The following is a 71,326-nucleotide window of genomic DNA, read 5'->3' on the forward strand; positions in this document are numbered from 1 at the left end:
GTGGGGACAGAGGAACCCTTCTGCATGGCTGGTGGGAAGGTAAATTGGTCCAGCCTCTGTGGAGAGCAGTCTGGAGAACCCTCACAAGGCTAGACATGGACCTTCCATATGACCCAGTAATTCCTCTCCTGGGGATCTACCCCAAGGATTCCATAATGCCTAATCAAAAAGATATTTGTACACCTATGTTCATAGCATCACAATTCATAATAGCTAAAACCTGGAAGCAATCCAGGTGCCCAACAACAAATGAGTGGCTGAGAAAGCTGTGGTATATACACACAATGGAATACTATGCAGCTATGAAGAACAATGAACCCACCTTATCTGACCCATCTTGGACAGAGCCAGAAGGAATTATGTTAAGTGAGCTAAGTCAGAAAGACAAAGATGAGTATGGGATGATCCCACTCATCAACAGAAGTTGAGAAAGAAGAACAGAAAGGGAAACTAAAAGCAGGATTTGACTAAATCTGGAGTAGGGCACCAAAGTAAAAACCCTGTGGTGAGGGGGAGGGTGGACACTCGGCTTCCCAGGGTGGTGGGAGGAGGTGGGGAGGTGAGGGGGTGGGATGGAACACAGTCTTTTGGTGGTGGGAATGGTGTTTATGTACACTCCTATTAATTTGTAGTCATATAAATCTCTATTTAATTAATATGAGAGGGGAAAAATGGACTGTATGTCTCAAAACTTTTTAAAGCACAGACTGAGTCTTTTTAATACATAGGCTGAGTCTTTGATATGTTGACTCTCTCAAAAGCCTAGACCAGGGAGAACAGAAGCAACTGGTTGCATTACTATATACAAATAATGTCAAAGGACATAAATTATGGTGGTGTTGGGTACTATACAGCAAATCCTAACAAAGGGATTTTTCAAAGTTAACCCAATTACCAAACAATATGATTATAGCAATAACTATCTATTGTCTTCTTGAACCCTAAGACAGCAGGAACCTCACATTTCCACTATAGAGCCTATATTTCCCCAGTCCTGGAACCTTAGGGTGGGGCGCACTTTCCTGCATGCTTCTCTTAATTCATACCAAATAATATTGCATCTGCCGATCGCAACCTAATCAACGCAATGAGTGCCACCTCAGCATGCTTCACTTCAGACTGTGTCCAGAGACTTCAGGTGTGGAATGACAACCCTTCGGCTTCATTACTCGGTGAGACCTTTCCTTTCATAGCATTCTCTAATTCCATTCCAGGTGGTCCACTCCCCAGTAAAGTCCCCAAACCTAGATATAGACCAGGTCCCCTGAGATAGAGCATATGTTCACACATGCCCATAAACCAGGGAAAAATATATACCTGTAAGCAAAAGTACACAATAATCTGCAGTGAGTACCCCCCAACACTTCATCTGCACTATTCCAGCCTTTAGGTCCATGATTGTTTGACTTTGTATGTTAACTCTCTTTTCAGCCACCAGGTTCTGGATGCCATCAAGATGCCAGCCAGGCTTCCCTGGACAGATGACCCCACCTGGAGCTCCGATTCCCCAGACCCCCAACCTACTAGGGAAAGAGAGAGACAGACTGGGAGTATGGATCCACCTGCCAATGTCCATGTTCAGTGGGGAAGCAGTTACAGAAGCCAGACCTTCCCACCCTCTGCATCCCACAGTGACCCTGGTTCCATCCTCCCAGAGGGATAAAGAATAGGAAAGTTATCAGGGGAGGGGAGGGGATACGGAGATCTGGTGGTGGGAATTGTGTGGAGTTGCCCTAACTTATGGATACATGTGAGCATATGCTCTATCTCATGGGACCTGATCTATATCTGTGTTTGAGGGCTTTGTTAGGAAGTGAACCACCCAAAATGGAATTTGAGATTCCTGTGAGGAAGGAAAGGTCTCACCCAAGTAATGAGGCTGAAGGGTTGATACTCTTGCCTGACATCTATGGACATAGTCTGAAGTGAAGCATGCTGAGGTGGTACACATTGCATTGATTAGATTGGTGTCGGGAAGCCCCCCTGCTCCATCCTCCACTGCTGACACTATGGCCTATTTACATGGCCTCTTCTTCGGATTTAGTGTTTGCATAAAGAAAGCCACTGATATTTGTACATTGATTTTGTAGCCTGACACCTTGTTATATTGCCTAATAACTTCCAGTAGCTTTCTGCTGGACTCTTTAGGTTTTTCTATATCATAGGCAAATAGTGAGAGCTTGACTTCTCTTCCAATCTGTATTCCTTTGGTTCCTTTCTCTTGTCTAATTGCTATGGCAAGAACTTCCAATGCTATGCTGAAGAGTAATGGAGATAGTGGACAGCCCTGTCTAGTCCCCGATCTGAGGGGGAATGCTTTCAGCTTCTGTCTATTGAGTATGACGTTGGATGTAGGTTTGCTGTAATAATATATTTTTATTTTTTATATTTTTAGTAATATATTTTTAAAGACAATCATTTTAAAGTGGAATATATTTTTCTAGCAAATATTATTAAAGATGGGATTGGTAGGTAAATATAACTCATATTGAGAATCTTTCCTGAAATATGCCATCACTCCAAGGTGGGAAGCTAGAAGAAATACAGACATCATCCCATTTCTTGCATGAAAACCAAATCCCAAATATAGGATTTATTTATTTTTTAAAATTTTTTATTTAAGAAAGGATTAATGATTTATTTTTATTATTAACCATGTGGGCTGGTGAACTTCAGAAAGTAATTTCTCTTCAAAGCTTACTACCTTTTCTGATCCTTATGAAATTATGTGCTAGGAGGCAGAGCAGTGGTTGCCTAGATACAGTGTAGAATAGGGTTGGGGAAAACCAGGAAGGCAAATGGGAGGGTGAGAGATGTCTCTCTCTCTCTCTCTATCCCCCCTCCCTTCTCAATTTCTGTCTCTAACCAATAAATAAATAAGGTTTTAAAGAAAGGAGAGGGGAAGTCCTGGTTTGAGCCCTTGGCTCACCACCTGCAAGGAGTCTCTTCACAGGTGGTGAAGCAGGTCTGCAGGTGTCTGTCTTTCTCTCCTCCCCTCCTCTCTTGATTTCTCTCTGTCCTATCCAAAAACAACATCAATAACAACAATAACAATTAAAAAAAAAACAAGGGCAACAAAAAGGGGATAAACAAATATTTTTTAAATAAAGTAAGAAGAATGTCATATATAATATCAAAAAGTGATCTCTTATACTGAAAAGCCAGATGCCATCTGTGTGTGGGACTAGGACAAGAACAAAGGCTGTGAGAACTTTGTGAGAACTATGGTGCTAACGGTTGGGAAGGTGAGGGCATGAAACTTTGGTGGTCAGTGAGGTGTAGAACTGTACCCTATGAATTTGTAAACCACTATTCACCACACAATTTTAAATAGTGACTTGGAAGGGGAAAAAAAGGAACAGAGACTTTGAGAGATGTCTTTCAGCTTTGAAGAGTGCTTCTGCCAAGAGATAGCCCAGGGTATCTGTGCTTCAGAGAGACAGGCCAAGATATCTGGCAACAGCAGTTTGCAACATGACTAAGGCATCCAGGTGCTGTCATTCAAACATGGTTTCTCTCCAACCAACTGCCCGGCTATTTACTTTGCTAACTGGAAGCATCTGCTGCCACTGACACAGCAGCTTCCCAGACTACAGATAATCTCCCTGGAGAGTAAGACAGTAGGATTTTTCTTCAGTTCACAGACTAGATTCTTGGGGCTCCTGTTTGGGGAGTGAGAATACTCTAATGGCAGCTCACTCCTTAGCATGCCCATAGTCAACCAGAAAGGAATGTAAAACTAGTTCTTCTCCAGTGCATGGTCTCCTATAATTTTGTTGAAAAGAAAAAGGATAGTCACTCCAGGATATTCTTCTCCAATTTATTTTATCAAGTTTTGCTCTCAAGTTGCTTTGACTGTTTTCATGGGAATTTGAAGTTAGCAACCTTCCCCCATATCTTCTATCTGCCTAGAATTACAGGCTGTAAAATTCAGTGTCTCCAATCAGTTTGTCACGTTATGATTACCTGATTTTTAAAATTTTATTTCCCCCCTTTTTTATTAGTGATTTAACAGTTTTTACTAATGTCTTAAGATTTCAGGGCTATATTTTCACACCTATATATGGTAAGTGTATGTCATCCCCACCACCACCCCTACCAAGCCTTTGTGCCCCTCCCTCACAACTGCCATAGTTTTCCCAAAGCCCAAGAGATGGTTTGGTTATGTTTTTCCCCACAATCATTTGTTTTTGTCATCCACATTTCACACGTAAGTGAAACCAATTGGTAGTGGGTTGTTTGAAGGATAGAGAAATGAGGAGTCTCAGTTGTGTCCCTCAGACAATATCCTAAAGCTGGTCCAAAAGAGAACCCAAATCCATGCCTCCTGTGCTTATTTTCCTTGATTCCAGCTCATCTAACTCAGTGTTGAATATTCTACAGTATCTCTAGCATCAGACATTCAAGTTGCCTGCAGACACACAGATTCCCAGCACCCCGCCGCAGTGACAGCCCTGGGGGAAGGGTCCGCCAGCCTGTCCTCACCCTCCCCAGCAGTCACAGCCTGTGTGAGCAGCCTTCCAGCAGCAGGGCTCTGACAGCTCAGTTTCCATTTCCCGCTGCAGGGATCCTCAGAGCTCAGTTTCAGTTTCGGTTTCCTTTTCTCTTTCATAAAAGCTCATAGGAAGCGCTGGGCTGGAACCTCCCCACTGTTTGCTTGTGACTCAGAAGCAGAGTCAAGGAGCCTGGAAGGAGCACAGTGTTGGGAGCAGCCAGCATGAGGTGAGTGCCCCCGCTTCTTTGGTAGGAGGTGGAGAGCATCTCACAGATTTTGTTTGTGTAGAACTAGGCTCTGTGTGTGCATGTAGATTTATACACATGGATGCAATTCAATCATATGTCTGTCTTAGTTCATGCATGTCCAAATGTTTCTGATTCAGAGTCAGGCACCATTAGGACACCAAGGGAAAGATTCCCCAAAAACAGGCAGTTGGGAGCTGCAGCGGGAAATGTAACAGGACTTGGGGGTGGGGGCATTCTCAGGACCTTGCAGGCAAAATGGGGCCAGTGAGGGCTGGGGTTTGGTGGACAGTTCCTAGGGTTCTCCTGCTCTCAGCAAGTGCACCAGGGTGGGGCCAGCCTGTGGCTACATGGCTTCTCTTTTAGCCTGCTCCTTCAAATGGGGCAGGATTCTGGCCTGACCCTTTCCGCTCAGCTGCTGACCACCCTTGTGAACTGAGCAGAGAGAAAAGGCTGCAGCATGGCCCAACCCAACCCGAGTGTACTAGCAAATGCGATTTGCTTGTGTCCTGCCTTCCAAAGTCCTGATGAAGTCTAGAAATGAGGTGGAAAAACATTTAAGGAAGACGAAAGAGCTTCACCAAAATGCCATGTGCCTCCCATATGGCTGTGCACTAATAGAGTGGAGGAAGCCAGGACAATCAGGGACGGTCAGCCGAAACAAGGCCTGCAAGCAAAAGGGGTACTTTAGGCATGAGGTTAGTTAGGCCACTGATATTATTGTTATAGTTGTTTCTTTATTACTATGTAACAGTATGTAAGAGTATAAATTTTATATGAATATATATTGTAAACAACTACCAGGACAGGGTAAGTAGCATGATGACTATGCAAAAAGACTGTCGTACCTGAGGCTCCAAGGTCCCAGGTTCAACCCTCTGTACCACCGTCAGCCAGAGCTGAGCAGTGCTCTGGTCTCTGTCTCTCTCTTGCACGCTCTCTCCCTCTCTCTCTCCCTCCTCTCCTTCTACCCTCCCTCTCCCTCTTCCTCCTCCTTCATCTCCCTTTCTATCCCTTTCAATAAAATTGATTCAATATTTTTTAAAAAAATTAATAAAGTTTAGAGGAAAAAGACCCTGGGGGCAGGTGGTGGTGGAACTGGTTGAATACACACAGTATAGTGTATAAGGACCCATGTTCAAGCCCCTAGTCCCCACCTACAGGGGGAAGCTTTATAAGTGGTGAAGCAGGGCTGCAGGTATCTCTATGTCTGTCTATCTCCCCTTTCAATTCTTCTCTCTATCCAATAAATAAATAATAAAAAAGATCCCTAGTTAATCAAAAAATGATCACATATTTATTCAGTGAAAATATTTAAATTCTACTGTCCTAGACTTTTTTTCTTTGCCTCCAGTGTTATTGCTGGGGCTCAGTGCCTGCACTACGAATTGTGAATAATGCTATACTGAATATGTGAATGCAGATAACTCATCAATATCCTATTTCTTATGGCTACAGAGCCAGAGGTGGAATTACTGGATCATAAGGTAGTTCTGTTTGTTTTTAAGGGACTCTGATCAGCTTTCCATAGTGGTGGCATAGTTTTTGACACTATGTCATTTACTTGTGCGGAGGCTCACATTTCTATGCATCCTTACCGACTGACACTCATCACCTCTGGCCATTCTTATAGGTATGAGGGGATATCTCACTGTGATTTTTTTTCATTATCTAGATGAGTCACAATGGCTGTGTGTTTAGACAGAAGCAGAAGAGAATATAAGAGACCACATCACTGAAAATTCTTTCAACGCAGTGGGGGCTGGGCTCAAACCTGCATTGCATGCACCGCAAAGCAACGCACTATCCAAGTTGATAGTGCGTTGATAGTTTGATTAGTGACCTCAAACACTTTTGTATGTGTCTGTGGGCCTTTTATATATCCTATTCATAAAAAATGTATATGCAGCTCCTCTGCACATTTTTTAAGTTGGATGGTTTGTTTTTGAGCTATGGAGTTTTATGAATTATGTACATTGTGGAATGCAAATCTACTATCAGATCATTTATAAACACTTTTTTCTCCATCCAGTTGGTTAACATTGTTGATAGGTTTCTTGGCTGTACAGAAGCATTTTTGTGTAGACCCTTTTGAGATTGATGTGGTTTTTTTATTTGTTCTTGTCTTTGTGCCTTTGTTTTTCAAGTCAAGTTTTAAGAAGTCATTTCGGTGATCGAATATCAAGTAACTTATTCCTTAATTTTCCTTTTTGGAGTTTTATGGTTTCAACTTTTACATTCAAATCTTTAATCCATTTTGAGTTGACTTTTGCATGCAGTGTAAGATAAAGGTCAGGTTTAATTTATTTTCATATGACTATCTAGTTTTTTTCCATGGTCACCTACTAAAAATATTATCCACTTTCCATTGTGTGCTCTTGATTCCTTTGCCATAAACTAATGAGTCATATATGCATGATTTCTTTCTGGACTCTTTATTTTACTTCTTAGAACTAAATGTATATTTTTTTATGCCAAGACCATACTGTTTTGATTACTGTTATTTGAAGTATAACTTGAAATCAAGACCTCTGGTGCATCCAACTTTGTTTTCTTATTAAAAAAATATTTATTCATTTATTTGTGAGATATGTAAAATTAGAGTAGAGAGAGAACCGGAGCACCACTCTGGCACATGCAAACTTGAGACTCATGTCTGAGGGTCCACTGCTTTGTCCACTGTGCTGCCTCCCAGACTCCAACTTCATTCTTTCTCTGAATGGTTTTGACAGCCAGTGTTTTTTTGTTTTTTTCTCCCTAAAATTTCTGGAAGCTGAAATCTTCTTTATTGACACAATTAGCAAAGTATGTGATGGAGCTGACTACAAGAAACCCTTCTAGGAAAAATAATTATAATAATTAGAAACTGAAATTAGATCTTGAAAATGTGACTCCTTTTGATCCTTCAGCTTTACACTATGATTATCTGTACAGAGGGTTCTAAATCAAAACAGTTTTACTCACATTATCCTTACTCAGTTTTTGAGACTAATAGTTCAAATTTTTACAATGATAAGTTAAAAGATAAAAAATAATCAACTAAAACAACTAACAGACTTAAGCAAGGATGGCTTAATGTTATTCATTCTCTTCATTGAACATTTTACTTAAGTGCTTTATTAAAGCTACTAGCTCAGGGTTACCCCCACGTGCATCTATTAGTTTATACACTTGAGATTCAAGCTCTTTTAGAGTTCCCCAAGTGTATTCAAAAGAACCTACATTCTCAAGATAATGTAAACAATATATTTTGGTACCTATGTTTTCAGTTCTCTGGTACAAGATATTCTGTACTTGAGTGCTTTCTGGCCTTGATCAAATAGCATGAATAGTAGGAAATGAAAATTTTCCCTCTGTTTGACCTTCACAAAGCTGATGAGTAAAAAGTGTTACTGCATCTAGATGATCAAGAGTTAAGGCCAAGAAAATATACATAATCTGCAGAATTGATGGCAGATGGAATTCCATAGATGCTATGTGACACTGGAAATCCATGTCAGAGTTTTGAATTGTCTTCAGTATCATCAATGAGTAATCTGGCATGATGCAACATTTCTGTCATTTCGATGATAATCTGTAGTTTGTCTTCCAGAACTTTTAGTCAATGATTAAATGCCTGAGAAAGTCTGGTTCTCACTTGCCTGCCTGGCAACTGGAGTAAGTATTTATAGGGTTCCAAAAGAATTCTTTCCACTGTTTCTTGTGTCTTCTCCCTTGTTTACAAATTTCAAAGCTAAAAATAAAAATAAAAAAACCCAAAAGCAAAAAAAAAAAAAAATTCAACAATGATATCACAACTTTCATGCCACTGGCATAGAAGTAACAGTACCCATTATGCTATCTAGCCCTGACTATATATGATCATATATAGAGTTGGTATAAATATCACTTTCTGACTAAGACTAGCTAAGTTTCATTGCATTGGAATCAAAGATTTTAAGGGGGAGAGGTGAGAGTTGAGAGGGATTCGGCTATCCAGTGCATTATGGGGGAGGAATACATCCATTGGGAATAGGTGTGGTGTGCAGGTGCCTATCATGGGGAGGAAGCAAACTATACACACATGGTAACAACTGTCCTGTAATATTTCCCTCACTAGGACAATTTATTAAAAGAAAGAAATGAAAGCTTCTGGCTTTATGCAGTATAAAATCTGAATTTTAAAACTTCATCCAGGACCTGAACATTGCAGCCCTCCACTGTCTCATGCTCAGCAATGTTTAAAGATCTTTTCTGGCTCTGACTGAGACCCTGATGTCTTGATCCATATAGTCCCTCATCAATAACTTTCTCTTATCTTTGATCCTGCTTTGTGTCTATCACAGAATCTGTCTCTACTTTCTAACTTCCATGCTTCCAAACCCATCACTAAGAAACCACTTATCTGTCCTTCCAAAGCAACCTCACCATCTTGTGAATCCTCACAGTGCTTAAAAGCAGTTATGGTTATTTTTGTTCCCTGGCTTCCCAAACTGGGATGATTCCTTCTTTCAAGCATTCCCATAGCACCTTGCTAAAATCCTCCCCAACCCCGCCAAGTTGTTTTACATTTATAATTAACTGTTCAGTGACTGTCTCCCTCAACCAGAAGGTAAACTTCCTGCTGACAGGACCTACGTGTCATGTTTACAAGTGCTTCTGTGTACCTACCTTAGTGCTGAGCATGTCATGGATATATAATAAATATTTATGAAATTTAAAAAAGAGGTAACAGCACCCAGGATCAACTTCCCACTTTATAGTTCAGACCCAGGCTCTTTTTAATGCTCACATGAATCTCTCCCCCTACTTCACCGTAGAACTCTCCACCCTCCTTAGCCACCAGCCACTAGTCACTGTCTTTATGATTCCATAAAACTTGATCATTTTTATGTTTGTCATATCTGAAGCCCCAGAGGTACCAGTTTCAATATCTGGCACCACCAGCAGCCATCTCTAGTCTTTCTGTATGTCTTGTTCATTGAGATATTTTTAAAAATAATTTTCCTATTTCTCTAAAAAATAATTGGGACTTTGACAGGGATTGCATTGAACCTGTAGATGGCATTAGGTATCAATACTTTTATAGTAATTCTTCCAATCCAAGAGCATGTATTGTGTTCCTATTTACTTGTGTTATCTTCAATTTCTTTTGTCAACATTTCATAGTTTCCAGTGTACATACCTTACACACACATACACACACACACCACCACCACCACCACCACCACCACCTCTAAAATTTATTTAAATTTACATATAACCCAGAAAAGTTGATGGTGTGGTTCCTATTTGAAAAGCAAGAGTGCTGATGGTTTAAGTTTCAGTTTGAGGGAAGGTAGAGACCCAGTGTCCCTGCTCAAGTTGCCAATCAGAAAGAACAAATTCATCCTTCCTCTGTGTTTTGTTCTACTCAGGCTCTCAGCCACTTTGGGGAGGGTGGTCAGCTCTATTCATTCTACTGACTCAAGTGTCATTCCCTTTCAAGAACATCTTCATAGTGAGCTCCAGAGTGCAAAGAATTAACTTTCTTTTGCATCACCAGTTGCAGTGCTGAAGGTGCCCATCACAATGACCATATTTTTCTCCACAGTGAGGTCAACAAGAAGTCTCTGGAGGAAATCCTTTCACAACTGAAATGCCACTTCACGTGGAACTTATTTAAAGGAAAAGGTGTCCCAGATGACCTGGAAGGCAGAGTGTGTGAGCAGATTGAATATTTAGACACCAAGTTCAAAGCTACAATGTACAACTTGCTGGCCTATATAAAACACTTAGGTGGTCAAGACGAAGCAGCTTTGAAATGCCTGCAGCAAGCAGAAGAGCTCATCCAGAGAGAGTACACTAGCCAAGCAGAAATCAGAACTCTGGCCACTTGGGGAAACTATGCCTGGGTCTATTATCATCTGGACAGATACTTAGAAGCTCAGAAGTATGTTGATAAGGTGAAACAAGTGTGTGAGAAGTTCTCAAATCCTTACAGTACTGAATGCCCTGAGCTTGACTGTGAGGAAGGCTGGACAAGGCTGCAGTGTGGAGGAAAGCAAACTGAAAAGGCAAAGGTATGTTTTGAGAAGGCTTTGCTCAAAAGCCCCAATAACCCAGAATTTGTCTCTGGACTGGCAATTGCTAAGTGCTATCTAGATAGCAAGCCACAGAAGCAGTTACCTTTTGATATTCTGAAGCAGGCTGTAGCACTGAACCCTGAGAACCAGTATATCAAAGTTCTTTTGGCCCTAAAACTGCAGAAAATGAGTCAAGAAGATGAAGGAGAAGAGTTGGTTGATGAAGCCCTGCAGAAAGCTCCTGGACAACCAGATGTCCTTCGCAGTGCAGCTAAGTTTTACAAAAAAAAAGGTGATCTTGACAAAGCTATTGAATTGCTTACAAAGGCACTAGAAACCACACCAAACAATGGCTTTCTCCACCACCAGATCGCGTGCTACTACAGGGAAAAAATCAAGCAAGTTGAGAATGCAGGGGAATCAGAAACAAGTGGAAATAGAGAGAAGGTGGAAGAGTTAAGGAAATGTGCTCAGGATTATTGTAATAAGGCTACTGAGAAGGGACTAAGTCCACTGTATGCACTCTCAGATATTACTGAGCTCCTGGAAACAGAAGAATGCTTTCAGATAGCAGCCAGTCAGAAATTCCCAGACACAGAGCGGGAACAAGTCCACACGGCTCAATGCAATGTACAGGAATATCATGGGGAATCAGAAAATACTGCTGTCCAGGATGTCTTAGGGGGTTTGTCCACAAGCAACAAGCCAACTGAGAAGGCAAAGGTGGAGTACCAACTACAGGAGGTAGCAGTAAATCCGCTTCCACAAAATGCACCAAATTATTGGTATCACCAAGGATTGATTCACAAGATGGGTGGAGACCTGTTGCAAGCAGCTCAATGTTATGAGAAGGAACTGGGTCGCCTACTAAGGAATAGCCCTTCAGGGATAAGCAGCTTTTTCCTGTCTGCATCTGAGCTTGAAGAAGTCAGAGCAGAAGTGGGCCCAGGCACAGGCAGTTCCAGCGTTAGACAGCTCCCCAACCCCTGAGACGAATCAGAGGGAGGAACAGAGTACTGGGGGATCTTGAAGTGTGGCCATGGGAGGGGAGGCAGAGACTTCCCCAGACTGAGCTTGCTTGCCTGTTGTGTTAAGATGCAGAGTTAAGAGGGTAATTTTCTAGCGTCTGTCTTCCCTGTCCCTCAGATCTATGCAGTGCTCTAGTGGACTGGTCCTACAGCTATTTACCAGTGAAAACAATGCTCCAGGCCTTCAGAAGGCAGTCTCTCCTTCTTCTGCACTCTGTTAACCAGATACCCCCATTTCCAGCCTTCTTGCTAAGAGGTATAGCTGGTCACAGTCTACCCATGGAACCTTGTGTCCATCATTTCTACCTAGCCATCTAGTCTTCCTGGAAGATGAACTTTTGGTTAACCCTTGCTTTTGGCTTCAGTCATGTGTTTGTATTTTTTCTTTTTTTTTTTTTTTTTTATAACCAGGGCACTGCTCAGCTTTGGTTTACTATGGTTTGGGGGATTGAACCTTTGAATTTGGAACCTCAGGCATGAGAGTCTCTTTGCATAACCATCGTACTATCTCCACAGCTTTGTACATGCTGACAGTTATATTTTAATGAATATATTTTCTTGATAAAACTGCGACAATAAACTAAAAACATTCAAGTCTGAGAGAACTGTGTGGTTTGCTTGGGTGATCAAGAGCCAACTTGTCATACTTTTCTCAATACAGATACTTGAGTTGAAGCTAATACTCTTCTCATTCATGATATGAACTATGAATCTGAGCCAGTGTCATAGCTGCTGATTCTCTCCTCATTTGCTGAGCACATGGGCTGTTGCCTCCCTGACCATGTGGTAAGGGCACCGATCTGAGGCTGGTTGTGGAGACAGATCTCCCTCCTCTTGGATCAGTAAACATAGAAGAATTCTCTTTCTGGCTGTGGAAATTTACATGATCTGCAAAATCATGTAAATTTCTAAAAGTGAAGATTCCTGCAGTACTTAGTAGCCCTATACTGTCTTCCTAAACCAAAAAAGTGACAAAAACAAAAAAAATAGTAATAATACTCTTTCAGGTACACAGATTACAGTTCCTGTGGTCAATTCAAGGAATGGAAGTAGAGAGTGAGACCATTGGGCAATGGGCAGAATTGGGGGGGTTAGAAGGGGATCTAAAGGCGTAGACAATGCATTGGATTTTAGGAGCCAGAACCAGCTCTGTCCTCAGACTTTATTCATCTTATTGCTGAAAATTTGCATCTTTTAAGGCAATCTTTCCCTATTTTCTCCCACCTACTCCTTACCCCCAGTTCCTGGCAGCCACTTTTTTTAAAGTTATTTTTTAATCTTTATTTATTAGAGACAGTCAGAAATCAAGAAGGAGAGACAGTAAGACACCTGCAAGCCCTATTCCACTACTCACAAAGCTTCCCTCACTGCAGGTGAGAAGCAGGGGCTTGAATCCAGGTCCTTGAGCACTGTAACCTGTGCTCAACCATGTGTGCCACCACCTGTCCCCAACAACCAATTTTCTACTCTATTGTTACGGTTTTCTTTTTTAATTCCTCATTTAAGTGCTTCCATGTGGTCTTTGCCTTCTGTTGTATGCTTTACATTGGGTTGTTCTAGTTCTCCCCCGCCAAGAGAATTGGATCAGTCCAGTTCGCAGGCCCGCTTGGCCCCGCCCCTAGGAACCCCGCCAGAAATACAGTTTCCCTGCCCAGCCGTATGTCTCTGGTCGTCTCTGTTACCCGCCCATGAAGCTAGCCAGGCCAACAAGAGCCTCTGAATTTTAACAACAGCCTTCCTCTGACTGATTCATTTCACTAGACACACTACTCGAGGCCCATTCCTGTTGCTACAAATGACAGGAGTTTCTTCTTTCTCATGGCTGAATAAGCCCATCCTCCCACCCACCCCACAGCATCTATATCCCTTCGTCTGTCAACGGACACTGAAGTTGTTTCCTTAGGTTAGCCTTGTGAATAATCCTGCAGTGAACATGGCAGTGCAAATAGCTCTTCCATGTCCTCTTTTTCTCTTATTTATTGTTATTGCCACCAAACCTGGGGCTCCATGCCAGCACTACAAAGCCACTAATTTATAATCTGGCCAAGAAGGCTTCCTTCTCTCCACATCTCTACCAATATTTGTTATCTTTTGCCCTTTTTTAAAAAATACATTCCTTTTTAAAAAATTATTTTTTATTTCCAGCAGGGTCATCATTAGGACTCAATGCCAGCACTACAAATCCACCACTCCTGGCAGCAATTTTTTCCTCTTTTTTTTCCCCTCTCCTTTTTTATTGAATAGGACAGAGAAAAAATGAGAAGAGGAAAGAGAGAGAGACCTGCAGGCTTGCTTCACACTCATAAAGTGTCCCCCACCCCTGTAGGCATGGAACAGGGGCTCAAACCTGGGTCTTTACACATGGTAATATGTGCTTTACTGGGTGCACCACAACCCAGCCCCCTCTTTTGCCTTTTTGATAATTATTCTAACAGACTCCAGATGACATTGCTGCTTTTGTTGTTTGGTATTTTCTGGGGTGTTACTTCTCCAGGCCAACTTCTCCTTTAGAGAAGGAAAGAAAGACAACAAAAATCAAACCTTCCTCCAGTGTGGCGGGGGCTGAGCTCAAACCTAGGGCATGCATGGCAAAGTTTATTGTCCAAGTGTATTATGCCAGTCCTCTCAAGTGATTTGAGATTTGCACTTCTCTCAAGAATACACCGTGTGTTCCTGATGATCTGACTGGAAAAGACTAGTGCAGATGAAGCTCAAGGCTAACTAAAACACCCCTCCACTCTCCACCATTAAGCATAGCAACTCTATACCAGCCAGAGATGCTAGTCAGGTGGAGCAATTACCTGCCATCAGAAAAGAAAAGGAAAGGAAAAGGAAGGAAAGGAAAGAAAACTGAATAGTGAAGGAGATAACTAGTATCATATCTGAAAGTTCCTAGAAAACATTTCTGACCAACTTTTTTCTCTTAGTATTTTAGAGATTTTCCTTCTCACTCTTGCTCTCTCTCCCCCCACCTCTCTTTTTTTTCTTTCTTTTCAATGAAAGGATTAAAGTACCATTTAGCACACCAAAAGTAAATACATCAACTTTCACCAGTTGTAAGTGGCTGTAATGCAGATGCTGCAAAATAAATGTAAACAATATAGACTATTAAAGAGCAGGAGCTTGGGAGTCGGGCGGTAGCTCAGTAGGATAAGCACACTCAGCACAAAGAAAACTGCAAGGGAGTCGCTTCACAGGTCTGCAGGTTTCTATCTTTCTCCCTCTCTGTCTTCCCTTCCTCTCTTGATTTCTCTCTGTTCTATCCAACAACAATGGCATCAATAACAATAATAACTACAACAATAAAACAACAAAGGCAACAAAAGGGAATAAGTAAATATTTTTTAAAAAGAGAGATAGCAGGAACTCAAGGTCCAGAGCAGCCATTGCCTAGCACAGCACAACAGAAGGGCTGCCACCTGCAACCTTGTTCTCCCACAGCTGGGAGAAGTGACCACAGCTCTCCATGGCAAAGGGAGTGCTGGCGGCTTCACTGAGGGTTGAGAGGAAACTGGAATACACATTCTATTCAAGTCCCTGTGTGTCATTTTCAAGGATAGACCATATGTTAGGCCACAAAGACAGTGTCAACAAATTCAAGAGCATTGAAATCATTGAGGGTTGAGGGTATGCAAATTGGCCTGGGGACATCTATTCACAAGCACCAGGCTAGAACTCTGTGGACAAATCTGAGCAGCCTCTGATCTGAGTGTCTATATTCTCTTACAGTAGCACATAGTTTTATTATAGCCCTACAAGTCAATGAGTATGCTTCCATTTGCATTCTTTCTCAGAATTGTTTTGGCAATTCTCCATCTACTAAGTATCTTCTGTTCTTTCTTCTATAGAAGTCCATAGGGAATTTTTTAATTTAATTTATTTTATTGGGTAGAGATAAGAGAAAGGGATTTAGTTCTAAACTGTATAGTTTAGAACACTATACTAAACTCTATGATTTTCTATATATACTACCATCTCATCTGCAAATAGTGATAGTTTCATTTCTTGTCTTCAAACTTGGATCCCTTTTATTTATTTTTCTTGCCAAACTACTATAACTAGAACTTCCAAGACTATGTTGAATAGCAATGCTGGTAGTGGACAACCTTGCTTTATTCCCAATCTAAGAAGAAACATTTTAAGTTTCTAATCACTGAATATATGTTGTGTGTGTGTGTGTGTGTGTGTGTGTTTATAGTTTTTAATAGATTGATACGCACCCTTAATTTCCATCTTTTGAAAAAAATTAATAATAAATCAATGTTTATCTTTCAAAAGTTTTCTCAGTAACTACTGAAATAATCATGTCATCTTTTTTTTTTCCTCCATGGTTATTGCTGGGCTCAGTGTCTCCACCATGAATCCACTGCTCCTGGAGGCCATTTTTTCCCCGTTTTTGTTGCCCTTGTTGTTGTTATTGCCATTGTTGATGTTGTTCATTGTTGGATAGGACAGAGAGAAATGGAGAGAGGAGGGGAAGACAGAGCGGGGAGAGAAAGACACCTGCAGACCTGCTTCACTGCCTGTGAAGCGACTCCCCTGCAGGTGGGGAGCCGGGGGCTCGAACTGGGATCCTTACGCTGGTCCCTGCCCCTGCGCTTTGTGCCATATGCGCTTAACCCACTGCGCCACTGCCCGACCCATCATGTCATCTTTTTAAATCTCCTGTTGTTGATATGGTAAATCACACTGGTCAACTTCTGTATGTTGAAGCATACCACTCTTACATTCCTAGCATAAATCACACTTGGTCATGGTATACAATTTTTTAAATGTGGTGTTGAACCTGGTGTGCTAGGATCTTCTGTCAAGAATCTTCATATATACGTTCATCAAGGGTATCAGTCTACAGTTTTTGCTTTTTTCTCTTACCAGAGCACTGCTCAGCTCTGTTTATGGTGTTCTAGGGGATTGAACCTGGAAATTCAGAGCCATAGGCATGAGAGTCTCTGTATAACCATTATGCTATCTACCCCCTTTCTCTCTCTCTTTGTAGAACTCTGCCAACATTTGGTATCAGAGTGATGTTGGCTTCACATAAAGGGTTAGGGAGTATTCCTAGACCTTCAATTATTTTTGGAAGAGTTTGGGAAGTATAGGTAAATGTTTCTCTATGGAAGTTTTGCAAAACTCATGATTAAAACCATTTTTGTTGCAACTATTATGATAAGGCTCAACAATGATCTTTGTCCTATTCTGGCTGTCATGTTGGCTTTGTCTACAAGTAAAGCACACAGGAACAAATAGACAAAAATTGCTGCAGGACATATGCTGCTACAGTTCCATCTACTATGGGAGTAGTGACTGTTTTCTGTCTGCATTCTGAGGAACAATACTGATTATATTCACTTATGATTTAACCCTGCCTCTACCTCCTGCCAACAGTTTTTTTCTCACTGGGTACTGTTTCTGAAGCATGAGTGGGTGTAAAAAGGAAAGTAAGTTGGACAGTTACTGGAGCTTCTCACCTCAGCAGTTTGCCATTGAGTCATGGTCTGAGGTGCAGACTGACTTCAGCCAGGAAGTCAGCCCTGAGGCTTGGGGAGAACTGCTTGGAACAACAGGAGTTTCTGATGAGAAACTTGGAGGGAAAATGAGAGTTGGGAATTTTGTATAATTTCCCCACCCTTTATTTTCAAAGGGAGGATGTCTAATAGGGTTTTTTTTTTTTGCTTGCCTTTATTTCATATTTATACATTTATTTTATTGCCACCAGGGTTATTGGGGGCAGGGGGCCTCAATGCCTGCACAATAAATTCACTATTCCTGACAGCCATTTTTAAAAAAATTTTATTTCTTAATTTGATAGGAAAGATAAAAATTGAGATGGGGGAGAAAGAGAGGGACCTGCAGACATGTTGCACTGCTCCTGAAGCTTCCCCCTTGCAGGTGGGGACCAGAGGCTTGAACTAAGGTCCTTGATCATGGTTATTTATGTGCTAAGCTGGGTGCACCCCAATGCCCAGCCTGTGAGTGTGTGTGTGTTATACTTCAACAGCACTAGTGATGTACTACCATGGTGTGGTAGAGACACTGAAGAGGTAATTTTTGACTATTCATAGTACTAGCATCATCTTCATTAGCCTTAAGTTTCCTAAAAAGTATAATTACTGTTTTCTGTCTTATAGTGTTGAATCAAATGGGAATCTCGCTAAAGATAACTTGAGTCAACTGAGATGTCACTTCACTTGGGAGTTGCAAATTGAAGACGATGAAATGCATGATCTAGAAAACAGAGTCTTCGACCAGATGGAGTTCTTGGACACCCAGTGTGGCGTGCGCATGCACAACCTCCTGGCCTACGTCAAGCACCTGGAAGGCCAGGATGAGGAGGCTCTGGGGAGTCTGCGGGATGCTGAGGAGGCCATGCCACAAGAGCACGGCCATGGGCCAGACGTGAAAAGTCTGGTTACCTGGGGAAACTTCGCCTGGCTGTGCTACCACATGGGCAGACTCGCAGAAACCCAGAGTTACCTAGACAAGGTAGAAGCCATCTGCAGGAAGTTTTCAGGTCAATCCAGCTACAGAATGGAGAGTCCTGAGATGGACTCTGAGGAAGGATGGGCTTTGCTGAAGTGTGGAGCAAAGAATTACGAACGGGCAGAAGCTTGCTTTGAAAAGGCTCTAGAAGCGCAGCCTGAGAATCCTGAATTCAGTGCTGGGTATGCAATTGTCATCTACCGTCTGGATGGCATAAACAGGACATCGCTGAGCCTGCAGCCCCTGCAAAAGGCCCTCCGCTTAAACCCAGAAAATGTGTATGTTAAGGTTCTCCTGGCCCTGAAGCTTCAGGATCTCAGACAAGAAGCTGAAGCAGAAAAGCACATTAAAGAAGCGCTCAGCAGCACATCTTCACAGACCTATGTCTTGCGATACGCAGGCAAGTTTTACAGAAGAAAAGGCTTTCTGGATAAAGCTCTTCACCTCTTTAAAATGGCCTTGCAGGCCACACCTTCCTCCGCCTTACTGAACCACCAGATAGGGCTCTGCTACAGGGCACATGTCTTGCGAATCAAGAAAGCCGCCAACTGGAAGCCCAGAGCACTGGACAGAGAAAAGGTTGAGAAAATAGCAAGGTTAGCTATACGCCATCTGGAATTTGCCGTGGAGCAAAAACCCACTTTTGGGATTGCCCACGTGCACCTGGCCGAGATGTACACAGAGACAGGCAACTACAGAAAGGCTGAAGAGGCTTACCACAAAGTCCTGAACATGACATCACTCAAAGAAGAGGACTTGCAGGAGGTCCACTTCCAGTATGGCCGATTTCAGGAATTTCAAAGGAAATCTGAAGTGGATGCAGTTGTCCACTACCTAAAAGCAATCAAAATAGAAACGCCATCGTTTTCAAGAAATAAGAGTATCCAGTCTTTGGAGAAACTGGCTTTAAGGAAACTTCAGAAAAATACATCTGACGTGGAGAGCTTGAGCTTCCTTGGGTTAATTTGCAAACTGAGAGGAGACTTGAGTGAGGCCGTAGAGCACTATGAACGAGCCCTGAGGCTGGCTGCTGGCGGGGAGACTGCTGAGGGCCACAGCTCTCTGGAGCTTTCACAGTCCACCTGAGTTGACATAAACCATCTTTTCTGTGTGTAGTTTTCAGGACACTATGAAACTTCCTATAATGATATAATTTGGGATGCTTTTATTGTTTTGTGGAACTGACACATACATGACTTTACCACTCTCTGCCTTTTTCATTTACAGAGAAAGTGAACACTGCATAGCTTCCCACAGTTTGCTGTGACACTCTCACATGCTGGGGCTTTCAAACTTGGATCATTTACATGGCAAGGCACATACCCTAATTATCTCTAACTTTAAAATTACTTATTTTATTGATCCAGTATCAGTATAGGTGTAGTTTATGACTTCAGGAGTAGTTTCACACACCTGTAGGCATGACCCATCACACCCACCACCAAATTTGCTGTTTTATCAGAGACCCCACTGCCTATGCCCCCTTTCCTGTTCACAATGTAATTTTTGAATGATTCCTCAAATCTGATAAAGTACAGCTATATTAAACAAATAATGAAACAGTATCTCTCTGTGTGAGAGATAGAGGAGTCACTTAATAATGTCTCCTTAAATCCTATAGAGCATAGAAAAGTTTGTTGAGTGTATTTGTAAAATTCTGGTTTTACATAAAAGGAAATATTTACTTTCTTCTTAATTTTCAGTGTGAGATGCCCCAAGTATAGTGATTATGGAATGGAAAAAATTACCTTTCCTCTCCCCTTCTCAGTTCATTTCAAAGTCCGTAACATTGAAATCCTACACCAAAACAAGGGCTGATAGAACCTAAGGTGAGGAAGAGCTTGAGCTGTTTACAGAAACTCTTTGCAAAGAAACAGTTCATAGGCTAAAATTGAATCTAAAAACAAAAGCACTCACATCCCCACCCCAGTTCCTGCTGATCTTGCCCTCTTAAGATAATGAAGGCTAGTTCAGACTACTGGTAGACCCGAGCCACAGCAGGAAGCTGGAGGAACCAGTAGTGGAGGCTAGATCAAAAGGTCCTCTGCTCCTGCCTGAGTGCCCCAAGTCTGACTTTTCAGACTTGCCTCACTTCCACCTGAATGAAAAGATGACATTCTTTTGAGTGGGGAGGTTGGTTCAGAGTAAACATTCCAGCCCCCAATTACTGAATGGCAATAAAACTTTTTCCCTTTGTGCAAAAGCTGATGTAACAGTTTGGCTGTGTGTGAGAGATGGTTAGGTTTTCTCTTCAAATAAACACGAATAAAACAACTATTTAGTACAAAAATGTTATCTACGACCACTTGTGGCCAGTAGCTTTGTATTCTTTAGGTCGGATCATAGTTCCTTTACAGTGGTTGCTAATCCTCCAGCAGAGACCCTGAGACTCTTTCTTTCCTTAGACAATGGGGAAGACTATGAGTTCTGAAACCCAGCCCAGGGGTGGAGGAGCCAGTTCTGCATCAGGTATAAAAGACAAAAAGACGGGAGAAGGGTGATGGAGGCGTGCTGCTACCTGACTGCCACTGTTGGCAGCACACCCTTTTACAAAAGAATAAATGCCTTGCTTCAACTTTTTTGCCTTGACAAGTAATTTTAATTGGACATCATTTACAACATATGGTCCCAAGCAGTGGGCCCATTATTCACTTCAATACTAATGAAAACTGAGACACAAACAAGACAGAAGTTTATTAATATAGGCATCACACACACACATGGAAGAGCCCCGTGAGGGCTAACTCTAAGGAGTGGTTAGAACTTGAACTTAAATAGCTGTTTGGTTTTTCTTTGCTTGGTTTTTTTGTTTGTTTGTTTTTTAAACTGGAGAACTGTTCAGCCCTGGCCTAGCTGCAGTTTTGAACATGGAACTTTGGAGCTGCAGGTATGAGAGTCTCTTTGCATAGCCACTATGCTCTTATGCCCTGACTTACACAGCATCTTAACAAAGAAAACAATATATGTTTAGAGAAGTGGCAAAACAAAAGAGCTTTTGAGTTTCTAGAGAGGTAAATTGTGGATGTAAAAAAAAAAAAAAAAACCATGGAGGAAAGTAATGGCAAATAATACTAGTAAGGTTTGGAGTGGAAAGTTCTCTGGGTGAAAGAGGACTGGCTCAGGCATTAACTTCTGTTTCCCCAGTAGTGAAGAGAGGGTGGCTGCTTTTGAGAACTTTTGTCCTGCTTAGAGACAGAAAATGGAAAGCAGAGAACTTTTTTTAAAAAAAACTTTCATTTCTTTGTATTTTATTTGATAGAGATAGCATAATTGAGAAGGGGGAGGTAGGAGGGAGGGAAAAAGAGAGACACCTGCAGCACCACACCACTTGAGAAATGTCCCCCCTACAGATGGGGACAGGGGGTTCAAACCCAGGCCCTTGCACATGGTAACTTATGTGCTCAACCAAGCACCTAACTACCACCTGGTCCCTGAGGACTTTTCTTCTATCTGCTTTAGAACCTGTGTTTATCTGTTTAGCAGGACAGAAACTGAAAGAAGGGGAGGCAGAAAGGGGGAAATAGCGACAACTGCAGCCCCGCCTCACCGCTCATGAAGCTCCCCACCTGCAGATGGATCCTGGGGCTTGAACTCAGGTCCTCTGTATATGACACGGGCTCACCTGGTCCTCTGTATATGACAGGGCCACCTATCTCCTCAGCCTCTCCCGCGTGTGATGCGGGTTCACCAGGCCCCACCGCCGCCATCTCCTCCTCAGCCTCTGAGTGTGACGGACTCACCAGGCCCCACCGCCGCCTGAGCCCGGGCGACCTGCCCTGCAGCATGGCTTTTGCGCTCGCCCTCTGCTACACGCGCTGGGAGGCCTCAGCTCCCTGATGTCCGCGCAGAAAACTACAGAGCAGGACGCGCGCCCAGCCCCCGCGAGACTATGGACCCAGCGCCCAGCGCCCACGAGACTATGGACCCAGCGCCCAGAAGCCCCCGCGAGACTATGGACCCAGCGCCCAGAAGCCCCCGCGAGACTGGACCCAACGCCCAGCCCCCGCGAGACTATGGACCCAGCGCCCAGCGCCCACGAGACTATGGACCCCGCGCCCAGAAGCCCCCGCGAGACTATGGACCCAACGCCCAGAAGCCCCCGCGAGACTATGGACCCAGCGCCCAGCGCCCACGAGACTATGGACCCAGCGCCCAGAAGCCCCCGCGAGACTGGACCCAACGCCCAGAAGCCCCCGCGAGACTATGGACCCAGCGCCCAGCGCCCACGAGACTATGGACCCAGCGCCCACGAGACTATGGACCCAGCGCCCAGCGCCCACGAGACTATGGAACCAGCGCCCAGAAGCCCCCGCGAGACTGGACCCAACGCCCAGAAGCCCCCGCGAGACTATGGACCCAGCGCCCAGCGCCCACGAGACTATGGACCCAGCGCCCAGAAGCCCCCGCGAGACTATGGACCCAACGCCCAGAAGCCCCCGCGAGACTATGGACCCAGCGCCCAGCGCCCACGAGACTATGGACCCAGCGCCCAGCGCCCACGAGACTATGGACCCAGCGCCCAGAAGCCCCCGCGAGACTATGGACCCAACGCCCAGAAGCCCCCGCGAGACTATGGACACAGCGTCCTCAGAAACCCGCAAGACCATGGATCCCACTCCCCAGAAGCCCCCGCGTGACTATGGATCCCACGCATCCAGAAACCCTGCGTGACCATGGATCCCACGGAACCAGAAGCCCCCACGTGACCATAGATCCCACGCCCCCAGAAACCCAGGCCTGTTTATGGATCCCACAACCCCAGAAGCCCACGAGCACCTATGGACACCGCGCCCCAGAAGGCCCTGAGACTATGGACCCCGTGCCCCAGCAGCCCCTGCGCCCTATAAACCCCCCACAAATCCCAGCAGCCCACGCGCGCCTATAACCCCGCGCCCCCAGCAGCCCCCACGCGCCTATAACCCCGCGACCCAGCAGCCCCCGCGCGCCTATAACCCCGCGACCCAGCAGCCCCCCGCGCGCCTATAAATCCCGCGCCCCCAGCAGCCCCGCGCGTCTATAAATCCCGCGCCCCCAGCAGCCCCCGCGCGTCTATAAATCCCGCGCCCCCAGCAGCCCCGCGCGTCTATAAATCCCGCGCCCCCAGCAGCCCCCGCGCGTCTATAAATCAGGCGCCCCCAGCAGCCCCCGCGCGTCTATAAATCCCGCGCCCCCAGCAGCCCCCGCGCGTCTATAAATCCCGCGCCCCCAGCAGCCCCCGCGCGCCTATAACCCCGCGACTCAGCAGCCCCGCGCGCCTATAACCCCGCGCCCCCAGCAGCCCCCGCGCGCCTATAAATCCCGCGCCCCCAGCAGCCCCGCGAGCCACTCCAGCCTCCGAGCCGCTGCCAGCTGCCCACAGACCGAGGCCCGTGCGGGTTTCCACTTCCTGAGGCGGCTCCGCCCAGCAGCCTCACTTCAGACCCGCTCGCCTTCTCAGGACTATCACCAGGGCCTAGAGCCGCCACCATGAGGTGAGCTCAACCCGCCCCATTCCCCAGCGTCCTGAAGAGAATCTCCCCACGCTAAGTAAACTAGGCCGCCCGCCCGGGGACCTGAGGTGAGGGCCCCGCCCCCCAACACCTGAGGTGAGGACCCCGCCCTGTCCCCTAACAACTGAGGTGAGGACCGTGCCCTGTCCCCTAACACCTGAGGTGAGGACCCCGCCCTGTCCCCTAACAACTGAGGTGAGGACCACGCCCTGTCCCTAACACCTGAGGTGAGGACCCCGCCCTGTCCCCAACACCTGAGGTGAGGACCCCGCCCTGTCCCCTAACACCTGAGGTGAGGACCCCGCCCTGTCCCCTAACAACTGAGGTGAGGACCACGCCCTGTCCCTAACACCTGAGGTGAGGACCCCGCCCTGTCCCCTAACAACTGAGGTGAGGACCCCGCCCTGTCCCCAACACCTGAGGTGAGGACCCCGCCCTGTCCCCAACACCTGAGGTGAGGACCCCGCCCTGTCCCCTAACAACTGAGGTGAGGACCACGCCCTGTCCCTAACACCTGAGGTGAGGACCCCGCCCTGTCCCCTAACACCTGAGGTGAGAACCCCGCCCTGTCCCCTAACACCTGAGGTGAGGACCCCGCCCTGACCCCTAACAACTGAGGTGAGGACCCCGCCCTGTCCCCAACACCTGAGGTGAGGACCCCGCCCTGTCCCCTAACACCTGAGGTGAGGACCCCGCCCTGTCCCCAACACCTGAGGTGAGGACCCCGCCCTGTCCCCTAAACCTTTGAGGGCCCCCCGCGCTGTCTCCCAACACCTGAGGTGTAGGCCCCGCATTTGTCCCCTAACACATGAGGTGACGGCCCCGCCCCTGTCCCCTAACACCTGAGGTGAGGGACCAACCCTGTCTCCAACACCTGAAGTGAGGACCCCGCCCTGTCCCCTAACACCTGAGGTGAGGGACCTGCCCCTGCCCCCTAACACCTGATGTGAGGGCCCGCCCTGTCTCCCAACACCTGAGGTGAGGGCCCAGCCCTGCCCCCTAACACCTGAGGTGAGGGACCCGCCCTGTCCCCTAAACCTGTGAGGGCCCCCCCCCCCCGCGCTGTCTCCCAACACCTGAGGTGTAGGCCCCGCATTTGTCCCCTAACACATGGGGTGACGGCCCCGCCCCTGTCCCCTAACACCTGAGGTGAGGACCCCACCCTGTCTCCCAACACCTGAAGTGAGTACCCAGCCCTGTCCCCTAACACCTGAGGTGAGGACCCAGCTCTGACCCCTAACACCTGAGGTGAGGACCCAGCCCTGTCCCCTAACACCTGAAGTGAGGGCCCCACACTGTCCCCTAACACCTGAGGTGAGGCCCCCGCCCTGTCCCCAACACCTGAGGTGAAGACCCGCCCTATCACCTAACACCTGAGGTGAGGACCCTGCCCTGTCCCCTAACACCTGAGGTAGGTCTCTGCCCTGTCCCCTAACACCTGAGGTGAGGGACCCGCCCCTGCCCCCTAACACCTGAGGTGAGGACCCCGCCCTGTCCCCTAACACCTGAGGTGAGGGCCCTGTCCTGTCTCCCAACACCTGAGGTGAGGACCCCGCCCTGTCCCCTAACACCTGAGGTGAGGGCCCCGCCCTGTCCCCAACACCTGAGGTGAGGGACCCGTCCTCTAAGGACCTGAGGTGTGGGCCCCGCATTTGTCCCCTAACACATGAGGTGACGGCCCCACCCTGTCCCCTAACACCTGAGGTGAAGACCTGCCCTGTTCCCTAACACCTGAGGTGAGGCCCCTGACCCCTGTCCCCTAACACCTGAGGTGAGTGCCCTGCCCCTGTCCCCTAACACCTGAGGTGGGGCTCCTGACCCCTGTCCCCTAATAGACCTGAGGTGAGGGCCCTGCCCCTGTCCCCTAACACCTGAGGTGAAGTTATGCCAAGTTCCTTCATCAGAACCATAGAAAGCGATCAAAACCCATTTTCAGCTTCCATATAGAGAGCCAAATAAAGAGCACGCTAAGCTATAAAGACACATGGGAAGATTTAAGTGGAAGAAATTTTGTAGTTGTTAACAGAGGAATGGGAGGCCTAGCAAGTTCTTCCAAATCTTGTTTGTTTGCTAAGACTGTACTTCGGGACTGGACATGCCTTAAGTCTTAAGTATATGATTTCATTGATTCATTCATTCAGCACTATTTATTGAACTTCTGTCATAAGTGCTGAGGACAGAGATGAAACAATCAAATCAGCAAGGACCCTATTTCATGTGAGAAATAAAATAAGTGAGTTAGTGATCAACATGATTAAGAACTGCAGCTAATAATAACTAAGGGAAATAAAATAGTACCCAGTTTGTGTGTGTGTATGACATAAAATGGAGAGCTATTTTAGATAGCTCTGCCACAGGTGGTTTCTTGAGTAGGGAATATTTGAGCTGAGTTATAGTAAAGAGCTAGTCATGCTGAGAATTAACAACAGGATTCCAAGTTGTGTAAGAACAACAGGTGCAAAATTCCTTGAACTTGATATGTTCACGATAGGAAGAAGACAGTATGTCTAAAACAGTGAACAAGAACAGTAGCAGAGAATGTTGGGCAGGTAAACAAAACCAATTCCTTTGGGAGCATGTAGGACATGGCAAAGACTGGGCTTATCTAGGTGTTGGGATGCCTTTAGGAACTTTCAAATGAATGACAAACTAGTTTACATTTTCAGAAGGTTTACTAGTACTCCGTGGAGACAAGAATTCAAGCAGGGAACCCCAATTTTTGCCCTAGTCAAAGGAAAGATAATTATGAGTTAGACTAGGAAAGTAGAAGTGAAAATAGAGGAAAGTAGATAGATTTGAGATGTATCTGGATGGTATAATTAAAAGAACTTACTAGGGGAGTCGGGTGTTAGTGAAGCGGGTTAAGCTTACACAAAGTGCAAGGACCAGCTTAAGGATCCCAGTTCGAGCCCCCGGCTCCGCACCTGCAGGGGAGTTGCTTCACAGGCGGTGAAGCAGGTCTGCAGGTCTCTCTTTCTCTCCCCCTTTCTGTCCTCCCCTCCTCTCTCCACTTCTCTTTCTCCTATCCAACAACAATGACATCAATAACAACTACAATAATAACTACAACAACAACAACAAAAAACTGGGTTGGATGAAAAGCTAAGAGGAAAAGAGAAATTGGTGATCAGGGTATTTGGCCTGTGGAGCTAAGAGGTGCCAAATATGGTGGAGGAAATATGAGAGAAAAATAGGTCCAGGGAATTGAGATTTCTGCACTGAATATTTAAGAGACCAACTGAATATCTAGTAGAAGATATGAACTAAAGTTAGATGAGTCTGAATTCTGGCACAAGATCAGAAATAGAAGAAATGTGTTTGAAGGTCATCAACACATCAATCAGTAAGTCTTTATTTGTAGTGTGGGAGAAAAGTATTCTGATTCTCTTAATAGTGATGGTAATTATATCTTTGAGAACTAAGATGACCCTTCCTTCTTGTCACTTAAGTATATTTTCCTCAGTTCTTTGGTTATTTGAGAGAATCACTTATCCTTCAATAGATCTCTCTGTCACTCCATATATGAAGCACTGTTTACATTACATTATGGTGAGCTCCAGCTCAGAATAATTTTAGCATTATAGAATGTTGTGACTTTAAATATTTTAAATGATTGGTTGCTTAAAGATCTTAAGTCTCTGGCATGTTTTTCCAGTGGGCCTCTTACCTGCTTTTTAAAAGACTGCCTTAAACAACTACTGGATGGCTTCAGTCATGTAGAATATAGATAATTAAAACATGCAACTTGTAAAATAAATAAATACCAAGCTGTCTCCCAGACTTGGTGAGAGCTATGGTGGTTATCAGAGAGGAAAGAAGCACAAAATTTTGTCTGGGTGCAGTGTGAAACTATACCCCTGAAGTCTTACAAACTTACTAAATCCCTAAATAAGGAAACAAAATTGCTTGAAAAATCCCTTCTTATAGGAAAGCTACCAGGGGAGGGGATGGGATGAGGAGTTCTGGTGGTGGAAATTGTGTGGAGTTGTACCCCTCTTACCCAATGGTTTTTGTCAATGTTTCCTTTCTATAAATAAAATTTTTTTTTAAACTGCAAAGGTAAAAAGAAAAACCCTTCTTGTTTTCTTTTTAGATTCTACTGAGGCAAAGCAAATGTTATATGCATTAGATAATAGCATTTATTTTAAAGCATATCATTCGAACAAAGTACTCCCTTTTTTTCCATTAAATAATATTTTTTGGTTGGAAAGCATAGAGTTTTGGTCTGGCACCACTAGGTTTGACTCCTGGGGAGCCACTTTAGAGCTGTGCATTCTTGAATTGAATCTGGAATTGAAACTGTCTTCCAATCCTCATCCATAAAATTGTGAAAATAACCAAGTAATTATAAAATTAAAACTGCAAAAGTAAAATAATAATATTAGCCTTTTATCCATCTCAAACTGTGCTTCTCCTCATTACTTTGCTTTTTCTGATGCCTTTTCCCCTTCCTCCTTTTTTCTTCCTTTCCCCTCCCCTTTTTTCTGCAGTAATGGTACATCTCTGCCTCCTTCAGTATACTTTTTTCTTATTCTCCCGATATCACTATTCATTATACGAAATTAATTTCATATTAATCTTGGGCTAGGTTTATATTTATTATTTTCAAGGATAGTAAATAGTAATATTTAAATAATAATATTTTTAAATACGTCTCTTTTAAAAAAAGGTGTTCTTGGGAGTCAGGCGGTAGCGCAGTTGGTTAAATGCACATGGCATAAAGCACAGGGACTGGCTTAAGTATCCCCTTCGAGCCAGTCTCCCTACCTGCGGGAGGGGGGGCACTTCGCAAGCGGTGAAGCAGGCCTGCAGGTGTCCATGTTTCTCCCCTTCTCTGTCTCCCCTCCTCTCTCCATTTCTCTCAGTCCTATTCAACAATGACGGCATCAAGAACAACAATAACAATAAAACAACAAAGGCAACAAAAGGGAATAAATAAATAATTTTTTTAAAATTAGGTGTTCCTTGTGGGTTAATGTTTGCCAGAGAATAAATAGATACCTGAAAATTGAAACCCTGTCATCTTTCCAGAACTAACTTTTCAATGACAATTTTTTGTACATGAGTGACATTTCCCAGTTTTCCACATAATGGTTTATAGTCGACAGTATAATACAATAGTTTGTACATGCATGACCTTTCCCAGTTTTTCACATAATGGTTTATAATCAATAGTAAAATACAGTAGTTTGTACATGCATAACATTTCCCAGTTTTCCACATAATAGTTTATAGTTGGCAGTAAAATACAATAGTTTGTACATGTGTAACATTTCTCAGTGATAGTTTTTTAAACTTTATTTCTGTTAGAGACAGAGAAATTGAGAGGGAGTAGAAGAGAAGACAGAGATACCTTGCAGCACTGCTTCACCACTTGTGAAGCTTCCTCCCTGCAGTTGGGGATTGGCGACTTGAACCCAGGTCCTTGCACATGGCAACATATGTGCTCTACAATGCTACCTCCCAGCATTTTACTGATGAGAATTTAAGAAAATGTTTATGGGACATAACTGTACACAGAGGAAACTAGTATAAAGCTGTGGGAATATAATTCTAAGATCTAATAATAAAATAATAATAAGCAAAGAATATTTGAGGTTTAAAATTATTTCCTGTATTCAAAAATTAAAAAGGATTTCTTTTTTGTCTTGGACAGTGAAATTCCTAAGGATTCTTTGAAGGACATTCTGTTGGAACTAGAGTGTCACTTTACATGGAATTTACTCAAGGAAGATATTGATCTGCTTGATGTGGAAGATACAATTGGCCAACAACTTGAGTTTCTTACCACACAATCCAGACTCACTCTTTATAATTTACTGGCATATGTGAAACACCTAAAAGGCCAAAATAAAGATGCACTGGTGTGCTTGGAGCAAGCAGAAGAAATAATCCATCAAGAACACTCAGACAAAGAAGTACAAAGACTGGTCACTTGGGGAAACTACTCCTGGGTTTATTATCACATGGACCATTTTAAAGAAGCTCAGAAGTACATAGACAAGATTGGGGAGGTATGCAAGAAGTTGTCCAGCCCTTCTAGCTACAAGTTGGAGCATCCTAAGATTGACTGTGAGAAAGGGTGGGCACTTTTGAAATTTGGGGGAAAGTATTACCAAAAGGCTAAAGTGGCTTTTGAGAAGGCTCTGGAAGTGGAGCCTGACAACCCAGAATTTAACATTGGCTATGCCATCACTGTGTATCGACTGGATGATTCTGACAGAGAAGGGTCTGTAAAGAGTTTTTCCCTGGGACCTCTGAGGAAGGCTGTTACCCTGAATCCAGGTAACACCTACATCAAGGTTTTCCTAGCACTGAAGCTTCAAGATGTACATGCTGAAGATGAAGGGGAAAAGTATATTGAAGAAATCCTGGACCAAATACCATCTCAATCTTATGTCCTTCGTTATGCAGCCAAATTCTACAGGAGAAAAAATTCCTGGGACAAAGCTCTTGAACTTTTGAAAAAAGCCTTGGAAGTGACACCAACCTCTTCTTTCCTGCATCATCAAATGGGACTTTGCTACCGGGCGCAAATGATCCAAATCAAGAAGGCCACACATAATAAACCAAAAGGAAAGGATAAGCTGAAAGTTGATGAGCTGGTTTCATCTGCTGTACTTCACTTCAAAGCAGCTGTAGAACGAGACTCTATGTTTGCATTTGCCTACACAGACCTGGCCAACATGTATGCTGAGGCAGGGCAGTATAGAAATTCTGAAGACATTTTCCAGAAAGCCCTTCGTCTGGAAAACATAACTGATGATCACAAACATCAGATCCATTACCACTATGGCCGCTTTCAGGAATTTCACTGTAAATCAGAGAGTACTGCCATTCACCATTACTTGGAAGCTTTAAAGGTCAAAGACAGGTCATCCCTGCGCACCAAACTAACAGGTTCTCTGAAGAAACTGGCTTCCAAGAGACTTGGTCACAATGGTTTTGATTTGCAGAGTTTAAATGCCCTTGGGTTTGTTTATAAGTTGGAGGGAGAGAAGAGGCAGGCTGCTGAGTGCTATGAAAGAGCCCAGAAACTAGACCCAGAAAATGCAGAATTCCTTACTGCTCTCTGTGAGCTCCGACTTTCTATGTGAACATTAGTTATAAGCTTTTCCATCTATTTTGTGTTCTTATATTTGTGTTTATTTTTCAGTCTGTTGTTCATTATAGTTTTTCTTGACTACTGTGTACGAAGCCATGCTAAATAATTACATTATGATGACTCTTTAAAAAAAATTAAGGTGTTTTTATTTGTTTACCAGAGAATAGCTCAACTTTGGTTTATGGTGGTGCTGGGGTTTAAACATAGGACTTCAGAGCCTCAGGTATGAAAGCCTGTTACATAAAGTGCTGTGCGTTACCTCTGGCCCCCATATGAATAATCATTTTGTTTTCCTACATTATAATATTGTACTGCTAATTGAGAAATAATATCATTTCAGCTGTTGTAATGTTTGTAAAATGGTATGACTAATATGTCTTTATATCCTTTGTCTCTACTACTTGGAACAATTTTCAGAGTAAATTTAATCAAAATGCTCTGTATTCACTTACACAGTGAGCATTATCCTACATTAGTCTATCACCTAGGTCAGGAGCACTCTAGAGTGCAAAACTGCTAGTTAAATTTTTAACTATGTAGCTTGCAAGAAATGGAACCTCTCAGTTACAGTTGTTCTGTCTTTGATGAGGATCATTAATGACTAATCTGATTGCCATTTAAAGATTCCTCTTGTTGGATGAAAAAAGTTCATAATAATAAAACATTTGTCAAAGCTGATGACTTCATTAAAAGGAAAAAAAAGAGCATGGAAAAGTGTTTTTAAATATAGAACTTTAGGGACCCATGAGAAATCACCCCAAATATTCATTAACTAGCTAGACATAATTATAAAAGAGAGATGAATAAAAAATCATCAACATCAAGTTTCTTTGGGTCTTTTAACTAGAAGAATAAACCTAAATTGAGCCTAGTGTTAATTTTATTCCTTCTAGTAAAATTGTAGTACTTTTAGGTTAGGTCATTGATATTTAAAGCAAATCTTAACATGTTGTCAGAGAAAAATTATAAACAAGTGAATAAACTAAATGTCCCTAACCTCTCTCTAAATTACCAAGGTTTCAGTAATTTAGTTTAGGATCTGGACAGAGTTGAGTTATGCTCCCAGTTTCTGATCTTTGTTTAACTGTTTTAGTATCTCATTATTACATCTATGAAGCTTTTTCTTTTGTCTCAAGTTTTCAGATTGGTTTCCTAGAGCTTCTTCAGGAAAATGGAAGCCCAGTTTTCAGTTTTAATGTCCATATTGAGGGCTTGCTACTTAAGGGCTCCTATCCCAGGTAACTTTTAAGTTGGGGTGTTGCTAAAAGTGACTTTTCTAGTGCTTTTTTTTTCTTTTTTATTTATAAACTACTTTCACAGCATTAGTGGAAAGTGTGTTATGCAATTTAATCCTCCATATCACCAATGTAGTTGTTAAAAAATACTCATGTGTGTATGTATGTATGTGTGTGTATATATATATATGTATGTATGTGTTTAATTTTGTCTTTTTCTGTTTTTACTTTAAATTTTATGACTTTGATGCAAAAGTAATGCATCCTCACTGTACAATTTCAAGTGAGACAGAAGTAAATATATTTAAAATAACTTTTCTTATTCAATCCAGTTTGATGTGTCTGTTTTTCCTATGCATGTTCAAATGTACATGTATATATGCTGCAGTGTATCTCATAAATTAAAAATTTAAATGTTCATTTTTATTTGCTGCTATTTTTATTTATTTTGCTCATCTCACTTGTTCAAGAAGGAACAGAAAAAAGAATGGATCTTTATTAAAATATTCACATGAATAATTACAGTTTTGAAGTTGACATACCAGTAAAGAAGTTGTCCCTTTTTGTATCAAGTTTTCCTCTAATGAGAACATATGTAGTTAGGCTATGTTACAAGCAGATTTAACACATAATAAAATATTGAAACAAAGTTACAACTATATCTATATTTAAACAATATAAGGTCTATTAAGTGATTTTAAAATTCATATTTTTACAACACTGAGCTATATACAAAATCACAGCATAGAAAGTATAAAGTCAACATGAAAACTGCAACTATAAAGTGTTTAATTAAAATTAATGTCTATAATAAATTTGCAAACACTTGTGCTAGCCTTCATAAAATTAAAACGAAGTAATTTCATAGACCTTTGGGTTTACAATAGACTGCAAAGTTCACCTTTATTAACAATCAAAACTTGCAGCATGTATTATCTTCCTAAATGACAATTTCATCTGCAGTCTTCATTGTTAGGTTTAGAGTTGCTCAGCTAGCTGTGAAAGCCAGGAATTAAGAGAACATTGATTTCCTTGGAAGCTAGTAAACTGCAAGGTGCAGAAGCAGAGTTGTCAAGAAAACTAGTGTTGAACACAGGCAGCACAGAATAAGAAGGGTATGTAGATTCAAATCAATGCCTTCTTTCCCCCACCCCGTATATTTCTTTATAAAAAGTACAAAATAGCTGAAGTCACTGAATGCTGAAGCCTCCAGTAAATATATTCTTTGGTAATTTCAGGTACTGCTTCCTCAGTCTTAATCCTTTATTTCTAGTCGTAGTCAAGTCGATTGAAACCATCATTCACTCTAACTTTGATATGATATACTCCAGTCACATACCTTAGATGTGAAATACTTCCCATATAGAACCCACCTATGTGGTTTACAGATGACAGTAAAATACAGTAGTTGCTAATTGAGAAATTATTTCAGCTGTTGTAATGTTTGTAAAATGGTATGACTAATATGTCTTTATATCCTTTGTCTCTACTACTTGGAACAATTTTCAGAGTAAATTTAATCAAAATGCTCTGTATTCACTTACACAGTGAGCATTATCCTACATTAGTAGGATAATGTAACATTTGTAGTAATAGGATAGTGTAACATAATGTAGGATAGTGTAACATTTCTCAATTTTCTGCATAACACTAACCCCTCCCCCCCCAGTTAGATCCTCCTCTGCCATTTCATTGGAAAATAATGAAAGAAAAAAAATTAGAGCTGGGGAGATAGTATAATGGTTAATCAAAGAGCTTTCCATGCCTGAGGCTCTAAGATCCCAGAGAACATTTCCTCTCCCCTCAGAGTCCTTTTTTTGGTGCATTTTTTTAAAAAGATGTTTATTAATAAGGATAAACCAGAACATAACTCTGGCATATGTAATGCTAGAAGTTAAACTCAGGACCTCACACATACAAGTCTTGCACTCTGCCAGAGAGTCACCTCTCCCATTGCTTAGTATAGCCTCTTTCACTATGAGGGCTGGAAAGACAGCATTGTGGTTATACAAAAGACTCATGCCTGTGGCTCTGAGGTCCCAGGTTCAATCTCCCACACCACTAGAAACCAGAACTGAGCAATGTTCTGGAATCTCTTCTTTCTCATTGAAAAATAATAAATGAATAAAAGAAAAAGTTTTAGGACTGGGGAGATAGCATAATGGTTATGCAAAGAGCTTTCCCCCCTTCTTTTTTTTTCTTTATTGGGGAATTAATGTTTTACATTCAACAGTAAATACAATAGTTTGTACATGCATAACATTTCCTGGTTTTCCATATAGCAATACAACCCCCACCAGGTCCTCTGTCATCCTTCTTGGATCTGTACTCTCCCCCCCACCCACCCCAGAGTCTTTTACTTTGGGGCAATATGCCAATTCCAGTTCAGGTGCTACTTGTGTTTTCTCATCTTGTTTTTCAACTTCTACCTGAGAGTGAGATCATCCCATATTCATCCTTCTGTTTCTGACTTATTTCTCTTAACATGAATTTTTCAAGGCCCATCCAAGATGGGCTGAAAACGGTGAAGTCACCATTTTTTACAGCTGAGTAGTATTCCATTGTGTATATAGACCACAACTTGCTCAGCCACTCATCTGTTGTTGGGCACCTGGGTTGCTTCCAGGTTACGGCTATTACAAATTGTGCTGCCAAGAACATATGTGTACACAGATCTTTTTGGATGGGTGTGTTGGGTTCCTTAGGTTATATCCCCAGGAGAGGAATTGCAGGATCATAGGGTAGGTCCATTTCTAGCCTTCTGAGAGTTCTCCAGACTGTTCTCCACAGAGGTTGGACCAATTGACATTCCCACCAGCAGTGTAGGGTTCCTTTGACCCACAACCTCTCCAGCATTTGCTGCTGTTACATTTTCTGATGTGTGACATTCTCACAGGAATGAAGTGGTATCTCACTGTTGTCTTTATTTGCATTTCTCTGACAATCAGAGACTTGGAGCATTTTTTCATGTGTTTCTCGGCCTTTTGGATCTCTTCTGTGGTGAATATTCTGTCCATGTCCTCCACCAATTTTTGGATGGGGTTATCCGTTGTCTTGCTGTTGAGTTTTGCAAGTTCTTTATATATTCTGGTTACTAGCTTCTTGTCTGATGTATGGCATGTAAAGATCTCCCATTTTGTGAGGGGTCTCTTGGTTTGGGTAGCGGTTTTTTTTTTATCTGTGCAGAAGCTTTTTAATTTGATGTAGTCCCATAGGTTTGTGCTTGTCTTAGTCTTCTTTGTAATTGGATTTGTTTCATTGAATATGCCTTAAAATTTATACAGAAGAGTTCTGCCAAAATTTTCCTCTAAGTACCTGATAGTTTGTAGTCTAACATCCAAGTCTTTGATCCACTTGGAATTTACTTTTGTATTTGGTGAAATATTGTGGTTCAGTTTCATTCTTCTGTATGTTTCAACCCATTGTTTCCAACACCATTTGTTGAAAAGGCTCTGCTTTCCCCATTTAATAGTCTGGGCAACTTTGTCAAAGATTACATGTTCATAGGTGTGGGGACTTATTTCTGAGCTCTCAGTTCTATTCCACTGGTCAGTGTGTCTATTCATGTTCCAATACCAAGCAGTTTTGGTCTCCGGTTCTGTTTTGTTGTTTTTTTTCTCAAGATTTTTTTTTTTGGGGGGGGCAATTCTAGGTTCTAGAAACCACATTTGTAGCATTTTTTCTATTCTCCTAAAAAATGTGCTTGGGATCTTGATAGGGATAGCATTACATTTGTAGATGGCTCTGGGTAGTATATTCATTTTGATGATGTTAATTCTTCCAACCCATGAACATGGAATATCTTTCCACTTCTTTGTGTCTTTTTCAATTTCCTTGAGTAGTGACTCATAATTTTCAATACATAAGTCTTTCACTTCTTTGGTTAGGTTTGTTCCTAGATATTTTATTGTCTTTCTTGCTATAGTAAAAGTAATTGATTTCTGGATTTCAATTTCTTCTAACTTAGTGTTTGCATAGAGGAATTCCACTGACATGTTAATTTTGTAGCCTGACACCTTACTGTATTTCCTGATGATATCCAAAAGTTTCTTGCTGGATTCCTTAGGTTTTTCTATGTATACTATCATGTCATCTGCAAATAGAGAGAGCTTGACTTCTTCTCTTCCAATCTGTATGCCTTTAATTCCTTCTCTTGCCTGATTGCTATGGCAAGAACTTACAACACTATGTTGAATAATAATGGTGATAGTGGGCAGCACTGTCTAGTACCTTATCTGAAGGGAAATGCTTCCAGTTTTGATGTTGGCTATAGGTTTGCTATATATAGACTCCACTATCTTCAGGAATTTCCATCTATTCCCATTTTTTGTAGTGTTTTGATCATAAAGGGATGTTTTATTGTGCCAAAGGCTTTCTGTGCATCTATTGATATGACCATGTGGTTTTTGATCTTTTGTACGGTTCTCTTATTTTCAATGTTATTGATTTCTGCCCTAACTTTAATGATTTCCATCCTTCTGGTTGCTTTACGGTTCATTTGTTCTTCATCTTCTAGGTCTTTAAGATGTGCCATCAGGCTGTTTATTTGTGCTTTTTCTTGTTTCCTAATGTGTTCTTGTATAGCTATGAACTTCCCTCTCAGTACTGCCTTAGCTGTGTCCCAAATATTTTGATAGCTTGTGTCTTCATTTTCATTGAAGTCTCGAAACATTTTGATTTCTTCCTTGATTTCCTCTTTGACCCAGTAGTTGTTAAGTAGTGTACTGTTGAGCTTCCACATTTTGGGACTGTTACTAATCTTTTGTTGATTGTTAAGTGTTAGTTTAATTCCACTGTAGTCTGAGAAGATGCTTGGGATGATTTCAATGCTCTTCAATTTGCTGATGCTGTCTTTGTAGCCTAACATATAGTCTATCCTTGAGAATAACCCCTGTGGACTTGAGTAAAATGTATATTCCAGTTTCTTGGGATAAAAATGTCCAATAGTTCTAGTTTATCTATCTCTTCATTTAGCTCCCTTATGTCTTTATTGATTTTCTGCCTGGATGATCTGTCAAGTTGAGAGAGTGGGGTGTTGAAGTACCCTAATATGACTGTGTTGCTGTTAATATATTGCTGTAGCTCTTTCAGTAGATGTTTGATGTATTTAGATGGCTTCTCACTGGGTGCATAGATATTAATAATTGTTAAGTCCTCTTGATTGACTGATCCTCTGAGCATTAAGTAGTGTCCATTACTATCTTTTTTTTTCTCCATGGTTATTGCTGGGCTCGGTGCCTGCACCATGAATCCACAGCTCCTGGTGGCCATTTTTCCCCCTTTTTATTGCCCTTGTTGTTGTAGCCTCGTTGTGGTTATTATTATTGCCATTGTTGATGTTGTTTGTTGTTGGATAAGACAGAGAGAATTGGAGAGAGGAGGGGAAGACAGAGAGGGGGAGAGAAAGATAGACACCTGCAGACCTGCTTCACCACCTGTGAAGCGACTCCCCTGCAGGTGGAGAGCTGGGGGCTCAAACCGGGATCCTTACGCCGGTCCCTGCACTTTGCACCACATGCGCTTAACCCACTACGCCACCACCCAACCCCCCATTCCTATCTTTTTAAATCTTATCTGTTTTAAAGTCTGTCAGATATGAGAATAGCTGTTCCTGTCCTTTTTTGTGGGCCATTGGCTTGTATGATAGTTTTCCATCCTTTCACTTTAAGTCTGTGTTTGTCTTGTTGAGTTAGGTGGGTTTCCTGTAGACAGCATATTGTTGGGTTGTATTTTCTGATCCATCTTCCTACTCTGTGTCTTTTAATAGGTGAATTCAGGCCATTGACATTTATTGATATCAAAGATTGAAGATATTTTAATGCCATTCTTGAAGAGTTTTAGAGTGTTCTGATATGTGAAGAGTTTTAGAGTGTTCTGATATGTGTCCTATTTATGATGGTCTGACTGTTTATAGAAGACCTTTCAGAACTTCTTTCAGGACAGAGTTGGTGATAGTTGATTCCTTCAACTGTTGCTTGTCTGAGAAGGTTTTTATGCTACCATCTAGTCTGAATGACAGTCTAGCAGGATACAGTCTTCTTGCTTGAAAGCCTTTCTCGTTGAGCACTTGATAGATATCTTGCCATTATATTCTGACCTGTAGTGTTTGTGTGGAGAAGTCTGCTGCTAATCTTATAGGTTTTCCTCTGTAGGTGACTGCAGGCACTCACATGGGTTAGCTCTCAGCTAGAAAGGTAAACTTTACCGAGTTTCCATCACTTGTTCACAAGACTATGTGAAAAGAAAGAAACTCGGGGAGGATTCTGGTACGAACACACTCATTTATTGGGGGATAGGTTTGGGTTAATATAGAAGGCTAGACAAAGAACAGTTTTTACATATGTCAGAATTCACAGGTTTCTTAAAGGTCAGCATGCCCCCTATGGCAGGAGTTGGTATAACAAGAATTGATACATAAAGATCAATACAATTAGTCTCCTGATGCAAGCATTTAATTATCCAAAGGCATTTGAGAGAAGAATAGATGTTGATCCAGTAAGGTGAGACAGAGAAAGAAGAACAAGGCTTTAAAGACATCAAAAGGGCTCCAGGAAATAAAGTCTTGGGGGGCTTTTCACTTGTCTGGTGTTAGGAGTGTGTGACAGGATGTGCTCTTCCTTTGTGATCAAAAGGTGAAGTGGAATGTGTGAACTTTGAGTGAGTGCAAGCATTCGGCTGACAGCAGGGGAGAGAGGATGTAGGCTCATTGTGAATTTCAGGAGTCTTACAGAGGGCAAGCTGAGTCTGATAGACTTTTGTCTCTTGGCTCATCTCTATGGAGAGAGGCTAACAAGAGAGGTGTCTTTTCAGACCTCCATCCGTGAAGATGGGGGGAGTTTCCCTAAGCTCTACCAAACTTCCATATAATCCCACAGGTGACTTAATTTTTTTCTTGCAGCCTTAAGGATCCTTTCTTTATCCTTATTCCTTTCCATTCTAAATAGGATGTGTCTTGGTGTCTTTAAGTCTGGGTTAATTCTGTTTGAGACCCTCTGGGCTTCTTGAATCTTTATGTCTTTGATGTTGTCTATACTAGAGAAGTTTTTAGCTATTATGGCCTGAAGAATGCTTTCTTCCTCTCCCTCTCTTTCTTCCTCTGGTAAGCCAATAATGCGTATATTGTTTCTTTTGAAGTCATCCCATAGGTCTCTGTTGTTGTTTTCAGTATCTCTTAATCTCTTTTTGAGATCTCTTACTTCTTTTTTAGTTGTCTCTAACTCATCCTTGATCTTACTAATTGTGTCTTCAGCCTCATTGATTCTATTCTCTCTGCCCTCTACTGTTTTCTGGAGTTCATCTATTTTGTTACCCTGTTCTGATACTGTTTTAGCTTGTTCTGCTAGTTGTGCTCTTAGCTCAGCTATTTCAGCTCTCTAATAACCTTGATATAATTATTGTTTTCTTCCAGAGTCTTATTTTTGTTTCTGTATGTCTAATGACAATTCTTTCAAACTCTTTACTCACTCTTGTGATTATTTCCTTAGCTAGTGTTTGGATGTTGATCTCATTATTTTGTGCTTCACCCTTTGGGGGGCTTTTAGCTGGACTCTTGTCCTGGTTCATTTCTCCAATATTTCTTCTTGTTGGTTTAACCATTTTATACATTATGTTATGAGTTCCCTCTCTCAGTACTTTTCAAATTACTGATCACTATTTCCTGGATTGACTTGTGTCTAAGTAAGGTAATTAAATGGCTCACAGTTGTGGAAGTTAACAGTTGTTTCAATAGTATTTTAATCCCTGATTTGGAGTTCAGTGGATTAAAAGCCTCTTGTGTGTTTTTTCTTCCCTGTTTGCAATGGGAGCCTGAGGGCTTTTAAACTATAAGTAGATTTCTTAGCTTAATCACTGACTCCTGACCAAGAGATAAAGCAGGGTGTGGCAGAGATAATACAGTGATTATGCAAAGAGTCTTTCAAATCCCACCGCTATGCCACCGAGGTATAGGTCTTCTCCTGAGTTTCCTGGTTAGATCTCTCTCCCCTGGTGTCAGCCTAGGGCCTCCCTGCCGCTGCTCCAGATTCTGAGGGCAATAGCAATGGAGACTGAGAGTTGCACTTGAAGAGTCTCAGGGGAGTCCTCTCCTCCCTTCAGCCATCCCCTAGTTGGTAGAACAGACTGGAGGTGGTGTCTCAACTAATAAACTACCAGACTGTTACCAGCCACATAATCTCTCCCTAGGCTCCTCACTGTCCACCAGCCACACGTGTTTGCACTTACTGGTGATTCGGTGGGTTCCTGATGTCGTTCTAGTCCTGTCTTGTTTCGGTCCCAGGTGGTCTCCTTTGGTATTCCTAGTTTATCCGGGAGAGGTCAGGAGAGGAGAGGAGAGAAACAGATCTGCTGCTGCTCGTAGCCCCGCCTCCAGATGTCCAAAACTTCCTGTTTTCAACTTAGAGAAGCCAAGTGCAAAACAAAATCCTTGTAGCGTCCAAAGCCCCAGGCGCCCATGGTTGGGCCTAGTGTCAACTTGTGTTTCCTGCCTGCTAGGACCTTGGGCAAATGTCAAAGCAGTGGCCCCACTCTGGCCTCAACTCTGTTTCTTCTCCTGAGGAGAGTGGAGGCTGACTGTAATCCATCCAACTCTATACCTAGGTTCCCCAGAACTACCTGGAATTTACCCAATCCATAATGATTTTTTCCTTTTTCTTTTCCCTTTTTCTTCTTTTTTTCTTTTTACCAGAGCACTGAGTAGCTCTGGCTTATGGTGGTGCCTGGGATTGATTCTGGGACTTTAGAGTCTCAGGCATGAGTGTTTCTTTGCATAACCATTATGCTGTCTACCCTCACCCCCTAATGAATTTTTATATAATTTTATGTTATTAATAGTATGTAACAAGATTATAAGATTACAATATATAGTTCCACACTACACCCAACAGCAATGTTTTTGTATCACCACCCTCCCAAAGATAACCACCAGAGTTCTCACAAGTTTGCTTAATTCTGTTTTGTTTGGACTTTTTTTTTTTTTGCTATTTGATGTGTATCAGATCTCTAGATTCCACATATGAGTGAAATCATCTAGTAGTTTTCTTTTCATCTCTTAGTTTACAATTCTCTAGGTGTGGTTTTCATTTTAAAAATGTGTTGTTTCCATTCATTTACTCATTCAGCAAGTACTGAGTTTCTACTATGTGAGGCACTGGACTCATTGATGAATTAAACCTGTATGATCCTTGTCCTCAGAAAGACAGTGGCTTTGTAGGGAACATTTTACAGTCTGCACAAAGGAATGTGTAATTATAATTCAAATATGGCGTTTGAAGTCAAACAACAGGCACTTTGAAGGCAAGTCATGTGGTGAAGGTGGAATGTGTGATTTTGATGGGGGAAGTGGTCAAAGACAAACTCTCTTGGGGAGTGACACTTCAGCTGTGGCCCAAAATGAGAAGTGCTCATACAGAGGAGTCCAGAACTGCAAGTGAGCTAGCAAAACAGCAGAATGGGCTCTGCAGAGTGTCGGGCAGCCCAGCATGAGGTTTGGAAGTGAAGCAGGGGCTGCACTGGTCTAAGACTACAGTGCAGCGCTCATGCCCAGCATGCACACCAGAACAGAAACCTTTGTGGCACTGAAAAGGGGCCTTTTCCCTTCCCTGTCTGAACTTCAGGCATTGGAATCAGGGGCAGGCAACATAGCATCCTGGTTCTGTCTCTCCTGCCAGAGGCTCATAGGTCCCAGATTCAAAACCGAGCACCACCATAATACCAGCACAAATATTTAATCTACTAGCAAAAACATAACCTGATGAGAAGACCCACTGATACAGTGTATCTGTAGACATTCATTGCTCTTGAATTTCTGCTCAATTTCCAAGTAGAGCTTACAGAGCTATCAAGAAATAGTTAAGATTTAGAAGCATCCCACCATGATTCTGTTTTCGATTCCACAAAATATATCATTCCCTCTCATTTTAAATAAATAGTATAGCTATACAAAGCTGCTTGTGTAAAATTCAGTGTAGCTGACAAAGGTGGACTCTAAGATTTAGATTTCCTTAATAGTTTTCAAAAATGCTACTACAAAAAAGAAATGCAAATAGAAGCATGTATGAAGTCAGATTATTCCAAAATATTTACACATGTTTTTGAAATATTCTGATCCCATTTCTCATGAATGTTTATATTGCTTCAGAGAAATAATATTGCAGAAACTTATAAAATGAAGTTGTGATTGTTAGGCAAATGTGTGTGATACTTAGAACTCGTCACATTTAAATCTGTTTAGGTCTGAAGAGTCAAGAAATGAAATGTAGTGTAAAGTGCAATTCCAAACACATTTAACTTCATTTCAATGCTAAAAAAAAACTTCCAATTTTAATTTTAAGTTATAAGTGCCAAAGTGAATAGATTCAAAATTAAATTCTCCAATTAAGTAAAAAGACACCAGGCAACAATCAAACTTCTCTTTGGAAAACACTATGGAATATTAGCTTTTCCCTATCAAATCAAGTCGGTGTTTCATTATGAAAAGAGTGTATTGTATCTCATTTCATAAAATAATCCAGTGATAGGTGAAAACTCTCGTTCAACATGGTTGACCAACCAAGGAACTTCTATAATGCTGTGATGTTTTTTCCTAGCACCCCAGGCAGGGTATTTGTGAGGGGTCAGTGGTTTGTGACCTTCAGAGCCAAAATATTTCCTTGATGTTCAGAATCTAGATTTTTTAATAAGTAAAATCTCTGCTCAGTTGTGTAATTTGTACCCATTTACAGAGACAGCATGATTTAGGATTAAGAGTTACATCCTGTGGGGTTTCAGTGGCTGGAGACATGTTTAGGGTCTGGGTTTTCTCTTCTTTTTCCAAATCCTGCCTCTACAATATGAAGTTTCAGAAATTACCCCAACTCAGAGGAAAGTGATGTACTTGGGAATAAGCAACTATTACAATCCAACAAGTTAAGGTAGGTGAAGGAGTTCTACAAACTGTAAGACACCATGCCACTAACCTTTTGTAAACTGTACAACATTACCCACTAATCTTTTTTACTTACTTCTGAGCAAAGCTCCATTTTCTGGGAGTGTTATTAGGCTGAGGTTAGTCCTGGAAACTTTCCCTTTCAATGGAAAAGGTCCACACGTTTCCAGTGATTTTCCAGAGAGATGAAGATCAGTGGACACTGCAACAAGAACTAACATAGAGAGAGAGAAATACCCCCTTCAGGAAATCTCTAGAGTAATGTTTTGTCCAGCCAAGTCCCTGAGTCCTGTTTTGTGTGACGGCAACCTACATGCTCTAAAGAGAAATGTCTTGACAGGGTCCTGCTGTTCAAGAATTCAATGCCTGCCCAGTTGGAATACTGCCAACATTTTTCTGTGCCCAACAAGAATGTGCCTGCAATTTAAATAAGAGTTTTGTTTCTAAAGAAAAAAGGAAAGTACTGGTGTTAATATTTCAGGTAATATTTTACGTTTAGTCCACCTGCATGTTAGCTATCAGGCTCAGGCAAAAATTACTAAAAGGGCAGGGAGGTGGTAGCACACCGGCTTAAGTGCACATAGTACCAAGCACAAGGATCCAGGCAAGGATCCAATATGGAGCCACTGAGCCCCAGCGATAACCCTGAAAGCAAAATATATATTAAAGTCATGGGCCCCTTGGCACATACCTAAAATAGGCTTTCTAGCTTGTCCACCCTAAGATCTCTGTTCTCATCTGCTCTATTCCTGCCTTTAGGTTCCTGTTTATTAAACACTTCTCCCTGTTTTATATCATAGCATCTTCCAGCTAGCAAGTTGCAGATGCTGCCATGACACCACCCTGACTTCCCTGGGCAGATGCCCTCACCATGTGTCCAGGAACCTCCCCTCCCCAGATCCCTGCCCCACTAGGGATAGACAGACACAGGCTGGGGGTGTGGATCCACCTGCAACACCCATGTCCAGTGGAGAAGCAATGACAGAAGCCACAACTCCCACCTTCTGCTCCCCATAGAGAATTTCAACCCATGCTCCCAGAGGGATAAGGAACAGGGAAGCTTCCAGTGGAGAGGATGGAACACGGAACTCTGGTGGTGGGAGCTGTGTGGAATTTCCCCCCTCTTATCACACATTCTTGTTAATCATTATTAAATCACTAATGAAAATTTTTAAAAAGATTGAGAAACTGCCTGGAAATTTGCTATGTTCTGCTAAATTTAGAGTAAGCATTGTAAGGTGGGCACTGGGCGTTGGTCCAGGAAAAAAGTTTTCAAATTCAGTATCAGTAAGACTCACTCCAACTGTGGTGCTCCATCACTGTGCATTCTCTGTGTGCTGTCTGCCCATTGGTGAAGGCAAAGGCTAGCAGAAAGATTAAAAGGGTGGGGGAAGACAGCCACTAATAAAAAAAAAAATGTCCTGGCACCTTTATTTCCACCATTGCTTCAAGCTGGCCTGCTCTCTCCAAGTAACATGAAGTAAACAAATTTACTCGCCCATGTTTCTATTTACCCCCTAATTACGGAGGTGGGAAGGACACAGAATTGAGGGAAAAGCTTATGCTTAGTGTTATCTGCTTTGGTCCTGTCTCAAAATCATCCCTGATTAAAGCTCATTATATCATCTCTGTCCTTCCACTCTCCGTGGAGTGATGCTCATTGTCTAAAAGTCATCAATTGTGAATATAACCCCAAGTTGGGAAGCTCTGAGTCAGTCCAGTTTGCTTGGTAATTTGCTCTTAGCCCTTATAAACATGTTAACAAAACAGCAACAATAGTAGTTTCCTTGGAAGCTAATGCTTCTGCCAGAATAAAAGGATTCCTAGACATGTACAACACCATGGTCCCATTTTCTTCGGCCCTGAAGAGGAATTTCCAGGTGCAAGGTCACTTGGTCATGTGGGGTTGTAAACAGGCATTGCTACCATCACAGAGTCCCCGTCTCTCTGGTCTAGTTCTCTTGCCACAGAATAAGCCACTGAGCCGTTGGTCCACAGCCGCAACCTGGGGTCAGGCGCTTTGGCAAGCAGCCGCAGCTGGGTCTTCTTCATCTTCTTTATGAGTCTAGCAAAGCCAAGCAGCACAGAACTGAATATCATTGAAAACCCACAGAGAAGGAATGCCGCCGTGTAGCCGCCAGTCGTGTCTACCAGCCATCCTGTAACAAGAACAACAGATGGACTGTGGGGTTGAAGAGTTCAGTCACTCACCACTCTCAGGTCTAATGATCTGAATGAATAACAACAGATTGTAATGCACTTGGGAGAGTGTTTGGTCTTAGTAATCACACAGGAAACATCAGTTATGATTAGGATTCCCATCACGTGGGAGGCAGGAGCGATAGGGACAGAGGCTGATGCATGTTGGGCCCGTTTACCCAGTGAGCAGAGTGAAGCTGTGCAGAGCAGAGCAGTATCCTCTGCACCTGTGTCCTCTCAGTTTAGAGTGAGGAAACGTGCTGGGTCCAGTTTCCATTTCAGGGCCATCACTGTGATGCACTCAGTTTGAAGAGCAGAGGGTTGAGTCACCTTATATGAGCAAATGAAGATTTAAGGAGGCATATATCTGAAAGTACACATTCTCTCTCCGTCTCTCTGTCTCTCTCTGTCTCTCTCTCTCTCCTCTTGTTGCAACAAACTAATCTCAGTAGCTATTTCAGCTCTAAATTTTGAGGAAACCAAGGACACATACTATAGGAACAGGAAAAAATAGAACATAGCAATCAATTTTGTGATTAACAAGTTCAAGAATTTCCTCTGAATTCATTTATATGCCAAGAAAATACACCAGTGAAGTGTATAGCTTTTCCTTTACTTACTTTAATTCCAAAAAATGACAGGTTTTATCAAAAGACTGATTTAAAAAATCTGAAATTAAAAAGCTTCTTAATGCACAGTATTTATATAAAAATAGTCCTTCCTGTGGCTCAGGAGGAGGTATAGTGAATGGAGCACTGGATCCTCAAGCGTGACCTGCGGGGTCCATTCAGTCCCCAGCCTTTCCTGCATCAGCATGAGGCTCTGGTTCTTTCTCTCTCATGAATGATTCTTACATGATCATTGGTTTTTAATATATAATTTCCTCAAAATGTAGCCAAGGCAATTTATAAAATTCATGTTTAAAAGTTCAGTGTGCCCTGAAGAAAAAAGTTTCTTTTCATTTAATTTCTTTCTTTCTTTCGTTCCTTCCTTCCTCCCTTCCTTTCTTTCTCTCTCTCTCTTTCTTTCTTTCTTTCTTTCTTTTTTCCTCCAGGATTATCACTGGGGCTCAGTTCCAGCACTATGAATCCACCACTCCTGATGGACATTTTCTTTCTTCTTCTAATTTTTATTCGATAGGACAGAGAGAAAGAGAGGGAAGGGAAAGACAGACTCCTGCAGACCTACTTCACTCTTCATAGAGTGTCTCTCTTGCAGGTGGGGAGTGGGGGCTCAAACCTGGGTCCTTGAGCAGGTGTTTGCACTTAGTATTATGTGCACTTAACTGGGTACACCACTGCATGGCCCCGGGAACACTTTTTAAAAAAATTTTTAATGTTTTCTATTTCTATTTATTTATTCCCTTTTGTTGCCCTTGCTGTTTCATTAATGTTGTCATTGTTGTTGGATAGGACAGAGAAATGGAGAGAAGAGGGGAGGACAGAAAAGGGGAGAGAAATACAGACACCTGCAGACCTGCTTCACCACCTGTAAAGCGACTCCCCTGCAGGTGGGGAACCTGGGGCTCGAACCGGGATCCTTACACCTGCCCTTGCGCTTTGCGATGTGCGCTTAACCCGTTGCGCTACCACCCAACTCCCTGAAACACTTTCTTTTTATAGTAAAAATATTTTTAAGATGACTCTTAGAAATTGTTACTAATATCTTACAATTTTTTGCAAGCCAAATCCACTTTTTCCTTCAACCATCCTATTCTTTTCTAAGTTATTATTATTTTTTTCCTCTTTCACCCCCCCCCATGAAAAAAACTGTTATTTTCCCCAAAAATTCTTCTCTGCCCCAGAATTCATCTCCATTTCTGCTGTCATAGTCTAGGCCTTTACCAATTTGCTTCTTAACTATTAGAATCCTAACTGCTTCTCCTCTAAAGTACCAGATTAGCTGCCAGACAGTTGTCAAAAATACACTCTTTACAATATTACCCCTTTGCACAAAAGCTGTAATGCTTTCTAGAATGTCTGCAGCACCTAGGGTCCCAGCCCCTTTGGTTAGCGCTCTAAGCACTCTCTGTGAACCCATATCACGACGGCCTCGACACCTACGGTGCAGCCCTGTGCCCCTCAAGCTTCCCTCTGAACAAACGCCCCACTCCAGAGCCCCCTGCGTTGATGTGAGACAGGATCAGCACTGCAGTTCAGGACTTTCTCTCCCAGGTAGACTGAAGCTCACAGTTGGCTCGAAGAAGATCATAAGACAAAGATGGATGGAAGAGGTGGTGGTGCGCCTGGTTGAGTGCACATGTTACAGTGCTCCAGGATCTGGGTTCAGTCCCCTGGTCCCCAACTTCAGGGGGAGGCTTAGGAAGTAGTGAAGCAGTACTACAAGTGTCTCTCTTTCTCTCTCCTCTCTTTCTCTTAATTTCTCTTTGTCTCTATCCAATAAATAAATAAAGCATTACAAACAACAACAAAAAGACGGTGATGGGAGGGAAAGCATAGTCATTATGCAAAGAACTTTCATGCCTGGGGCTCCAAAATCCCAGGTCCAACCCCACCCTCCACCCCTGCATCACCATAAGCCAGAGCTGAGCAGTGTTCTGGTCTTTCTCTGTCTCTCTCTCGTTAAAATGAGATGATATATATTAGATGTTAAAGAGGAAAAGATGGAGGTGAGATGATGACGTTTTGATGGCCTTGCATCTCTGTCTCTCTCACTATTCCCCAACTTACTTCTGATCGCCACTGTCTGTGTGTGAGTTGGCTGTTCTTATGTCAATGCAACGAAGAGATGGCAGGGATTCCTGCTGGAAACTTACCTGCGACAGGTGGGCTCACCAAGTACGGGACTGCATGAAGGAAGTACACCACACCAAGTGCAGACGACAAGGAGATGGTCCCCACTATTTCTGCGGTCACTACCGGGATCAAGGTCACGTAGGCGCCATCAAAGTAGCCAAAGGTGCAGGCAAAAGGCACGAGGAGGGGGAGACTCTGCAGCGTCGGCAGGCAGAGATAGCACAGCCCGTCTAGTCCCACAGCAAAGAGGTAGCACACACACTGGTAGTTCTTCAGACACCTGCAGACGTGAAGAACAAGAATGAGTGCAGTCTTACTCCTCTCCTGGGGACAGATCCTAAGGAACCCAACACATCCATATGTGTGGACACATATGTTCTTGGCAGCACAATTTGTAATAGCCGAAACCTGGAAGCAACCCAGGTGTCCAACAACAGATGAGTGGCTGAGCAAGTTGTGGTCTAGATACACAATGGAATACTACTCAGCTACTAAAAATGGTGACTTCACTGTTTTCAGCCCATCTTGGATGGACCTTGAAAGATTCATGTTAAGTGAAATAAGTCAGAAACAGAAGGATGAATGTGGGATGAACTCACTGTCAGGCAGAAGTTGAAAAACAAGATCAGAAGAGAAACACAAGCAGAACCTGAACTGGAGTTGGCGTATTGCACCAAAGTAAAAGACTGTGGGGTGAGTGGGTAGGGGAGTTCAGGTCCAAGAAGGATGACAGAGGGCCTAGTGGGGGTTGTATTATTATGTGGAAAACTGGGAAATGTTATGCATGTACAAACTACTGTATTTACTGTCAAATGTAAAACGTTAATTCCTCAATAAAGAAATTTAAAAAAATAATAAAGAATGAGTGCATCCCGCGGTCCTAGCAGCGCTCAGGCCATGGCTGTGCAGCTCTGAACTGCAGCTGTCAGCAGAGATGTGGAGCCCTGTTGTGTGGTATCTGTGCTGTCTGCCCTTCAAGGAATTTTCTCCCCAGGAACATGGTGCAACAGAAAATAACAGATGCTCCCAAGTGAGAAATATGGGGCATGGTGGTGGCACACCTGCTTGAGCACACACATTACAGTGCACAAGGACCTGGGTTCAAGCCCTCAGTCCCCATCTGCAGGCGGGAAGTCTCATGAGCAGGGCTGAGATGCTCTCCCTCTCTCCCACTTACCCTCACCTTTCCCTCCTCATTTCTTTCTGCACACAAAATAAACAAATACAAATGTTGAATAAAAATAAGATAAAGTGAGAAACAGAAGTTTACATACAGTTTTATCACCTATTAACTGCCCAAGCCTCAACATCTTAAAATAAAATAGAAAAAGCCTTTAAAATTAAAAAAACAAAAGCAGAAAGGGGCCCTCTTAGGGCCCCTCTAAGAGTCGTTGTGGAAGGCATGTGGGGAGTCAGAAGGCCGGGCTTTCCTGCAGTCTCCATGTTGCCACCTGACACTGCACAGGTACTCGGGTGCCAAGGTGGTGTGTGCAGGGGGAGTTGGACTAGGAAGGCATTAAAATGAGCTGTCAGAGACTGTGAGGGCCTCCTAAGGGCACGAGCCCTCACTTCATGAGCTCCCCAGTGGTTGTTCACTGCATTTGGCCTCTGTAGCTCCGGACTCACATGTGACTCCAACTGTTTCAGAGACTCAGTATCAGCACCCAGAATTTCTGCTTGACGTTTCCTTACCCACGGTAACACTTGAGCTTCATAAAATGCTGAGCTGGACAGGCAGGTACTGCACTGGCCAGTTTACAGGTGAGGGCCCTTGAGGCTGGAGGTGTGGTGATGTTTCCCTGGGCGACAGGGACCACGAGAGGCAGGAGCGTCCTAAGGAGCTGGGTTCTTATGTCTCTGATGGCACTGTGGGTCAGACCTACTGCTGCTGCCTGCTGGTCGTTCTATTGTACAGACAGAGATTCCTTGCTCTTCTTTCTGCCTTGGCCATTAAAAATGTGAAATACATCCTGAACAGAACATTGGAAACACTGACTAGTAATAGCTGGGTCCTGGTTAATCAGCAAAAGCGAAACATGGGGAAACGGCATGGCGGTGGCTCTTGCAGACAGGCCAACGTATCAGCCAAAGAAGGTCTCATGGGGCCGGTCAGTGGCTCACCTGTCACAGAGCACAGGACCCAGATTCAAGCCCCTGGTCACCTGCAGGGGAAACTTTGAGAGTGTGAAGTAGGCTACAGGCCTCTCTCTCTGCATCCCTCTCCCTTTATTCTCCATTCTCTCTGCTCTGTTAAAATAAACATAATAGAAAATAAGATCATTTTATTTTTTATTATCTTTGTTAATTTATTGGATAGAGACAGCAAGAAGCTGTTTGATCTGAGGACTGGCTGGACTCTGGATGCTGTTAATCAAACCTGCCCCCCATCAGCTGGGGCCTAGTTGGGGAGTCCTGAGACCCCCAGACAGACATGATGGGGCTAGACCTCGAATAAATCCCTCTCTCCATTGTTACCAGTCATCTCTATCAGGAACAACACAATAGGCCCCTTTGTGGGCCCCCATAGGACCTTGCCCTCAGCTTGGATCAACAATGGTAGAGAATGTTCCATCCTCCAAAGGGAGGCTGGACAACATACTCTATGCTACACCTGAGGAAGATGGGTCCTGATATTGGGGCAGCTTGGAACGTTCCTACTCATGACCACAGAATTTGAGCTGAGATCCACAGGGATGCAGAGGTCACACAGGCTCCTAAGCTGAATATGGGCCCCAGATCACATCAAATCAATGGGGTTTACAATCTACAATATTTATACACCTTTCCCATATTAGGGAGCTACTCTCTTCCCTGATCCAACTTTCTGGTCCTTTTTCCAGCCATGACATCATCTCCCCAGACAATAATTAGGATCCACCTGCATATCAGATTTCAGGCTCAGGGGGGAAGCCACAGGCCCTTTGGAATATAATTAAAATATGCCTACTAGCTATCTACAGAATGGAGACCGCCCCTCCCCCCCAACTCTTCATCTGCACTACTCCAGCCTTTAGGTCCATGATTAGTCAACAATTTGTTTGGCTTTGTATGTTAACTCTCTTTTCAGCCACCAGGTTCCAGATGCTACCATGATGCCAACCAGACTTCCCTGGGCAGACGACCTCACCCATGTGTCCTGGAGCTCCGCTTCCCCAGGGAAAGAGAGAGACAGGCTGGGAGTATGGATCCACCTACCAGCACCCATGTTCAGCAGGGAAGCAACTACAGAAGCCAGACCTCCCACCTTCTGCATCCCACAGTTACCCTGGGTCCATACTCCCAGAGGGATAAAGAATAGGAAAGCTGTCAGGGGAGGGGATGGGATACGGAGTTCTGGGGGTAGGAACTGTGTGGAGTTGTACCCCTCTTATCCTATGGTTTTGTCAGTGTTTCCTTTTTATAAATAAAATATAATTAATAATAATAATAATAATAAACCTGCCACAGGCACGAGGGGCTCCATAGGCTTCCACAGTTTAAACAAGTCCTCCACTCTAAACAGGGGCTGGGAAACTATGATAAAATCCAGCCCAGCCATTTTTCTTTTACATATGTGAACTAAGACTTGTTTTTCCTTTTTTTTTTTTTTTTTGAATGATTGGAGGAGCTAGGATAAAAACAATAATACTTTGTGACTTGTAAAAATTATGGAAAATTTAAAGTTTTGTGTCCACACAGAAATCATATCAGGACATGATCACTCTTACTTTCACACATGTCTATCCAAGGTTGCTCTGGCCATTAAAAAAAAAACAGGGGGTGGTTCAGAACACATGGTCCATAAAACCAAAAGTCTTTACTATCTTCCGTAAGGAGAAGCCGCCTGCTCTCTGACTACAAGCAAGGGAGCTGCCTTCAGGTGTATCACATCAAGGTCATACAGGTGTCCTTGGGGCAGGGGTAAAAGTCAAAGCTCACAGTCCCCTGCCGGGGAACCAGCTGTGGTTTCCGGGACTTTACCTCCTGTCGGTCAGCCATCCAAATGTGACATTGCCAATAATGTCGATCACCCCAAGTATGGACATAAGGAAGGCAGCTTGCTGGTGACTCACTCCAACACTCAAAGCGTAAGGCACCAAGTACACAAAGAGAGGGCTGCAGCCGTAAGCCATGAACAGAACCGAGATGGCTAGCACAACGAAGTCCGGTATCAGTAAGAAAGCGTATTCCTGCTGCAAAGAGCAGCAAGGGCAGCTTGGCAGCCACTCTTCGGCCGGCTCTGAATGGGGAGCCGCCTGTGTGCATCCTTGTTTCCGAGTCTGGCAGGCAGGGCTCTGCTCTGGGTCCAGACAGTCCTCTCGGAGAGTGATGGGCCGCATCAGGGCACCACAGACACAGAGATTCAGGACAAAGCCCCCAAGGATGAGGAGCGCTCCCCGCCAGGAAAACTGCTCAATGAGGAGCTGCACCACAGGGGCCAGGATGAAGGTGCCGATGCCACTTCCCGACATGGCCACCCCATAGGCCAGGGCTTTCCGTCGGCTGAAATACTTGCCCACCATGGCGATGGCAGGAGAGTAGCACAGTGCAAATCCCAGACCTGGCAGAAAGAGAGAACTCGTGAGTGCAGGCACACGGGGCAGGCGAACGGAACGACTCTGACTGAAGTGAATCCGGCCTGTTAAATTTTTTTATCTTTATTTGTTTATTGGAGAGAGAGAGGGAGGGGGAGATAGGGAAAGTGATGGAGAGACACCCGCAGCCCTGCTTCACCACTTGCAAAGCTTTTCCCCTGCAGGTGGGGACTGGGGACTTGAACCCAGGTCCTTGCTCACTGTAACACGTGTGCTCAACCAGGTGCACCACAGCTGGCCCTGTGGAAACCTCTTAAAACTGTTTTCTTCAGCATAACATAAATCACCCCATCACCAGCTACCCACAATTTGAAATATATAAACTGATGATTTTTTTCCCATTGAGAGAGCTCTTGGGGAAATAAGGCTTTTTATTATCTTTTCTTTATTGAGGGATTAATGGTTTAGAGTTGACAGCAAGTACAGTACTTTGCACATGCGTGACCTTTCTCAGTTTCCACATAACAATTCAACCCCACTAGGTCCTCCTCTGCCATCCTGCTCCAGGACCTGAGCCCTCCCACCTGAACCCAGAGTCTCTTACTTTGGTGCAGTACACCAAGGGAAATAAGACTTCATTTTTAATGTGTTTTTTAATTTTTTAATTATCTTTATTTATTTGTTGGATAGAAACAGTCAGAAATTGAGAGGGAAGGGGGAGACGGAGAAGAAAAGAGACAGAGAGACGCCTGCAGCCCTGCTTCACCACTCGCAAAGGTTTCCTCCTGCAGGTGGGGGAAATAAGATTTCTTAAAATGAAATTAACGGCATAAAACTATACTACCTAAATTTGAATGAACTAGGAAGTCTGGATGGTGCTAACCTAAGACGCGTGTGCCCCAACTTTTGAGAGTAATGTATTTATAAACCTGCAAAGCAGGTTTTCTTGTTTGTTTTATAACAGCTTCACCCACAGATTCACTAACCTGTAACTTGTTTCTTAATTTATAGAAGTCAACTGTGGTTTTGTTTGGGTTTCAGTATTTGTCTTTTTGTTGTTGTTGTAAATTTAAAACCATCGTTTTTTAAAACCTATTTTAAATAAAAGAAGTTGGTCTGTCTTCTTCCGCAAGTCAGAGAAAGAGAAGAAATGTGTGTCCCTCTAGCATCTCTCTTCTCTTAATTTGAATCACCCAGAGGTTTCTCTCAATTCTTCACTACCTGCAGGGACATAGCTCTTACAATCTGGATCAATTCTTCTCAAAAAATATTTTATTTATTTTACTGAGAGAGACACACAGGAAGAAGAGAGGCAGAGAGATTAGAATCCTGCTCAGCACTGGCTTACAGTGGTGCTGGGACTAAGCCTGGAACCTCAGAGCCTCGGGCAGGAGAGTGTTTTGTGCAGCCTTGATGCTGTGTCCCCAGCCTTTTGGATTAGCTCCGCAGTATGGATTTATACAGCATATATGACCTATGCAAATTTATACAGCACATATGACCTAGGCAAACTTAGACAGCATATATGACCTAGGCAAACTTATAGAGCATATATGATCTAGACAAACTTAGACAGCATATATGACCTAGGCAAACTTATAGAGCATATATGATCTAGACAAACTTAGACAGCATAAATGACCTAGGCAAACTCCATGGTATTTTCCACACAACTGGCTGATGTGATGCCAGCTCTACACGTGAGAGCGGCACTTACACTCGTCACCTAAAAGGCAGCAGAAAGCCTCTTAGAGATTTTCTGTCTCTTTTCCTTGTAAATTGAGAAAATCTGAAGGACTCTGCACCTGGGGTGCATGGCACCTAAGATATGAAGGAAGAGGAAGAGCTACCTTCAGCTCCAGTTCCTCTGCAGTGAGGGGTGACCAGTGACCCCAGTTGGCTGGGTCCACGATGTCCCAGAATTGAGACCAGGAGGGTCCTGGGTGAGCGAGGGGGACTGGAGATCCTGACAGCAGGCCCTTGGGGTGCATGGAGCAGACCTTCTGTGAGCTGCAGACTTACATGCCCACTATCACACCATGTCTAGGGGGCTGGAAACCCTGACAGAAGGCCCTTGGGGTGCATGGAGCAGACCTTCTGTGAGCTGCGGACTTACATGCCACTATCACGCCATGTCTAGGGGGGCTGGAGACCCTGACAGCAGGCCCTTGGGGTGCATGGAGCAGACCTTCTGTGAGCTGCAGACTTACATGCCCACTATCACGCCATGTCTAGGGGGGCTGGAGACCCTGACAGCAGGCCCTTGGGGTGCATGGAGCAGACCTTCCGTGAGCTGCAGACTTACATGCCCACTATCACGCCATGTCTAGGGGCTGGAGACCCTGACAGCAGGCCCTTGGGGAGCATGGAGCAGACCTTCTGTGAGCTGCAGACTTACATGCCACTATCACGCTATGTCTTTTCCTGGGCCTGACTGTGCCACCCTGAGGCAGTACCCAGTTAGTGCTGCCCTCCAGGCCCGTCTGAGAGGCAGGACACACTACGACTCCAAGTCACCTTGACCCTTTACTTGTTTGTTTTTTTTCTTTATTATTTTTCTTTATTTATTATTGGATAGTGACAGAAATGGAAAGGGGAGGGGAGATAGAGAAGGAGAGAGAGAGAGACGCCTGCAGCCCTGCTTTACCACTCCTGGAGCTTTCCCCCTGCAGGTGGAGACCGGGGCTTGAACCTGAGTCCTTGTGCACTGTCATGTGAGCGCTTACCCAGGTGTGCCACTGCCTGACCCCGACCTCTTACTTGTGACTGATGAAATACACAGATGTTGCTTCTCTCTATAGAGAGTCCATTCTGACTCTCTAAAGCATAACATTAAGGGAGGATTTGTAGAATTAAGAACACTCACAATATGGGGTTTTATTTTATATTTTTCAATGTTTAACCCTTCCCCAAATTTATTAAACAATGATATTTACTAAAAGAACAGACAGAGCAACTCAAGTTAATTAACTACAGATAGCACGTTACTGTCTTAGCAACGATACTGGGAGACTGAGCACTGGTGGAAATTTATGATGCTAATATCTGGTTTCTGAGAACAGAATTTCAGCCACTGCTTCCAGAGGGGAAGCCAACAGCCATCTGCAGGGTGTGATGGAGCTCAAATGGCCGTGTACTTGAATTGGAGAAGTGCACTAATCTCTTCTCTAGCCCTTTCATTTACAGGTGGACAGGCATAGCAGCTCTGCTATTACCTAAAAACTAGGGCTTATGAATCACTGCTCTGCTGCTGTAGTGACAACGTCAGAAAGAAGGGGTGAAGACAGACAAGGGGCGGCCAGGCCCTTACCTGTCAGAACTCCCAGCGTGAGGTAGAGGTGGTTCAGACTGGTGGCCAGCGAGCCCAGGATGAAGCCAGTAGATGCCAGCAAGCCGCCCAGCATGATTCCCACTTGGCAGGACAGGTGGTTACTGACAATGCTCCCAAGCGGAGCTTGAAAAGCAACAACACACAGGTCAAGAGACAAGCCCTGAGGGCACCGTAAAGATAGAGGTGAGAGAGCAGCCTCTCTTGCCCTGAGTCCACTCCACCCCTACAGACAGCCGCTGAGGACAGAGGACATGACTTGTCCATGGCCACATGGACGACAAACAGAGCTGGGATTCAGGTGTCTCACAGCTTGCATTTTGATGCTTATCCTCTCTCTCTCTCTCTCTCTCTCTCTCTCCCTCTCTCTCCCCTTAATGTTGATTTACAAAATTCAAGATTACAGGTATAACTCCACACCATCCCCACCACTAGTGTTCTGCATCTCCATTCTCTCCATTGAAAACTGCAATAGTTCTCCCAAGGTCTCACCATCTTCAGATAGAGACAAAGCGTCAGAGAAAGACAGAGATCACAGCATCAAACTACCCCTCAAAGCAGTGGGGCAGTGCTCAAACCTGGGTCTCCCACAGGACTGATCAAAGCAGTGCACTATGCACGTGAGCTATTTCTCGGACCCACCTGTGCCTCTGTTGCTATCACAACACCAGGACTAGGAGGTATTTTAAATTTTTGTGGTTCCAGGAAATCAATGCAGGGCCCCATGTATGATACAGCTGCATAGACTCCTGGCTCATTTTAAGTTCGTTTCCCCCCTTGGGGTGTAGGGGGTGAGTAAGAGGAGAAAGAGGGAAAAGGGAGTAGACAGAAAGGAGAGACCCTGCAATACCCTTCTGCCGTCCATAGAGCTCCCGTTACTGAGTGGTGTCAGGACTTGAGCCCAGGGCCCCATGCACTGCAGGGCACGTGCTCAGTAAGCATGTCATCCCCCCACCTCAAAGTGCTCTATAAACGGTAAGCTCCTCACTGAAACTGCATGTCACCTGCACAACAATACATCTTACAGGCTTAATTCACTACCACCACCACCACCATCAGCCTCAGTATTATTACTTTACTGCGGCACTGCTCGGCTCAGCCTCAGTATTATTACTTTACTACGGCTCTGCTCAGCTCAGCCTCAGTATTATTACTTTACTATGGCCATGCTCAGTTCAGCCTCAGTATTATTACTTTATTACGGCCCTGCTCAGTTCAGTCTCAGTATTATATTACTTTACTGAGGCTCTGCTCAGTTCAGCCTGAGTATTATTACTTTACTGCGGCCCTGCTCAACTCAGACTCAGTATTATTACTTTACTATGGCCCTGCTCAGTTCAGCCTCAGTATTATTACTTTACTACGACACTGCTCGGCTCAGTCTCAGTATTATTACTTTACTGCGGCCCTGCTCAGTTCAGCCTCAGTATTATTACTTTACTACGGCCCTGCTCAGTTCAGCCTCAGTATTACTACTTTACTGCGGCTCTCCTCAGTTCAGCCTGAGTATTATTACTTTACTGCGGCCCTGCTCAGCTCAGCCTCAGTATTATTACTTTACTATGGCCCTGCTCAGTTCAGCCTCAGTATTATTACTTTACTATGGCCCTGCTCAGTTCAGTCTCAGTATTATTACTTTGCTACGGCCCTGCTCAGTTCAGCCTCAGTATTATTACTTTGCTACGGCCCTGCTCGGCTCAGTCTCAGTATTATTACTTTACTACGGCCCTGCTCAGTTCAGCCTCAGTATTATTACTTTACTACGGCTCTGCTCAGTTCAGTCTCAGTATTATTACTTTACTGAGGCTCTGCTCAGTTCAGCCTGAGTATTATTACTTTACTACGGCCCTGCTCAGTTCAGCCTCAGTATTACTACTTTACTGCGGCTCTCCTCAGTTCAGCCTGAGTATTATTACTTTACTGCGGCCCTGCTCAGCTCAGCCTCAGTATTATTACTTTACTATGGCCCTACTCAGTTCAGCTTCAGTATTATTACTTTACTACGACACTGCTCGGCTCAGTCTCAGTATTATTACTTTACTGCGGCCCTGCTCAGTTCAGCCTCAGTATTATTACTTTACTACGGCCCTGCTCAGTTCAGCCTCAGTATTATTACTTTGCTACGGCCCTGCTCGGCTCAGTCTCAGTATTATTACTTTACTGCGGCCCTGCTCAGCTCAGCCTCAGTATTATTACTTTACTATGGCCCTGCTCAGTTCAGCCTCAGTATTATTACTTTACTATGGCCCTGCTCAGTTCAGCCTCAGTATTATTACTTTGCTACGGTCCTGCTCGGCTCAGTCTCAGTATTATTACTTTACTACGGCCCTGCTCAGTTCAGCCTCAGTATTATTACTTTACTACGGCTCTGCTCAGTTCAGTCTCAGTATTATTACTTTACTGCGGCCCTGCTCAGCTCAGCCTCAGTATTACTACTTTACTATGGCTCTGCTCCGTTCTGGCTTACGGTAGTGCCTGGAATTGAACATTGGAACCGCAAGCATGGAAATCCTTTTGCATAAACATTGTGCTATCTCTTTGCTCCCATTCAGGTTTATCAGTCATTCACCAGTAGAGTGGTTATGATACTCTCTACAGGGTAGAGAGGACAGTGGGCAGCCTGTGTAACCAGTACTGGTACACAGGAAAAGTCCAAGGAAGGAGACTGGCTTTGCTTTCAGATTTGGGGAAAACCAAAAGTCTGAGATTTCTGTGGATCAGAAAGCAAGGCCTAGAAAATGTCGGAAAATGCTTCATGTTGAAAATGACATTTTGATCAGCTTCATTCTCTTGTGGTTTAACAATGTCATAACTAAAGCTAGAAAAGATCAAAGGAGGGGCTGGGAGGTGGCACACCTGGCTGAGTGCACATGTTACGGTGCGCAAGGACCCAGGTTCAAGCCCCCGGTCCCCACCTGCAGGGGGAAAGCTTTGCAAGCGGTGAAGCAGGGCTGCAGGTGTCTCTCTGTCTCTCTCCCTCTCTATTGCCCCTTCCTCTCTCAATTTCTGGCTGTCTATATCCAATAAATAAATAAAAATAATTAAAAAATAAATAAAAGATCAAAGGAAAACTGAAGTTCAGGGAATATGACATGCCCAAGATTGCTAAGAAATATAGCCAGGACACCTGACCTTGAGGGCAAGGCTGTTTCACTCTGCGATGGCTCCTTGGGTGGCCCAGACTGGTGAAGGGGTGAGAGGTAAGGAAACATGAGTTTCATCCTAGGGACAGTTCATACTGACACCTACTAGCAACCTCAGCAGAGCCAGCATGTCCACACACAAACTCTGCACTGGTCAAGCTGAAGTTGGGTCTGTCCAAGGCACATGACGGGACCAGGCATGAGTCCCTAGCTATTTAAACAGTGGTTGGTGTGGGGGAAGGTCGGTCAGTGGCCCACCCAGTTAAACACATATAGTACCAAGTGTACGGACCTGCACAAGGACCCAGGTTCAAGCCCCCGGCTCCCCATCTGCAGAGGGAAAACTTCACAAGTGGGGGAGCAGGGCCGCAGGCATCTCTCTATCTCTCTCCCTCCCTATCTTCTCCTCCTCTCTCCTTTCTCTGTCCTGTGCAATAAAATGGAAACAGTAGCCACAGAGTAGTGGATTCATAGTGCTGACACTGAGCCCCAGCAATAACCCTGGGGGCAAAACAAATGAATAAAATACAAATAATAATAAATATGACAGTGGTTGGCTCTGCTGATAGTAACGAGAAATCTGCTGGAAATGTATCTCACTCCCCAGGCTGCTGCTGTCATCACTGGAAAGTGGGACAAAGAGTGTTCATTTCTGTTCCTCACAGGGCGAGTGTGCTCCCGATGGCTGTAGAGGAGAGTCTGCAGCCTCTGGCCCGGGCTCTGAGCTCAGCCTGTGCTGCCAGGTGTGCAAGGAGGCAGGTGGTGGTTGGGTCCAGCAGGTCCCAAGTCCTTCAGCATCTAACATGATCCTGCTCCAGCTCCAGGTCTCAGACAGTCATCATGACCTTGTTGGTCACTGGAGCTGTTCAGTCCTCTTCTGGGGAGTAACGATACCTCCAAAGGAGGGGTGCGCTCGGTGCGCCCATGCAGAGGCTGTGACTGACCATGTGACTCTGACAACCAGCTGATCACCTCAAGGGCTAAGAAAAGGCAGGTAGAAAGCCCACATATTTATGATTTGGAACCCTTAAGACTTCCAGTGGAGGAGAGTACTTCTCATGAGAGTACTTGGCCTCCTCATGACACTTGCTCTAGGAAATGCTCTCAGATTCCTCCCCAGCCAGGAATCCCACGTTCCAGCATGAATCATCTGACTCCTGAATATGTACATGAATTGGTGCCTGCAGTGAAAGGGCGTTTACAAGTTATTAAATTACAAAGCATTTCCCTGCTGACACCAAGATTGCAGCTGAAGAGACTACTATTTTCTAAGATATTTGGGAACAATCTAAATAAAGAAGATAAAATTAGTCTAACTTGCAAACAGGTACTTCAGGCTCAGAAACTCAAGCTACTAATTGAAATTTTAAAAGATTAAAATCTCAAAATTTGTTTTCTTGTACTGATGCTGAGGAATTATTCTGATGCAGTCTCCGCCCCCAGGTTTTACCACGCCCCGTGAAATCCTAGCAGTGCCCCCTTCAACCAATCCTGGACCCACACATCACCCCTGGTTGTCGCCCAATAAAAGCCCCCTCACCCCCCCCCGCTCTCTCTGGGCTCTCGGCTCCCCCCTCTCTCTCTCTTGGTTCCTTCGGCTCTCTCTCAGATTTCTCTCCCTTCTCTTGCCCTGTGGTCAGGTAGTGGGGACGGTAGTGGGGACGGCCATTGTCGGCTGACTCCACGTGGCCTGAGCCACCCCCCATCCTGTAATAAAGATTTGTGTACCCCACTTGCTCTGGACTTCCTCTCTCTTCTCCTCGGTGCAGCCCGACACCTGACCACAACAACAACATCTGGCGCCCATCGTGTTCCGCACCCATGACCCGCTGGGTGGCCCAGCCTGAGGTCCCCGAAAGCCACCCAGACACAGGTAAGCGGCATCCGCCCACCTCTGTGGCCCCGCGTTCCCCTCCACCATGGGAATTTTTTCGTTTTATGAGGAGGTGTCCCAGTCATTATCTCCTTCTCTCCTGGGACAGATTCGCGCTCTCAGAGACGGTTTAATTTTCGATACACCGTGGGTTCTCATAGCTATAATCATGACTTACAAGATATGTACAACATGGTCTGCCTTGAGGATACATGACCTTGAGGTGGAGATACACGAGTTAAATCATATGTGCTTAAGATTTAGACGCCCTAAGCGATCAGCAGTTAGACCCAAAGCTCCCGTTCCCACCGACACGCACATGTGTTTGGAGGCTCCTCCTTTGACCCCGCCCCCAGCTGATTCTGTCAGCCTGGTTCCAGTATCCGGCTCTCTAAGCCTGCCTTCTGTTGACCCTGTGGTTCTGGTCCCTGCTTCCCTAAATCCTCCCCCTGCTGATACGTCATCATTAAGAGACCTAGTGGCTGAGATATGAGAGTTAAAGGATATTTTTTTAGCATTTAAGGACCTTAAACTATGTGCAGTCCGCCCCGAGAGCTCCGTCCCTGTAGATATGTGTTCAGTTTCCCCTGAGGCCACTACAGCAGTTTCCATGGCACTTTCACTTCTGTAGCTCCCTCTCCTGCACCATCGAACCAAATCCACACCTTCCTGGTAAACGTGGCCCCCTCTAAACAAAACCCTCAGTCATGGCAGCCATACACCTCTAAAGAGTTTGGACAACTCAGACAAGCAGTAAGGGAGGACGGATTTCACGCGCCATGGACTAAGTCCATTTTAAGGAGTTTTTACCAGCATCTTAACACCCCCCCAGGACTGGAAAGACCTGGCTCGTGCTGCACTCCCAGACCCACTCTATCTTCAGTGGAAAGCGGGCTTCCGTGATGAGTGCTCTAGACAGTCGCAGGAAAATAGTAACAAACAGGTAGAATGGAATTCTGATGCTTTGTTTGGAGCAGGAGCTTATGAATCTGGAGCTCAGCAGGCAGAAGCCAGGTTTCCAACCGGTTATTTTGAACAGGTACACATCTGCACAACACAAGCATGGGAAAGGATGACCCCAACCAATGTAGATTCGTCAGTTCCCATTAACTCTCTTCACCAAGGCACTGATGAATCATTAGCGAGCTTCATCTCAAGGGTGAAGACAAGCTTAGAGAGAAAGGTTTATAATGCTGACTTCCGCTCACTACTTCTGTGCTCTATTGTCTGGGAAGGCATGATACCACAATTCCGTCAGGCATGATGCAATCTTAAACACCTACACCCAGATAATTGGATTTTAGCGACACATGAACTTACATTAGGCAATTATGGGGCATCCGCTACGACACAGGTTTATGCAGTTACCCCACGTAATCAAAACGGGACCTGCTTTCAGTGCAGTTGCCAAGGACATTGGCATAACCAATGTCCTGATAAGCTGTGACCACGCCTCCAGTCATGGAAGCCCTGCCTCCAGTTAGAGCAACCTCGCCTTCAGTTAGGGAGCCAGAAGCCACGTACAGTGTGTCCTAGATGCCGTAAAGGGTTTCACTGGAAGAGAGATTGTTGGTCAAATTTTCACAAAGATGGCACGCCCCTGAATGGTACAAATTTGGGGCCTGAGATTTTGTGGACCACTCCTGTTTTAGAACACAGTTACCCTTCTATGACAGTAAAGATTGGCAATATTCCTTTTAAATTTTTGATTGACACAGGGGCAGAAAAGACGATTTTCAGGCAAGAAGAGGTTCCCCAAGATTGGGAACTTCTCCCTGGACCCAGTATACATGGAATAGGAGGGGTGACCCCATCATTTCACACACAAGATTCGCTCGTGTGGGAAGACCCAGAAGGCTCTACCGGACACTTCCGCCCTTTGGTAGCTGATATCAGCACCAACCTACTGGGCAGGGATCTTCTGGAATGTCTTGATGTTAGGATATCCACAGATGCCTCTGCAGAGTGTAACACTCGCTCCCACGAGACCAGATCTAATCAGCACCCCCAATACTAAATGCCACTGTTTGTAGCCAAACACCCCGCTTAAGCTGGCTTTCTAATGAGCCTGTCTGGGTGCAACAGTGGCCTTTACCTAGGGATAAGCTAGAAATTTTAAAAGAGCTCGTCCGAGAGCAGTTGTCCTTGGGACACATTCGTCATTCTCGAAACCCATGGAATACTCCTGTCTTTGTGATTAAAAAGCACTCGGGAAAATGGCGCCTCCTTCAAGATCTCCGTGTGGTAAATAAAACCATGCAGGTCTGGGGCTCCCCCCAAAGGGGTTTGCCTCTTGCTTCTGCAATTCCCACAGGAATTCCAATCATAGCTATTGATATACAAGATTGTTTTTTCTCTATTCCCTTGCATCCACAAGATTGTAAACGTTTTGCCTTCTCTGTTCCGTCTATTTTTTTTTTAATATTTTATTTTATTATTTTTTTTTATTTATTTATTCCCTTTTGTTGCCCTTGTTGTTTTATTGTTGTAGTTATTATTATTGTTGTCATCATTGTTGGATAGGACAGAGAGAAAGGGAGAGAGGAGGGGAAGACAGAGAGGGGGAGAGAAAGATAGACACCTGCAGACCTGCTTCACCGCCTGTGAAGTGACTCCCCTGCAGGTGGGGAGCCGGGGTTCGAACCGGGATCCTTATGCCGGTCCTTGTGCTTTGCGCCACCTGCGCTTAACCCGCTGCGCTACAGCCCGACTCCCTGTTCCGTCTATTAATAATGCCAGCCCTGCTGATAGATTTGAATGGGTGGTGCTACAATGGGTATGGCCAATAGTCCTACAGTTTGTCAGGAGGCTGTTAAATCTGCCCTTGTCCCATATAGTCATAAGGGCCTTCATGTTTTTCATTATACAGATGATATTTTAATATGGGGAAAATCAGATACAGATCTCTATGCCTTACGTGATTTTCTCATTCCTGCATTAAAGAAAAGTGGCCTTAATGTAGCTCCTGAGAAGATACAGCTAATTCCTCCAATATCTTTCTTAGGTTCAGAGATTTCTCTAACACAAATTCATCCCTTAAAACCTAATGTCACCTTTCCTTCTAACCTTACTCTTGCTTCCTTACAAAGTTTTCTAGGAAATTTAAATTGGCTTAGGGAGTATCTCTATCTGCCTACAAGCTGCCTCCAACCACTGTTTGACCTGTTGAAAGGAAACAAACAGCCCTCTTCAAAACGTATGTTAACTCCTGAGGCCTCCTCAACACTGGAAAGGGTTAACCAGGCCCTCCAGGACATGCACCTTGTTCGATTCTCCCCCTCCTCTCCGGTAAACCTTCTAATCTTCAACTCCACCCCCACAGTAGTAGGGGCACTGTGGCGAGACCATGGGGTTCTCGAGTGGCTTCACATGCCAGTAGGAGGAGCTCCAAGACTCCTCACTGAGATAGATGCGTTAGCATTCATGGTTCACCAAGGGAGAAATAGGTCTGTGCAGGTCTTAGGAAAAGAACCGGATTTAATTATTCTGCCCTTTTCTCTCACAGATACAGAGTGGCTCATACGCCATCATTCCCACTTTGCCATAAGCTTCGTGGGGTTTCCAGGACAAATAGATAACCATTTTCCTTCTAATAAATTGATAGCTTCTTTACCTCTTCTGCCTCTACTAGCACCTAAACTTTTCTCTCAGGATCCCATTCCCTCTGCTCCTACAATCTTTACTGATGGCGGAAAAAGGGGAGCTGCTGCCCTTATATATTACCCAGACAAACAATCTCCTAAACCTTTTTTTACTGAGTTTCCTGAGAATTCCCCTCAGTACAAAGAACTTTATGCTGTTTTCCTTGCATTAAAAGCTGTACCAGAATCCTTCAACCTTTTTTCTGACAGTGTGTACACTGTTAACTTACTTCCTTGGCTTGCTCGTTCTTATGTGAAAATTGATGACAACCCACTTTCCCCTCTCTTGATTCAAATCACCTCTATGCTCTCTTCTCGAACCCAACCACTGTATATTCAGCACCTTCATTCCCACAGCCCTCTTCCTGGTTCCCTGTCCGAAGGGAATGCCGCAGTTGACCGCCTTGCCTCCACAGGAACTTTCCCAGTCTCTGTCTCTGATCCTGCTAATTTTCACTCTCTAACCCATGTTAATCTTAAAGGCCTTCGAGCTCAATTTCCTGATGTTCCTGTACCACAGTTAAAACATATCCTCACTACATGCTCTTCTTGTGCAAGTCTCATAAAGACACCTGCTATCCAGACCCTTGGGGTTAACCCCCGAGGTTTAAAAGCTAATGCTATTTGGAAAATTGATGTCACCCACATACCAAACTTTGGCAAACAAAAATATGTGTTTGTCTCAATTGATACCTTTTCTAAATTTACAGCTCAGACAGGAGAAAGTGCTAAAAAAACTTAAAAGCCATATGCTCTCCTGTTTTGCTGTGATAGGTTTACCTCTTCAACTGAAAACTGACCGTGGACCGGTGTTTACCAGCAAACAATTTAAAGATTTTTGTTCCCTCTGGAACATTACTCATACCACAGACATTCCCTATAATCCACAGGGACAAGGCATTGTCGAGAGGGCCCATCAAGCCCTTAAGGCTCAATTAAATAAAATTAAAGGAGGAATGTACCCCCCGAACATCCAGCTAGCAAAAGCCTTAACTACGTTAAATCTCTTAATAGTTACAACAATTCGGACCTACCTCCTATCATTCTTCACTGGCAAACACCATCTACCCTCCCATCCATTAAGGTCAAATGGAGAGACCCACTTGATAAAATTTGGAAAGGGCCTGACCCACTATTGACCATGGAAAGGGGTTTCGCATGCGTTTTCCCTAGAAATTTCTCTAAACCTGTCTGGGTTCCCGCCCGCCATGTCCGACAATACCCGCAGGATGGCGCTGTTATCCCTGAAGAACAAGAAATACTACAAGAGGACCAGATGCAGGATACATCCCAGGACCTGTAATACGACATGGCAGTACCTACAAAATCTGGCTCACAGAGACCTCTCTCCTACCCTTTCCCTGAATGTCTTATGTTATAACTGGCCAAGTTGTGTTTTGTGAGTGAGTGTGTTGAATGACAAAAAAAATTTTTTTTTGCATGACCCATCTGCTCAGAGTACTCTAAAAGATAATTGGCTTTATATAAAAATGCTGGATGCAGCCAAAGTTTCTGGAGACATCCAGAAACATTCCAAAATTTTTGTTTTTCTCCCTCTTTTGATTTTTTTATATAGTTTTTGGTATATATGTAAGTGTTTAGTCTTAAACTGTGTGACTAATGACAGATATAAATTTGTTTTTAAAATGATATGTTTTTATAACAAAAGTTCTTTTTCCTCCAGTGTGTTATAACTAAATGTTTATGGGTATGTCTCAAGTTTGGTAACACTCAAAAGTGTAACCCTACAGCTACATTATTACCAGAAAAGGTAAAAATTAATTTTCTAAGGTAGCTAACTAAGGTAAAAGTCTAAATGTTTAACATGACTATACATTCCCAAAATTAAAATATATAAATTTTATATACAGGACACCCTGGGAGGGCCCCCAAAGGTGCCCTGTAAACTATCTTGTGGAAATTAATCCACAACAGATCTGGCATCAATCTGGCACTGTAAACGTTAAAATCATTGTCACGAAAATGCGTTAACTCTATAAGCAATTTGAGTCTGTTTAAAATACATATTTTAGCTAAAATTGGTCTCAAGATCCTGCAGTAGAGACTGCTACAGGAAGTCACATTAGAAGACCTTTAAATAAAATCATAAAGAGATTTAAACCAATTACAATCATCGAGGTATCAACTATAACAAACCTATAATTTGTTACAAGTTCAAATTAACCACAAGAAGCAGATTGTTTGTGTTTCTTTCACAGGAATCCCGGAAAAACCATCTGAACCCCTGCACACCCAGATGTCACCCACTAGATGGCACGACTACAGTGGCACACCCCCCGAAACCCTAGATGTCACTCAACGCGATCTGAAGAACCTGACACACAGACTCCAAGGACAGAACTTTCTTAATGCCTGCTCGCTGTTCCTGCTTCTGATTTGCCTGTCACGTGTTGACGGTTCCAGCTGGCTACCCACAGAAAAGCAGAATTCCAGCAGCTGACCTCCCTCATGCAGCGTCTCATCCCCTGCCAATTCTTCCCCTAGCCATCTACTTCGGACTGAGACTTGTATCGAACTTGCTGGCATACCCTATAGACATTTTACACAATTTTAAAGCAGCTTATTTCCCTTCACGCTGCTGGTTTTTTATAGACTGATCCTGAGTAGTTCATAGACTTTACAGACTGTTGCCTTGAGGACTATACAATGCCAAATAGCCCCTCTGTTTGGTGGGTCATGCCCTCCCGCCTCCCCCTCATTATGTACCCTCGTCCCTTCCCCCACCGCAAGCAGGGAATGTTCCTTTACACACCAATCCCTCCCTTCACACCACACTGGCTTTTACTACTCCCCTACTTGTCCCTTCTTGTTTTGTTATATCATTTAGGCTATGCCCAAATGGTTTCTGCTCCATGATAGTCTTTTACAGACTTTGTACATCTTATGCAATTACTAGGTAGAAAGATAGAAAAGATGTAGAGATATTGTGAAGAGATGGTTGAGCAGGCTGCGCTTAAACCTATGAGATGAGTCTCTCCAGGTAAGTCTCTCTCTCTAAAGAGGGGTTGAGCACAGGAGGACGCATAAATCTCACAAGGTTGGCAGCCATTTAAGCCTTCCCTCCTCCACAGAAAGTCCGACATCTTCCCACCTGAGCACGGCACTCTTTAATAACGTTTAAGCCTGCTCCATTCCATTTGTCTTTACTGTGTCCATTTAGATATAAAGGGAAAGGAGGAGATGACGCTGAGGAATTATTCTGATGCATTCTCCACCTCCAGGTTTTACCACGCCCTTCGAAATCCTAGCAGTGCCCCCTTCAACCAATCCTGCCCCCACACGTCACCCCTGGTTGTCGCCCAATAAAAGCCCCCCCACCCCCCACCCCACTCTCTCTGGGCTCTCGGCTCCCCCTCTCTCTCAGCTCCTTCGGCTCTCTCTCAGATCTCGCCCCCTTCTCTCGCCCTGTGGTCAGGTAGTGGGGACGGCCATTGTCAGCTGACTCCACATGGCCTGAGCCCCCCCCCCATCCTATAGTAAATATTTGTGTACCACACTTGCTCTGGACTTCCTCTCTCTTCTCCACGGTGCAGCCTGACACCTGACCACAACAACATTGTACTATACAAATAAAATGAAAGTTCTTTTTTCTTTTCATTTCTTTTTTAGAGAGATTTAGAGGGAGAGAGAGAGGAAGGGACCATGGTGCTGAAGCCTCCTTCAGTGCAATGTTTCTTTTCTAGAACACTCTATACCCCCTAAGCAGTGTTGCTGGGTAACTTGTATCTCATCCTGCACCACCCTCTCCGGTGCTGGTCCAAGAATGCAGATTTATTCATGAAAAATCACTGGATCCACAAGTCAATTCTGAGTCTTCTGGAAGGGGAACAAAATGAACGCAAAACTTCAGATGCATTGTATGAACATTGTCTCAATTGCAATGCCCATGTTCTCGGCACTCACTCCTTTATAAAGAGCATAGTGATGGCCCGGCTTGCTGAGTTCTCCAGTGACTATCCATATGACCAGAGAATGGGGGGTTGTGATATTTAGAAGAAAGAAGTCTGGGAAGCTGGGGCCAGAGCTGGGAATAGGACTAGAAAGCTGGATCTGGGCAGGCAGCTCACCAGCATGTTAGCTGTCAGGCTCGGGCAAAAATTACTAGAGCCATAGGCCCCTTAGAATATACTTAAAATTTGCTAAAGCTTCTTCCAACATCAAGACCCCAAATCTCATTTGCTCTATTCTTACCTTTAGGTTCCTGATTATCAAACAGTTTGTTCTGCTCTATATCTTAATGCTTTTTCAGCCAGCAAGTTGCAGATGATGCCATCCTGACCTCCCTGAGCAGACACCCCCACCATGTGTCCTGGAGCCTCCCCTCCCCAGAGCCCTGCCCCACTAGGGACAGACAGACACAGGATGGGGGTGTGGATCCACCTGCCAACACCCATGTCCAGCGGAGAAGCAATGACAGAAGCCAGAACTCCCACCTTCTGCTCCCCATAGAGAATTTGGGTCTTTCTGGGTCCATACTCCCAGAGGGATAAAGAATGGGAAAGCTATCAGGGGAGGGGATGGGATACAGAGTTCTGGTGGTGGGAATTGTGTGGAGTTGTACTCCTCTTATCCTATGGTTTTTGTCAGTGTTTCCCTTTTATAAATAAAAACTAAAAAAAAAAAAAAAGAATGTGGATCCATACTCCCAGAGGGATAAAGAATAGTGAAGCTTCCAATGGAGGGGGTGGGACAGGGAATCTGATGGTAGGAATTGTATGGAATTGTACCCCTCTTATCCCACAGTCTTGTTGATCATTACTAAATCACTAATAAAAAATTACAACAAAAAGAAGTCAAGCAATATAGGTAATAGTTATTTAGCACCCTGTCTGAATAGAAGCACCAAGAGGCAAGTGTCTTTCTGAACATACTAACTACCTGTTCCATTTGATACCCACCAAATCTAGGAATTCCAAGTGTAAGACTAATTACTGCATGAAGATTAGATCAATACTATATATATATATATTCTATACTAACTCTTATCACTGCCTTCCTATTTAGAAAAATCACGGGTAATCAAAGATAGTGGCAGTGGAGACCATTGCTATGTACAGTTCAAGACCAGCCAGTTATTGTTTATGCCCATTAAGTGATACTCACCACAGAGCATGGTCATACAGTCTACAATGGAGTGGATCCACGCTGTTTGTGCATAATCCTGAGAGAAGTGTGTCTGGAACTCCACAAAAAAAATCGAAATACATCTGGAAAACACAGGGCAGGCATTTTATACAGGAAATATGAATGTGGTTTTGAATCAGAGCTAAGGTTTTGTTTGAATCAGTTGTTCCCACCTCCACGGGTTCTGATCTGTCTTCAAGGGTCTGTTGCTGGACCGTATGGTATGTGGCAAGTCCCACTCATGCGTCACCAGCTTAAGGTAACCTGTTATCTTACCCCCTTTCTTGGGGCCACCTGGTGGTGCACCTGGCTGTCCCCTCCCCCTTGTCTCTAGTTGCTGGTTGGTGTTAATGTTAATGATGAAGTTAAAGAATAAAAAGAAGAGTTAAAAGGGGGGAGGATAAGGGGGAAGGGAGGGAAAGAGAAAATGAGAGAAGGGAGAGAGAGAAGGGAATGCAGGTTGTCTGGGTTAGACATGCCCAGTTTTATTCACATGTAACTTTTAAAAATTTTTTATTGGGGGAATTAATGGCTTGCAGTTGACAATAAAACACAGTAGTTTGTAAATGTGTAACATTTCTCATTTTTCCACATAACAATTCAGCCCCCACCTAGGTCCTCCTCTGCCACCATGTTCCAGGACCTGAACCCTCCCCCCCTCCCCAGAGTCTTTGACTTTGGTGCAGGACACCAACTCCTGTACAAGTTCTGCTGTGTGTTTTCCCTTCTGATCTTGTTTTTCAATTTCTGTCCCATATTCATCCTTCTCTTTCTGTTGTGTCTCTCTTAACATGACTCCTTCAAGCTCCATCCAAAATGAAGTGAAGGTGAAGTCACCTTTTTAATGGCTGAGTAGTATTCCATTGTGTATATTTACCACAGCTTTCTCAGCCACTCATCTGTTGTTGGACACCTGGATTGCTTCCAGGTTTGGCTATTACAGATTGTGCTGCTATGAACATAGGTGTACACAAATAATTTTGGATGGGTGTTGTGACTTTTATATCAGGTTGTCAGAAAAGTCATAATGCCTTTTTGCATAGGAAAAAAACATACCATGACTTTTCCCAACAGTTGCACAGAATCTGGCGTTCACAACCATGAAACTCAGTTTAACTCAGCTATCACCATTTTTTTCCCTTTGTCTGAGATGTGTTCTGTAAAAATGTTCTTCCATGCTATAGGGTGTCTTTGTTTTTGCTGTGTAGAAGCTTTTTAGTTTGATGTAGTCCTATTGGTACATTTTTACTTTTTTTTTCCCTTCACTGCTGGATTTGAACCCTTGAAGGCTTTTTTGAAGCATAGGTCATGAAGTGTCCTGCAATGTCTTCTATGTTTTTGATAGTTTCTGGCCTAATATCCAGTCCTTGATCCACTTGGAGTTGACTTTTGCGCATGGTGATACGTGATGGTTCATTTCCATCCACTTGCACGTTTCAATTCAATTTCCCCTTGATGGAATGGAGTTAAATTTGTATATGGCTCTGGGTAGATGGCCATGGTGCACTGTAATGTGTGTGCTCAGTCAGGTGTGCCACACCGCCTGGCCCCCTCTTGGCATCTATATTCAACAGGGATATTGCTACAGCTTTCTTTTTTTGTTGCTTCTCTGTCTACTTTGGGTACTAGTGTGGTGCTGGCTCCATAGAAGGTGTCAAAATCCTACTAACTGTGTCTTTGAACCT

The 71,326-nt window shown here is 43.8% G+C and overlaps 4 protein-coding genes across 20 annotated transcripts in view; 3 read left to right on the forward strand and 1 right to left on the reverse strand.

The window, feature by feature from the left end:
* Positions 1-4,586: 4,586 nt before the first annotated feature.
* IFIT3 (interferon induced protein with tetratricopeptide repeats 3) lies at positions 4,587-12,285 on the forward strand. Of its 5 annotated transcripts, none has more exons than XM_016194869.2 (3): positions 4,587-4,722; positions 8,333-8,397; positions 10,313-12,285. In XM_016194869.2, the coding sequence occupies exons 2-3, from the start codon at positions 8,345-8,347 to the stop codon at positions 11,772-11,774; spliced, it is 1,515 nt and encodes a 504-aa protein (XP_016050355.1). In that variant the 5' UTR covers positions 4,587-4,722; positions 8,333-8,344; the 3' UTR covers positions 11,775-12,285. The 5 variants fall into 5 exon arrangements, with proteins under 5 accessions (XP_016050355.1, XP_060055796.1, XP_007538341.2 ...); XM_060199813.1 differs by having other exon boundaries at positions 10,317-12,285; XM_060198295.1 differs by having other exon boundaries at positions 4,625-4,722; positions 8,321-8,397.
* LOC103127382 (interferon-induced protein with tetratricopeptide repeats 1-like) lies at positions 4,610-20,495 on the forward strand. Of its 2 annotated transcripts, none has more exons than XM_007538281.3 (2): positions 4,610-4,722; positions 17,941-20,495. In XM_007538281.3, exons 1-2 carry the CDS (start codon positions 4,718-4,720, stop codon positions 19,376-19,378), a joined length of 1,443 nt encoding a protein of 480 aa, XP_007538343.3. In that variant the 5' UTR covers positions 4,610-4,717; the 3' UTR covers positions 19,379-20,495. The 2 variants fall into 2 exon arrangements, with proteins under 2 accessions (XP_007538343.3, XP_060057108.1); XM_060201125.1 differs by lacking the exon at positions 4,610-4,722 and adding an exon at positions 12,413-12,712.
* Positions 20,496-23,565: 3,070 nt separating this feature from the next.
* IFIT5 (interferon induced protein with tetratricopeptide repeats 5) lies at positions 23,566-32,539 on the forward strand. Its single transcript, XM_060202404.1, has 2 exons — positions 23,566-23,763; positions 29,438-32,539. Exons 1-2 carry the CDS (start codon positions 23,759-23,761, stop codon positions 30,876-30,878), a joined length of 1,446 nt encoding a protein of 481 aa, XP_060058387.1. The 5' UTR covers positions 23,566-23,758; the 3' UTR covers positions 30,879-32,539.
* A 9,284-nt stretch (positions 32,540-41,823) lies between these two features.
* Positions 41,824-71,326, reverse strand: part of SLC16A12 (solute carrier family 16 member 12) — a 105,269-nt gene continuing 75,766 nt past the window's right edge. For 11 of the 12 annotated variants that reach the window (XM_060205640.1, XM_060203677.1, XM_060204789.1 and 8 more), the window contains exons 3-7: positions 69,621-69,724; positions 55,822-55,965; positions 51,958-52,537; positions 48,018-48,277; positions 41,824-45,201 (exon numbers count right to left, since the gene is read on the reverse strand). In XM_060205640.1, coding sequence (XP_060061623.1) covers positions 44,939-45,201; positions 48,018-48,277; positions 51,958-52,537; positions 55,822-55,965; positions 69,621-69,724 — 1,351 coding nt within the window. In that variant the 3' untranslated portion in view covers positions 41,824-44,938. The remainder of the gene's footprint in view (positions 45,202-48,017; positions 48,278-51,957; positions 52,538-55,821; positions 55,966-69,620; positions 69,725-71,326) is intronic. The other variant, XM_060173206.1, reaches the window with a different exon arrangement.

The sequence above is a fragment of the Erinaceus europaeus genome, chromosome 1 (genome assembly GCF_950295315.1).
Source record: "Erinaceus europaeus chromosome 1, mEriEur2.1, whole genome shotgun sequence".
NCBI lineage: Eukaryota > Metazoa > Chordata > Mammalia > Eulipotyphla > Erinaceidae > Erinaceus > Erinaceus europaeus.

Coding starts and splice junctions, on each gene's coding strand:
- IFIT3 (XM_016194869.2), top strand. CDS start 8,345: ATGATTAAATGCCTGAGAAAGTCTGGTTCTCACTTGCCTGCCTGGCAA. Junction 8,398..10,312: donor TTGCCTGCCTGGCAACTGGA/GTAAGTATTTAT, acceptor TTTTCTCCACAG/TGAGGTCAACAAGAAGTCTC.